At 44.9% G+C, this 71,719-nt stretch overlaps 2 protein-coding genes across 4 annotated transcripts; both read right to left on the minus strand.

Annotated features, from left to right (window-relative positions):
• Positions 1-8,327: 8,327 nt before the first annotated feature.
• On the minus strand, positions 8,328-13,170 carry LOC129334018 (lymphocyte antigen 6E-like). Its single transcript, XM_054985942.1, has 3 exons — positions 13,107-13,170; positions 12,373-12,492; positions 8,328-8,527 (listed from the first exon to the last, which is right to left on the minus strand). Exons 1-3 carry the CDS (start codon positions 13,168-13,170, stop codon positions 8,328-8,330), a joined length of 384 nt encoding a protein of 127 aa, XP_054841917.1.
• Positions 13,171-26,426: 13,256 nt separating this feature from the next.
• Positions 26,427-54,814, minus strand: TOP1MT (DNA topoisomerase I mitochondrial). 3 transcript variants are annotated; one of them, XM_054984873.1, is made up of 14 exons: positions 54,718-54,814; positions 48,434-48,549; positions 46,940-47,061; positions 43,847-43,969; positions 42,333-42,520; positions 41,349-41,493; positions 40,249-40,392; positions 38,107-38,292; positions 36,682-36,750; positions 33,564-33,678; positions 32,854-32,981; positions 30,648-30,742; positions 28,565-28,714; positions 26,427-28,438 (listed from the first exon to the last, which is right to left on the minus strand). In XM_054984873.1, exons 3-14 carry the CDS (start codon positions 47,051-47,053, stop codon positions 28,336-28,338), a joined length of 1,560 nt encoding a protein of 519 aa, XP_054840848.1. In that variant the 5' UTR covers positions 47,054-47,061; positions 48,434-48,549; positions 54,718-54,814; the 3' UTR covers positions 26,427-28,335. The 3 variants fall into 3 exon arrangements, with proteins under 3 accessions (XP_054840848.1, XP_054840846.1, XP_054840847.1); XM_054984871.1 differs by lacking the exon at positions 54,718-54,814 and adding an exon at positions 50,532-50,898; XM_054984872.1 differs by lacking the exon at positions 54,718-54,814 and adding an exon at positions 50,358-50,470.
• Positions 54,815-71,719: the final 16,905 nt, after the last annotated feature.

Raw genomic sequence — 71,719 nt, forward strand, 5'->3', positions numbered from 1 at the left:
GTTCCAGGCCGCTCTTTTACCTCACAGTGATTCTGGTCATAGAAACTGTGCAAAGAAAGCAAGATTTGACAGGCCCTTCACAGGGGGCTTGTTTATTTCACTAAAAATACGTTTCCTTCCCTAACCTGACCCCAAATCCTATCTAAAAGCCTGAGGGATCTCAGCGGGATGTGATGCCACTGAGTCTGCCCTCCAAAGCATCCATTTTCTCCAAGGGGAACTGATCTCTATAGTCTGGAGATCAGTTGAAATTCTAGGCAATATTTTGGCCTCTCTTGGAGGTTGGCAACCCCATGGGTCAATGTTGCAATCATTAAAAATGATGGGAGAATCCCTTCAGTGAATTCTAGCATTCAATTCCCTACCAATCCCCTACCAAATGCTTCTGCCCTTTAGGGAGGTAGGGTCTTTTTTCCTTTTTGGCCAGACAAGAATCTTGGGTGTCAATCTGATCCGAATCTGCTCTTATGAAAACAGGAATTGCTGCTTGCTATCATGTCTCTACCCCTACATCCATGCCATTGTTCTCTGTGTTGTACCATTGCTAATGCTGTACTTTGATTTCATTTTGCAAATGCTCTAACCATAGCTTTCATTTCTCTTAACAGTCTGAGAACACAGCTGTGTTACCTCCTTTCTTTGAAGCTCACAGAAGTGACCTTGGACTGTCTGAAACGTTACAGTTTACTCTCATGCATTCCCAGACCCTTTTCCCGCTCAAATCTGTGGTCTAGGTGGGAGGGGGGGAATGAGTGGGTATTTAGAGTTGTACTTTCCTCAAGTCTCTATTCCTATCAAGGAAGAGTGTACTGCTTAGATGCTTTCTTGCCTCTGAGTAATTCTATGGACATATATATGGAAATGATTGGATTTCTGAATAAAACCATTTAACCAAGAGCTTGGATTTCTTGTGGCAATGGTCCAGAGACCTGTCTACCATATCCTGTCACCCATAGCCTGACGTGGTTGCTGTTTCATTTGTTCATTTTAGCATTCATTGTTGTCATTTAATGTTCCTTTATTGGTTCTATTCGGGCCCGGCACCTGCTTGCTTCTCCTGCCATCCCCAAGTTTAAAAAAGGAACCAGAAGTCTCCAGGTTGAAATGTAGAAAAGAAAAATTGCTTTTGCTTACTTCAGACCCCAGAAAGCTCAGAGCCAAGCTACAAGTGACGCCTGACACAGGCTGGACACTTGTCAGCTTCTCTCAAGTTTTGATGGGAAATGTAGGCATCCTGGTCTTGCAGCTGTAATGGAGAGCCAAGCTGTAAAACCAGGACGCCTACACTTCCCATCCAAACTTGAGGGAAGCTGACAAGTGTCCAACCTGTGTCAGGCATCACTTTTAGCTTGGCCCTCAATCTAACGGGGTTCCTAAACTCTTCATGGCTTCTCTTAAAGAAAGCTGGATCTCATCTCATCTGTGAAGCAAGACTTCCTTCACCCTCCCCACCTCAAAGCAGAAACCTTACCAGCCAGCATCACCCTCCATCTTGTCAAAAGTCCGTTTTTGTCCATTCTCTTTCAGCCACTTGACCATCATTGCCGGGCATCAGCTGAGGGTGGCATCCAGTGACTGACGTAACGATAACGTTGTCCTGCTAACATCTAGTAGTTGACCGCCTAGATCGCTGTTATCCTTGGGTCGCGCAATATGTGTGCCACTGTCTTTCAGAAATTGTATTCTTGGTTTACTGATGTTTTTATCTGGTGTTAAATTAATATGTTTATGTTATATTATATTATATGTGTTGTGCTCTGCTCTGAGCCCGTTTGCGGGGAGAGTTGATTAGAAATGCAGTGAACGAACAAACGAATGAACGAATGGTTGTTGTGGATTTTCCGGGCTGTATAGTCGTATAGCTGTATAGCTCTCTGAGAGATCTCTGTCTTTTGGTGCTACACCTCTGAAGATGCCAGCCACAGCTGCTGGCGAAACGTCAGGAACTACAATGCCAAGACCACGGCTATACAGCCCGGAAAATCCACAACAACCATTGTTCTCTGGCCGTGAAAGCCTTCGACAATACATCGAATGAATGAATGGTGTCATTCTTAGACTGAACTCTAGAGAAAAGTAGCGCTGCCTGCATGCGTTCTGCGCAAGTGAGTAGAAAATGATCTTGGCCCAGACAGCATCCAAAGAGAAAATACAACTGCAGGGTGGAACAAGGAGGCCTAATCCAAGCTGACTCAGGCACTAGGACTTTTATGAATGGAGCTCCCAACAATTTTAAAAACTCAGTCCCTGTTGTGTTTTTGCATTGTGTACCTGAGAGTTTACTTTTTAAACCACTAGCAGCTCCAGGCATGAAAATCCCAGCACACATCTGGTTTGGCTCTTGAGGCAGGGAAAGTGGAGGAAGGATAAAAATTAATGCAAGCTGTAGTGATCCAACATTCTTGCCATTTGTTCCAGCGGCATCTGTGTGTTCTGGCGCTGAACAAGAATCTTATTGACTCGCAGTATGAAAGGTAGACTGTAAATAAAGTAAGCAAATGAAAATCAATCCCAAGGAACATGCAGCAATTATGCAGTGCCAGTGTGGTGTAATGGCTAGAGTAACGGACTAGGATCTGGGTGACGCAAGTTCAATTCCCCAATATGCCATTGGAAGCTTGCTGGGTGACCTTGGGTCAGTCGCATGGGCTTAGCCTAACCTACCTCACAGGGTCATTGTGAAAGGGAAAGGAGAATGGTGTAAACTGCTTTGAGTCCCCACTGGAGAGAAAGGCAGTATATAAATGAAGAAAAACAATAGATAGATAGATAGATAGATAGACAGACAGACAGACAGACAGACAGACAGACAGACAGACAGACAGACAGACAGACAGACAGACAGACAGACAGACAGATAGATAGATAGATAGATAGATAGATAACACATTCTGTCTCTTGCAACTTTACAGCTCATTCCCTTTCAACTTCTGGAAAAATAACTCAGGATAAATGCCTAAATAAGCGTTAATAAAACAATATTTAGCATTTCAGAAATGAATATGTCCCAAAAGACAAGGACAGGTACAAGAAAATCAGAGTAATGAGACACACAAAAACTGTGTGTGTTCAAACCACTTTACATTATTATTTTGTAATCCTTACAACCACCCTGTAAGGTAGGCCAGAATGATTATCCCACCTCCCCGCTCTACAAATGGAAGCAGCTCAAAGCAGAAGTGAGATCTGAATGGGCAGTCTTCCAGATCATAGCTCATTCTTACTACAGCACACCAAAGTAAACATATCAGTTTGGTGTAGTAGTTAAGAACTTAAGAGTGGCAGGACCCTAAACTGGAGAACTGGGTTCACTTCTCCACTCCTCCACTTGAAGCCAGCTGGGTGACCTTGGGTCAGTCACAGCTCTCTCGGCCCCAACCATCCCACAGGGCAATTGTCGTGAGGATAATAACAACACACTTTGTAAACCACTCTGAGGGCCAAGCTACACATGACGAATGACACTTGAACAGCAAGTGTATTTCTCCCTGTTCACTTGCCCTCCACTCAGTCCACTTGCTGTTCAAGTGTCATTCGTCATGTGTAGCTTGGCCCTGAGTGGGCGTTAAAGTTGTCCTGAAGGGCAATATATAAATCAATGTTATATTATTATTATTATTATTACTATAAAAACATACCTTTATGATGTCGAGAAAGCTAGGATTCTGCACCATATGGCAGAGAGGTGAATCCAGCAAATCTGTATAATGTATAAGTTTGTTCTTTGGTAGAATAAAACAGGGCCCTGACCTGGATAGCCCAGGTGAGCCTGATCTCGTCAGATCTCAGAAACTAAGAAGGGTTGGCCTTGGTTAATAATTGGATGAGAGACCTCCAGGGAAGACCAGGGTTGCGGAGGCAGGCAATGGACAATCACCTCTGCGAGTCTCTTGCCATGAAAACCCCACCAGGGGTCATCATAAGTCTGCTATGACTTGAGGGCACTCTCCTCCTCCACCAGAACAGAACAGAATTGGAAGAACAGAGCTTCATACAAGTAGAATTAAATCACTGAACTGCTTCTAAATTTGGATCACAGCCCTGAACCCTATTAAGCGGCAGAATACTCGAGCTGCCATTTACATCCAGTTAGGAACTTACTGGGTGGGTGGGGAAGTAATAGTTGTGCAACCCTAACCCTAAGGAAGCCCGCCTTGCTTCAACCAGGGCCAGGGCCTTTTCAGTCCTGGCCCCAGCCTGGTGGAACGCTCTGTCAATGGAAACCCGGACCCAGCAGGACATATTATCGTTCCGCCGGGCCTGTAAGACAGAGCTGTTCCGCCAGGCATTCGGTGATTGAAGGGGGCGGTGCCATGTCGGCCTCCCACCTTTGGGGTGGGGGAGGGTTCTCCCCACCACTGCACTTTGTTAATTTGTTTTATTGTTTGTATATTGATTTTAGTTCTTGTTTTTATTGATTTTAACTGTTCACCACCCAGAGCCCCTGGGGATGGGCGGTATATAAATTGAAATATAAAATAAAAAAAAATAAAATATATAAAGTAAGAAGCTAGTTTCTCGCCAAGACAATTGAAAAAGTAGAATCACTGGAACGGAATAATATAAAGGGTAGCTTAAATAATACCTTGAAAGCTAGGACAAGCTGCCCCTAAGCAGCTGCTGAGATCCTGAGAATGGAAAAATGCAAGAATTTTGAAAAATTAGCAGAGAATGCACACAAAATTAAAGAGTCTCTTTGATCAAAACTGCTTCGGCTAGATATTTCAAGGTTTCAAGGCATAGAGAGAAGGGGTCCTTTGTGGTTCTGTGGGCTCTCATGCAAAAACAGTTTAACGGGAATTCTATACCGCAGGGCATGCTGCAAACTGGGGAGCCAGTTTGGTGTAGTGATTAAGAGCAGCAGGACTCTCATCTGGAGAGCCAGGTTTGATTCCCCACTCCTCCTCTTGAAGCCAGCTGGGTGACCTTGGGTCAGTCACAGCTCTCTCAGAGCTCTCTCAGTCCCACCCACCTCACAGGGTTATTGTTGTGGGGATAATAACAACATACTTTGTAAACCGCTCTAAGTGGGTGTTCAGTCATCCTGAAGGGCGGTATATAAATCAAATGTTGTTATTATTATTGCATCTGCACACAACCCCGTCTCCCCATCCACCCTGGTTGAATGGAAGAAGGCTGTAGTGTGTTGTGGATGGGTAGGTATCTGAAGTTACCTGAGGATAAGAGATCAATCAGTCCCTTTCCTCTTTTATTTGTTTTGTGAATAACACACGTGCCCTTCCATACCTCTTTGGTTTTCAAGCACGTTTCACAACAAGAACTGCCATTTCAAACAGAAACTGTATAGATTCAAAGAGCGCAGCAATAAGCAAGTAGGGGAAAAGGAACAAGATCACAGCTGCTTGACTAGAGGGGCAGAGGCTGGAAAAGGCCAAACAACAGCAAGAAGTTCTCGAGGAGCCCGGGCCCATGCTGTTATTCTTGGATCAGAAGCCATAAAAACAAGACGATGTCATGAGTCCATCTAGACTTAGCACCTGGTTTCACAATTTCAAAGTGGCCAGTCTGATGTTTATGGAAGACTTATAAAAGCAGCCCCCAGAGGCCTCTCCCTGTAATTGTCACCCCCAAGCAACCACTCTACAGAAGTAGACTACCTCTGAACATGGAGGTTCCACTGAGTCATTGCGGTAAATAGCCACAGATAGAATCATAGAGTTGGAAGGGACCTCCAGGGCCATCTAGTCCAACCCCCTGCACAATGCAGGAAATTCTCAACTACCTCCCCCCACCGCACCCCAGTAACTCCTGCTCCATGCCCCAAAGATGGCAAAGGATCCCCAGCCAAACTGGCCTGGGGAAAACTGCTACCTGACCCCAAAGTGGCAATCGGCCTTACCCTGGGCATGTAAGAAGGGGCCACGAGAACTAAGCACTGATGTAACCCTTCCTGCCCTCCCCCTCTTCATCTGCCCAGGTTCACAGAATCAGCATTGCTGTCAGATGGCCATCGAGCCTCTGCTTAAAAACCTCCAAAGAAGGAGAGCCCAGCACCTCCCAAGGAAGCCTCAGGAGATGGACCTCTCTTCCATGAAATCTGTCTAATCCCCTTTTAAAACCAACTAAAGGAACGGCAACTATTGTTGCATCCAGTGGCAGTGAACTAATTATTATTTCAGTTAAGACCTGTTGCTTTTCTGTGGGAGTCAAGGCAGGGGGGATACAGAAAGCTGCTTTCAACTGAGTCAGTCCCTTGGTGTGTCAAAGTCCGAACTGTCGGCAGCGGCTGTCTGGGGCTGCACACCTAGGTCTTTCACATAACCTGATCCTTTTCGAAACCTGGAGGTGCTGGGGATTGAACCTGGGACCTTCTGCCTGCAAAGGAGATACTCTGCCACTGAGCCACGGCCCCTCCCAGAAGTGATCGGAAAGGGTGAGAAGGCGTAGCCAGGCAGGAAGTGCAGGGAATGCAGAGAATGGGAGGAGGGGGGTTTTGTGAGGTCATCCTTGACTTCAATAAATCCTTCCTTCTGCCTAGAGGAATAAACAGCATCACAACAGGCCAACACTGGTTATTTGTTTGCAAATCAAACTAAGAATTATACTTAAAATGGAGATTATGGGTGGATGAAAGAGAGGTGGCTGCCAATTCCATCTTTAGTCTTTAAAGTGTAAATTCTGCGGCAATGACTAGAACAGGGTTAGGAGTTCCGAACAGATAAGGAAGAGGATGAAGCCAATTCAAGGAGAAGCAGCCTGAAGTTTAAGTGAAAATTAAATGATATTGATAACAAGGTTATTGTTAAGGAAAAATTTCTTTGAAGGTACCCTGCATTCAGATTACATTTCCCAACAGCCGTCACCCACAAGTAATCAAGGCACCAAAAATCTGTGATCCATAAAGAATTAATGAGTTTTATTTACAATAAAACCCAGATGCAGTGCCATGTTCCGACATATGCATAAAGATCAGCCATAGCAGAGAATCTTATATACTTTCCAAAGTTAATTGTTTACAGAAAAGAGATAAAATTGTTATACAACACTAGATACAAACAATTCTTCAAAATCAAATTCTTCAGGAGACATGGCACCAATACAGGCCTGATTGACAAGACAGTAAACTCTCTCTGTAATATAAACATGCTCCATGTCTGGTGCCACACAGGAATTTGGGGTGTCTTTCTGAGAGGGTGCTTATCCAAGGTAAATTCTTGAGTACAAAGTCAAAACAAGAGAGATACTGTCCTTGCAATAGGGCTTTCTAACCTTACTTAACCAGTCTCAGAAGGAATCTGCTTACAAGAAAAAAACTTTTGCCTTCTGTGCGAAAGGTCAACTCCAATAAATGCTCGTACATAGGTCTTTTAGAATAGGGGTCATAGAAATTCCCTAACAGTTATAATAATAATAATAACATTCAATTTATATACCACCCTTCAGAACAACTTAGTGCCCACTCAGAGTGGTTTACAAAGTGTGTTATTATTATCCTCAGGACAATCACCTTGTGAAGTGGGTGGGGCTGAGAGAGCTCCTAGAAGCTGTGACTGATCCAAGATCACCCAGCTAGCTTCAAGCGGAGGAGTGGGGACTCAAACGCAACTCTCCAGATTAGAGTCCTGCTGCTCTTTGTCAGAGCTGTGGCTAGATAATAGTTGTATCCAGACTACCTTCTGCAATCAGACAAGAGTCCGTTGTTTTCAAAAGATTTACTGAAAAATGCAACCATTATAGTCCACTGGCCCAGATGCAATATCTGGGTTGGTACACGTGTATTGTTACGAATGAGAGGCAAAGAACAGTACAAAGTATCAAGACTCAGTAGGCCCAGCCTCCCCCCACAGTTCTCAAAACAATCCCTTTGAAGCTGAGAAAGTGAAAGTTTCCCAGGACTGGAAAAGCTGTAGCCAAAACATTCCTCCTCTGAGAGATAGCTGCTACGGAACATCTTGGCACCTGTGAAGAAAGCACTCAGAACACTAAAATAATTAAAATGGAGTCTCTTTGGTTACAACATATAGAGAAGCATTCTGAACCTGACACTCTTAACCACTATTCCTAACTGGGTTGATAAAACATGTTAAGAGCTGCCAACTAAAATGTCTAAAGATAAGGTCCTGTAGAGTTATTAGAGATTATGATAAGTAAGGAAGCTCAAGTCTCTGTTTAAGCCAGGATGACACGGTAACTATTTGGACAATTGCACTTCCATAGAATGCATCTCTATCGAGACTGAAGGTGCTTTGGAGATCAGCAGACCCCACCCCCAACTGCACCCCTTCTATCCATTAAACATAACCAATTTTAAAAAAATGTTTGTTCCACAAGTCAGAATAAACGGAGCACCAATCTGGTGCTAAGCTTCACAGTCCAGTCCAGAGCAATGCGCTGACCGAGGTGGCCAAGATTCCCAGCAACATTCTTGAGTTGCAGAACCTGGCAGCGGCATCTCCATTCAAGTTGCAGAAATCCCTCTGGCAGCAAGAGGTGAATACTGGGTGCTGTATGATTTCTGAGCAGTTCGGCATGCACATCTTGGAGATCTGCTTCACGCTGGACGGGCCTTCATCGACAAAGAAATACAGACATATTCATGACCGTTGCTTTCTCGCTGGTTCTGTTCTTATCTTAGTCCATAATCAAACGGACAACCTCTTTGACCTCATTGGATACTGAAGGCATGACTGTAAATATTATTTACAGAGCAAACCAACCACACCCAGAAGATGTAATAGTATTATTCACAAAGAAATATAGTTATGTCTGACCTGGAGGCCTTTTCAACCTTCTGCTTGTCTCATTTGTATCAAGCTTATGATACAGCCACATTTATGCATTCATCGGTTGCCGTAAATGTTTGTACATTTGCATACACTCCCCATATAGTTCACAAGGGTGCTTTTTATTTTATGCACGGTTAGTCTTCTGATAAAGTCGAAAGGACGTATCTCATGCTGGCCCAGATTCTTGAATTTTGTCATATTGAAAACGGCTGTTAATCTCCTTTTATCGTTGTCTTTCGCCCACAGGTGAAGACTTTTTCTGTTTGTTTGACGTTCCCTTATTAGCTCTCCTCTCTCTTTGTATGTTTTTATGTGTTCATATTATGTTTTGTTTTAAATAATTATATATATATATAATTATTAATATATATATATAATTATTAATATATATATATATATATATATATATATATATATATATATATATATATATATATATATATATATATATATATATATATATATATATATATATATAAAATACTTTTTAAGGTTTGAAACGTTTTAATGTTTGCTACCTTGGAAACTCTGAATTGGGTAGAAGGGAGGCATCGAAGGTTTTTAATTGATTAATTAAATAGTTTTAAAAGTTCTCTTGCTGTAAAGAAGTCATGCAAAACACTCTGTTCTGAGAGTAACAGGGAACTAGGAGAGGGAATTTATGCATTTATTATATTTTTCTTCCCCCTTTCTGTGGACTCGTCACAAAGGGATGGAGAATTAATAACTGTGTTTAATGACGCTGTCAATCCCTCCCGCCTTTATTTTCTTGAATCAAGCTGTTGTTGTCTTGACTCCCCGGTTTAATCATGCTGGCATCCTTTATTTATATTATGATGGGTTTCTTTTTATTGTAGATGTCTTGTAAGCCAGCTGTAGAACGAGCTTGGCTGAGGGATATAGGTCAGGAAAAAAAGTAATAATAAATTCTTGTTAGTGTCTTCTAATCTGATATATGTTTGACTTGACAGCATATTTAAATAACCAGCAGGGAAACTTGATGATTGTAACACTGGCCAAAGGCAAGTACCCCCTACTTCACTTCTCTCCCCTTGGGAAATGACGGGTTAATCCATTTTTATTAAAGGTATCAGGAGGTTTACATGGCTTGAGCTTCTGTGTACTAGCCAGCTATTAATACCAGTTTAACCCTCTAATAATAGACTCAATCCTGCTTAAACAAATGTGTCTAGGACAGCAGGAGAGGTTGGCTGCTGTTCTCGATAAAGGTGTCAGAAGAACAGGTCGGTAAGTGGTAGATGCCAACTGGAGAGGTACAAAAATGGGCCATTCTGGGATGAGAAAGAGAAATCCCAAAGTCATTTAAAGTTGGTTTTGCCAGCCACCAATTCCCACAATTGCCTCTGTGCCGGTGCTGTGCCAATGGCCGAACGATGCTAAGGGTAAATGAAATTCATGACAAAAACACATTTCAAAGCAGCAACAAGAAAGCATGTTAAAAAAGGAATCTTCAGTGTAGGAAAACAACTTGAATGACTCAGTCCCAGCACTTTAGCTCTTACTGGGTGTATTCCATGTCCATACAAATCTCAATTTTTTGCGACAAGAATAAGCCAAAGTTAGGTTTACCAACATTGGGTTAGGAAATTTCTGGGCATGCTGGGATGGATCCTGGGGAGGTAAAAGACTGGGGAGGGGAAGGAGCTCAGCAATGAGTTTTTTTCTACACAAGATGCCTTGGCACGTGTTCGTCAATTGTAGGGCGACGGAATGTTACCCGAGAAGGGTGGTTTTAAAAGACAGTGCTGGCAGAGATCGCTCCTCAGGGGGGTTGTTAATTTCATCTTCGCCTCCCCGAAGGCTCTGTCAATTTCACCTTTCCAATCTAAAACTGTGTGGGATCGTAACCAGAGGGCAGTGAGGAATGGAAATGGGCTGGAGCTGCCTTCCAGAGCCAGGCTTGGACCTGGAGAGGTTATCATGGGCTGAAGTTTCCCTTCCGGCATTTTCACAGCCCCTTCACACAGCTCCAGCATATAGTACAGCCTTTGCCCTGCCGCCGGCTCTGTCTCTTTAAACTACCCTTCCCGGCTAACATTGCACCTCCCGACACGTGTTCTTCACATGTCAGATGTCTCGTGTGGAGAGACCCAATGTAGTGCCATGAAAGCCACCCTCTAAAGCTACCAGTTTCTCCAGAGGGACTGACTGTTGTAGTCTGGAAATCACTTGTAATTTTAGGAGAATTCGAAGCCCCACTTGAAGTGTGGCAAGCCCAGCTGGAGTCCATGTTTGCCCCTTTCCCCCTTGCAGAAAGTCTTCAATAAACAGCATCTAAATTAACAAATAGTGGCTTGCTTCTTCCTTATACATCAGGATTCTAAACCTCGTGGTTTAGAAGCTGCCCAGATGAAGAAATGGAAGAACAACTTATACGAGTTTGCGACAATGGCAAAATTAACGTCTGATATACATAACAGGCCAATTTCAGAATTCCAAGAAAAATGAAAGGTATTTTTGATTATACCTCTGAAAATTAAGAATAAATATGAACAATTATTATTAGATATGAAAACAGAAAGATATTTGAATAGAAGTGAAAAAATTATGAACATGTATAAGCAACTTTCATCCAGGTATATGATATACTTTACATGTTTTTATATATACTAACAACCAAGCCCATTGTATAAACAACAGGCTCTAGAAAACGGCTTCCAGAGGGCCATGCCGCCACACTGGGCCTTCCCACCGCTGCGCTGGGCCTTCCTGGGCCTCCAGAGGGCCACGTCGCTGTACCAGTCCTTCCCACCAGGCCTTCCCACCACTGCACCGGGTAGGGTTACCAGGTGCCCACCAGTGGCAAACTCCCGGAGCATGCCCGCCATGGGCATGCACCTCAGGAGTGCACCCTGTGCACACGCTCCCATCCCTCACACTGGCCATGGGAGCATCCCTGTGCTCCGATTTGTCCCTAAACTGGCCAAATCAGCGTGTGGGAGTGCTCCCGAGGCCAGCGCAACGATGACACTTCCAGAAGTGACATCATCATGCCGCCACATGATGCCAGGTCCCCGCTGAAAGGATAGAGGGACCTGGCAACCCTAGCGCCGGGCCTTCCCAGGCCTCTGGATGGCCATGCCACCACATTAGGCCTCCTCAGCAAGCTGTGTTGCCAACAATTCATTTTTTATCCCCGTGGAGGGGCCTGCAAGTGTGCCTGCATGGGGGATAAAAAGTGAGTCATCACCAATACGGCTTGCCTTTTATATAGCAACTGATTTGGATGATGTAATTAGATTTTGTGTAGGATTAAGACGATTATCGATGATTGTAGTTGTGGATCATGGTAGAGATACGATCTGAATGAATGTTTTGATTGCATTTTATGTTGTTTGTTTTTGAGTTATCCATTGAAATAAAAATTTAATTATAAAAAAAATAAACCCTGGTAGTTGAGCATTCTGCTTTGTAAGCAAGAAGCGATTTCTCGAAATGGACATCAGAACACATTCCTGCTTATTGCAAGCAAGGAAAGGTTTTGTGGCACTACCTGGATTTTTACTCCAGTGTAAGGTTTCCATTGTCTGTTTCTGAAACCACATATGTAGATCGCTGACTGACGCCCCCTCCCTCCAGAGGACAGCGCTGCCCAATGACTCACCTATCTCCAAAAGCTCAACAACAGTCATACAGTAGCGGTCCTCTTCGGAGCAGTTCATGGGGTCCATGCACTGATTATTGCAGGGCTGAGGAGTACATGAGTAGCATTTTAGTGCAAGAGCTGGAAAAGGAAGCATAGGGCATGCTCACTGAAGGGAAGGATTTCGGCACGGTTTCCCCAAAATGAGGTTGTTCGATGTGACTTCTATTTAACTGCACGACAGGGGTCTAAAATCTTTTGCTCTATCCCCATAACTTAATCATGATCTGCTCTGGTTCTGCCCTCAGCATCCCAGCCAAACCCAAAATAGTTAGTTCTCCCTTTATGGTTATTAAAGTATTTACATGAGGCCTTTTCTGAGATTCGTAAAATGAAAATGTCAGGCAAATATGAAGCCACCTGATGAGCAAGAGTGTGGATGAATAATCATCAGCATTCAAGAGCAACGTGAATCAAAACGGAGAACCTTGCCACATAAGCTCTCTTTAAAAAAAGATAATCAAATCTGTCCTCTGAATCTTAAATCAAGAGGGAGGGAGTTCCATAGGCCGAGCATCACCAATGAGAAGATGATTGTTTCTCACAGTCAGCCTAAACAATCAGGCAAGTTCATATAAAAGCTCCTAGCATTTCTCTTGAACAACTGTGCAATGGACAATCCCCAGCATAGCCCCTCCATGTCAGGAAAAGTTTCCAACTGCCTATCCAACGCCAACAACGATCGTCTCTCTCACCTCTGTCTGGCCACAGGACAGCAGCTGAGAAGACAACCAGCAGCGCAACCCTCATCTTCTCCATCGAGCTCTTGGTAGCAATGGGCAGCAGGAAGAATACGCGCCTCCTTCAGCTTTGGTGACTACAGGGCTGGAAGGCTCATTTCAGTTACATCACTCATAATTACCACTTTGGTTTTAAATAAGAGTTTACGTTTAAGGATGCTCCTAATCAGGGCCTCATTTCTAGATTAATGGTTGAACCAAAGTGGAAATTTGAACCCAGGACTCCCCTCAGTCCTAGCCTGGCACTCTAGCTACTACATCCCATGGGCTTTCTTAACCTGATCGCTTGCTCCTGGAATGTGGAGAGTCTGCTGGCTGGTTTTATAGACATATGGTGGCCAAAGGCAAGGGTGCATACAGATGCTTGCTTTCATGGTAGGAGCACCGTTTCCGATCTAGCTTTTGATCTGCCTCTTCAAAGATGCTTCTTCATTCCAATTTTCCCCCAGGAGCTCAGGAGCAGGGGAAGGGCATGTTAGAGCAGCAGCAGATTCATTAGAGGGAATATTATGTGAATTAAAGGGTATAAGTGCTGTTGGAGGTCAGAAGGGAGGGGAGGGGAAGGGTGGGTTGGGATGAAATATGAAATACGTACTTTGTAGAAGAAAGAGAGATTGAAGTGATTATGTTTTTTCAACCTATCCAATAAAAATGTTTTTTTTTTAAAAAAAAGAGCAGCAACAGATTCTTCCATTGTCGCTGCAGCTGGAGCTTCACCAACGCGGCGGCTTTCTTCAGAGCAGCTCCTCGGGAGCAGGACGCCCAGGGAGAAAGAAGCAGCTGCCACCCCCAAACGATCGTTGAGCGCCCTCTTGTCCAGCAGGATTGTGACTGGAGAAATGATTTGCAAAAGCTGCTGCTACCGCCGGCTTTCTCTGGCTCTTCAGGCAGTGATTCTAACAGACCTCGGACTTCATTTCCCAGGAAAACTTGCGAGAACAATCAAGTGTTCTCCACGTGAAAAAAGTCACTTGTAGCTTGGCTCATAGAGTGGAAATACACATTACAAATTACCTGGGGACGCTCAAGTGCAGGGTTTTATGTGAGGTCCTCAATTCACGTGCAGGCTGTCTCTTGCTTGGCGCACGTGAATGCTGCTTTCACGGGAGCTCCCTTTGTGTGACTGCATTTGCAAGTGAGTACAAACACTGCCACTGAGTTGGGAGGGCAGAGCTTCAATTCAGCCCTGTTTTTGCAGCAAGAACTCTTAGAGATGGACACTGTACAGCAAGCACCTTAGGCTCTTCTGACTTGCTTATTTGCATTTCTTTAAGGTGTGAGAAAGTGTCAAGCTCTGCATTTCAATGAATGGTTGTGGGAGGCGGGGAAAACTGGGAATTTGGCAGTTGTAAACAGCCTGGGATACTTTTGACAGTTGAGGAGAAATTGATATTGAACGCGCGAATGTACTCACGCGGTATGACTGAGTGAGGAGCAAGTGCAAGGAAAGATGAAGGGGGGACACGGGAAACGACATTCACTTGAGCGTCCCTAGGTACTTCGTAACATGTATTTCATGCCAAGACCACGGCAATACAGCCCGGAAAACCCACAACAACCATCGTTCTCCGGCCGTGAAAGCCTTCGACAATACATCGATGTATTTCGTATTTCGTAATGTGACTGTGGCTTGCTAGGAGATTTCATTCACATTACAAAGTACACTTGTTGGATCCAGTTTTTCAGGTGGGTAGCCGTGCTGGTCTGCTGCAGAAGAGCAAGATTTGGGTCCAGTAGCACCAGAGCTGCTGTAGCACAGTGGTTAAGTGGTCTGGCTGTGAATCAGAACTCTACTGGTTCAAATCCCACTCCTGTCATGAGCTCAGCAGGTGGCCTTGGGGAAGCCACTCCTCTCAGCCCCAGCTCCCCAGCTGTATTGTGGGGCTAATAACAACACTAACACTTGTTCACTGCTCTGGGCAAGGCACTAATCTGTCTAAAAGAGTGGTATGTAAGCACAGTTATTATTATTATTTGAATTTCACATAACTATCAATAATAAGGATCACGTTATGATTTATTGGCCTATTATTATTGTTGTTGTTACTCTCGGTAGCTCATACTCTGGAAATCTAGTTGGTCTTTAAGGTGCTACTAGACCTGAATCTGGTTGGATCCAGGGACCCCTTTGTGCATCCTGTATAACTGCCCCTTTTGAGTTCCTCGATTCAGGGTCTATCTTAAAATGGGTGCCGTTCTCATGTGGGCAATGCCTAGGGTGGATAGCTCTAGGTTGGGGAAATCCTAGATACTTGGGAGTGAAGAAGAAGCCTATCAACTTCCGGGTTTATGGAGGGGGGCCCTTTGGAGTCAGTTCCCCCTATATCTCCAGGAATCAGTCCCAACTCTAAAAGTCTCCCTCAAGCTTACATTATCAAGATGCAAAGAAAATGTATGAAGGCTCCTGCTTAACTCTGAATACCTCTAACAAGTAAGATTTTTAACGTTCCCTTGCTTTCAGGGCAGTTCAGAGTGGGAGAGTTATTTTTAACTTAAACTAGCAGCTTTCAGGACGAGGCTACCAGACAAATGCACCTTAACTATTGGCTTGATGGTGGCAGCAAAGAGTAACTATAGTTATGCTGAGGGGTGCTGGAATGGAGCCGAGTTCTAGCAGCTTGAGACCTGGGCCAGCTGAATAAATGCCACATCCCCGTGGTAGAAACAGATGCCTGCAAGGCCCATTTTACCACACCTACAACATAGTTGGGCCGTCCGTTGAGGCTCAACGATCCATAAAACCATTTCCTCTTGGCTTGCATGTGCTCTGGGGCTTCTCTATATCCAAGCTCACCAAAACTTTTCAGCCTTTGAAGGTGGATAAAGGACTTTTAGGGAAGCTAAACTGACATGCCGGGCAGCTGAGGATACTGAGCTTTTAACTTTTTTTTAATACAACAAACTGCACATAGTTCGACTTTGGTCATACCCTGCAATTTTGCAGATTCTACCATGCCCCAGAGAGAGGGTAATTTCTCCAGCTTGCATCACTGAAATCCATCGCCTAACATTGTTCATGGGAAAGGTGTGTGTGTGTGTGTGTGTGTGTGTGTGTGTGTGTGTTATGTGCCATCAAGTTGCCTCCGACCTATGGCAACCCTATGAATGAAAGACCTCCAAAACGTCCTATCATTAACAGACTTGCTCAGATCCTGCAAACTGGAGGACGTGGCTTCTTTTATTGAGTCCAGCCATCTCAGTTTAGGTCGTCCTCTTTTCCTACTACTTTTTCCTAGCATTATTGACTTTTCCAGAGAATCTTGTCTTCTCAAAATGTGACCAAAGTACGACAGCCTCAGTTTTGTCATTTTAGCTTCTAGGGAGAATTGATTTGATCTAGTACCCACTTATTTGTCTTTTTGGCTGTCCATCATATCGGCAGAACATTCCTCCAGCGCAAAATTTCAAATGAATCAATTTTCTGGAAAGATGGAACAAAAAAAAAAAAGGACCGAAAGAGAGACATCCTTCAGACGAAGCTTGGAGAAACAAAATGTATCAGCACATGGTGCAATTGCCCTGTCGTGTAGTCGTGGTCATAAATTTAAAAGACAAACATTGCCTTGCAGCCTACACAACACACAGTGACATCAGCTTCCCGCTGTATGTTCCCGAAGTTTGCCCCATATAGCAGGGGTCCCAAACCTTTTTGAGCCTGTGGACACATTTGGAATTCTGACAGAGTGTGGTGGGCACAGCTACAAAATGGCTGCTGCAGGAGACAGAGCCAGCCACAAAATGGCTGCTGCAGCTTACCTTCAGTCATACAGTATAACGTCTTGTGCTATGGAAGCAGCTTCTGCCAAAGCAATGTTTTTTGAAATCTGCACAGCCGATCAAATCTCCAATGGCCCGTCAGAAGCCTTGGTGGACAAAATAGTGCCCACGGGCACCATGTTGGGGACCCCTACAATACAGTATGGAATTGGGGGCGAACAACTGACTTGCAGGTACAGGAAGGGGTCCATTGCTCTTCTGAGCTGGGGTAATTCGTGACATGGAAGAGACCAATAGATCAGTTGTCCAGAATACAAGCACATGTCTAAAGCATACCAGATCGTCACGCCAACCCTTTTCAAGTTACCACCATGGGTGGAAATTCCACATCATCTCTGAGCAATGTGTTCATTATGGAACTGCTCTTAAGAGTTTCCAGAGATCTACTACTTTCTTGTTATTTATTTAATCCCTTCTAAACCCTCTCCCAGTTTGACACCTCACACGTGAGCTGCAGTGCCCAGAATTTAACAGAATATCCCACCGCAGATCTTACGGGGACAGAATCCCTGCTTCCCTCTGATTTCAAAATCTAGCTCCAGCCAGTTGGGATCATGCATCTGACGAAGAGAACTTGATTCTCGAAAGCTTATGCTACAATAAAATTGGTTAGTCTTAAAGGTGCTACTGGACTCTTTTTGATTTTGCTACTACAGACTAACACGGCTAACTCCTCTGGAACAAAAAAAGAGTATGCAGAAACACACAGGGAAAGCCATCCAGGTGGAGCACCTTCCCATGTGCTTATGTTGATTTCAGTCCAACTGAGAGCTGCGCTTTTCACCCTTGAAAGCATCTGGACAGACCAAGGCTGCCACAGCCTGCTTACTGAAGAAGAGCGGAATGAAAGTGAACCAACACAGAAGATGGGCAGGAAGGTAAGATGGAAGCCATCAAGAAAACCTCAAGATAAAAGTGTGTGCCAAGACAGTTTGCATTAAGAGCTGCTTAGCTTCGTGACAATTTTGGAATAGTCTTTTTTCCCTGAAGGCCCCCTCCATTGCATTGAACTTATCTGCCTTCCTTCCAAGGTTGCTTATCCACCTAAAATAATTGCCCACCTGGTCCCTCAGAATTAGAAAGACATTTCCCAACCCAGCTGCAAATAACCGAGGGGCTATTTCAAACGTGCTCTTGCTCAATGTACATATTTTCAAGGAGGAGTAATGGCTTCAATCAGCAGATGCCAGAATAGTGCTAATTAGCATGTCCTGAGGCAAAGAGCACAACAGCGACACCTAAGGGCAGAACAAATCATTACAGAATTGCCAAAAATGTATTTCCAAAGCTTAATCAAAACAACAGCAGCTCTCCAAAAGGTTGATGAGCACAAAGTCAGAATCAACGTAAATCACAAATGAGGTGCAATAAAAGACCTTGATTTTGGAGGAAGAGGTTTATTCCCTCCACCCCCAACCTGCAAGATCCTTCAGAAAGGTACCGCGGTAACCCATCACTAGAAGGCCAGAAAGGTGAATGCTGCAAAAAAATCTGCATGCCCCAATTCCAGAAGTGGAATTTAAACCAAAACTAAGAAGTTAACTTCTGGATAGAGTGAGCTTCTGCCACAATAAAGGAATGGAACAGAGGGAATATATTCATTCGGATCGGACTTTTAAAGTCTACCTATGTCATGAATTCCCTGCGCCTCCAAAATCAATACAGCAGGGGAAAGAGTAGAGCTAGAGCCTCTCCCCCTGATGCACTGGTTTCCTATGCACAGGGACATTTTTCAACCAGGGGAGCGTTCAAAACTTATACCCCCACCAGATGCCTGCAGTGGTAAAAATCCATTCAGGCCTCTGCTGCTGTTGCCCATATTTCCGAGATCCATGCTTCTTTTCTGCTTACTCTCCTTCAAAGGCAGTGTAAAATCATCTGCTCCCCCGTGTGGTGAAATGCAGGATTATTGGGAAGCGAAATAACCAAAATGAATCTCGCCTGCTAAAAATAAATCTGGAAAAGCAATTGAATAATCGTCCCCTACAACATTTGCTCGCATACCTTCAGGGCAAATTTATTTAAAACTAGCAACAAAGCCCCATTATGTGAAAAAAAAATACAACGGGCTCTAGAAAACTGTTGTTGGTCCTTTTTTATTTTTCATAAAACATAATCAGTCATCAACAGTGAAAGATTTCTTTGTATACAATGTTTTTTGTAAAGATTTTGTCGGAATTGGGAAGTAACTTGCTATGCTCTGGTCCATGGACATTAGAGTTTACTCCAAGGGAACTGCCTTAAGGATTTCAGCCTAAACACTCCACCCCATGCATCCCCTCAGCACCCTCCTGCTCTGGCCTACAGGCCGCCGTGAAGCTCCTGCTTGCCACCGGGAGGAGTGCTCAGGCTGTTGATTCGCCGATCCCCCTTCCAGCGGCAAGCGGGCAATTTGCAGCGGCCTCGAGGCCAGAGTCGTCAGCAATGCACCTGCGCGAGAATAAAAAGTGACTCATCGACAACACAGCTTGCCTTTTATGTATTAGAGATAATATTCAGGCACAGAACTTTTATCCCTGATGTAAATGGGAAAGGACACTCCTTGCCACCACTCTAATGCGTGTTTCCAGCAACAACACATGAGCAAGGAGCGCCTTAAAACTTTCGGCACAGTAAGAAGACGACTCGCTCCATCCCAGGTAGGCAGCCCTACCTTCTTGAACTTCAGGGTTAAGAATCAGCATCATTTCCATCCTTCCTGGAGTCATGTTTTAGTTTTCTCTCTCCTTAGCCACTTGCTTGTTGCATCCACGTGCTGGCTGAGGATAGAAACAGTTTCTGGGGGCTTGTTTGTTTGTAGAAATATCGAGCTGTTTGCCCTCAGCACACTGATGCCATACCAGGAGCTTCTCATTTAGGGGCTGAACATAGTCTCTCTGCACAAGACATCTTATACGGGGATGATGAAGTGTAGGGAGATGCAGTGTCAGCCAGGAACTGTAGTTTTAAAAGACATTGCTAGCAGAGATCGCTCCTCAGAGGGTTTGTTAATTTCATCTTTGCTTCCCCGAAGACTGTCAATTTTACCTCTCTACAGGAGAGTAGTTTAAAAAGACAGAGTCAGCAGAGATCACTCCTCAGAGGTTGGTTTGTTGGTTATTGTAGATTTTCCGGGCTGTATAGCCGTGGTCTTGGCATTGCAGTTCCTGACGTTTCGCCAGCAGCTGTGACTGGCATCTTCAGAGGTGTAGCACCAAAAGACAGAGATCTCTCAGTGTCACAGTGTGGAAAGATGTTGGCAGGTAATTTATATCTACTCAGGAAGGTGGGGTTGGGCTGAGTCATCCTGTAAGAGTTTCTCAGGGTGTGGAATGCTAATGGAGGGAGGCTTCACTGTATCCTGGGGAGGTTCTTTTGCATATCGATTGGTGCTTGATATGCTAATCTTCTCTGCAGGGCTATTGTAGGGTATAGAGTCTTTTGTTAGCCTGGTGTTTTTCAGGACTGGAAACCATGTTCTATTCATTCTTAAAGTCTCTTCTTTCCTGTTGAAATTGTGCTTATGCTTATGAATTTCAATGGCTTCCTTGTACAATCTGACGAAGTAGTTGGAAGTGTTGTCCAGTATTTTGGTGTCCTGGAATAGGATACCATGTCCTGTTTGAGTTAGGCTATGTTCAGCCACTGCTGATTCTTCCGGATGGCCAAGTCTGCAGTGTCTTTCATGTTCTTTTATTCTTGTCTGGATGCTACGCTGTGTGGTCCCGATGTAAACTTGTCCACAGCTGCAGGGTATGCGGTATACTCCTGCAGAGGTGAGGGGGTCTCTACTGTCTTTTGCTGATCGTAGCATCTGTTGTATTTTTCTGGTGGGTCTGAATACTGCTTGAAGGTTGTGCTTTTTCATAAGCTTTCCCATCTGATCAGTGATTCCTTTGATACATGGCAAAAACACTTTTCCCATGGGAGACTGTTTTTCCTTAGTTGTTTGATTTATCCTGGGTTTAATTGCTCTTCTGATTTCATTTCTAGAGTAGCCATTTGCTTGGAGTGCGTGGTTTAGATTAGTTTCCTCGTTGAGAAAGTGCGGTTCACATATCCATCTTGCACGGTCTACTAATGTTTTTATTATGCCTCTTTTCTGTCGAGGGTGGTGATTGGAGTTTTTGTGTAAGTACCGATCCGTGTGAGTTGGTTTCCTGTAGACCTTGTGACCTAACTGAAAGTTTGCTTTGCGGATGACCAAGGTATCTAGAAATGGAAGTTTCTCCGCAATTTCTTACTCCATGGTGAATTGTATGTTCAGGTGGATATTGTTGAGGTGGTTTAAAAACTTCATCAATTCTTCCTCATCATGGCTCCAAATGATAAAGGTATCATCTACAAACCGGAACCAGACGGTAGGTTTGTGGGGTGCTGATTCTAGAGCTGTTTTTTCAAAATGTTTCATGTAGAAGTTTGCTATAACTGGGCTGAGAGGGCTTCCCACGGCCACCCCATCCATCTGTTCATAGAATTCGTTGTCCCATTGGAAGTAACTGGTTGTCAGACAATGGTGGAATAAGGCTGTTACATCCTCTGGGAAAATCTGATTAATAAGTGTGATTGTGTCTTTTACTGGAACCTTAGTAAACAGGGATACAACATCAAAACTGACGAGTATGTCCTGTGGATTGAGTTTCAGAGAACTTATTTTGTTGATGAAATGTGCTGAATCTTTGATGTAAGACGTGGTTTTTCCAATGTGGTCCTGTAGAAGATCGGCCAGATGTTTAGATAATTCATGTCGGTGAACCAATGGAACTCACGATGGGTCGGAGTGGGACTGAATCCTTATGAATTGTAGGGAGTCCATACAGTCGTGGTGGCTGTGCTTTCGTCTTGCATAGTTTTCTGTGCATGTCAGGATGAAGTGAGGAATTTTTGATCAGCGCATTTGTTAGCCTGGTGATTTTGCGGGTTGGATCTCGTTTTAGTTTTTTGTAGGTAGAAGGGTCCAGGAGTTCCTTAATCTTCCTTTTGTATTCTTCTGTTTTCATGATCACTGTGGCATTGCCTTTGTCAGCTGGTAGAATAATGATGTCTGGATCCGCGTTGAGGGTTTTGATGGCGTTCCTCTCCTTGCGTGTTATATTGCTGGTGGGAAGCTTTGCCTTTCGTAGAATCCTGGCCGTCTCTTCTCTTATTTCCTCAGCTTCCTCTTCAGGTAGATGACGTATGGCAGCTTCTACATTTGCAATGATGTCTTCCACAGGAATTTCAGTGGGGGTGACTGCAAACCACTCCTCAGAGGGTTTGTTCATTTCATCTTTGCTTCCCCGAAGACTGTCAATTTTACCTCTCTACAGGAGAGTAGTTTAAAAAGACAGAGTCAGCAGAGATCACTCCTCAGAGGGTTTGTTAATTTCATCTTCGCTTCTGTGAAGGGGAGGTGAAATTGACAGAGCCTTCAGGGAGGCAAAGATGAAATTAACAAACCCTCTGAGGAGCGATCTCTGCCAGCTTTATCTTTTTAAACCACATTTCCCTGCTAACATTGCATCTCCATACACTTGAGCGACCCCGTGTAAGATGTCTTGTATAGAGAGACTCATACGACACTGAAAAGCACTGGAGAGAGTATAACCCAAGCAAGCACACTCTGGCCTCATTGACCTTGGGAATATGGACAAAGCCACTGAAGTTTCATTCCTTGTACACTCACCCTAGTCTCCAAGCATGACAAGAGTCTGGATTGCTTCAGGTGGGTAACCATGTTGGTCTGCAGAGCAAGATTCGAGTCCACAATGCACCTTAAAGACCAGTAAGATTCCTAGGGTATAAGCTTCTGAGAGTCAAGGCTCCCTTCTTCAGATACAAGTAGAAATGGAGATCCCTGCGACCTTATATCCCAGTTAGGTGGGAGTGGAGCTGCAAAGAAGGAAGTCCATATGCAAAGGTACAACGCTAAACATAATCAGCAGGGGAGAAATGCTTGGGATAGGCAATGCTGTCTGGTCTGTTGTGTCAAAAGCCATAGGCAAATTTAGGGCTAAGAGAGATACATCCCTCCCCCCTCCCTGTCCTTGTGAATAAGCGACCAAAGCCATTTCCATCCCATAACTGGGTCTAAAGCCAGACTGACACTTCTGCCCTTGAACCCTTCCAGACAGAAACTCCTATCCATTCATGCCTAAAAAAGGCAGGCTGGATACAGGTCCATAATTGGTAAGAGCCTCTTACCTGGCTAATCGCACCTTCCTTAAGAGGCTTTGCAAAAATTCTCTGCAAGGGGACAGGCAGGCATTCACAAGAGATCCCTTTATCTTATCATGGCATGCCTTCAGCAACAATCTAGAACGATCCAATTCGCAGGTAGCAGCCATTATACCAACTGGCAAGGATCCTGTTAGCATCACTCAGGGAGATCAAAAATATTCATGCCAATTTGATCAGATGAAGCTTCTGAAATAAACTGATTGGGATTGAAGTTGGACTGGATCAGACAGACTTGGTTAGCACAGAATCCTCCAAAATCAGTATAGGGACTCTGATTTGTGGTCAAGATTCAGGTCAATGGAAAAGGGGTGTAAAACAAAGAAAGTAAGTCCGACAGTGCAAAAAGAAGAGTTTTTAATAATTATAACTCCTACACGTTGCGCAACAGCTTCCACAGAGGGATCTTCCAAATTCTAGTATCATTCCCGTGTACGCACTTTAGCAGACTCTGTGTACACAGGAACGATACGAATTTGGAAGATCTCCCTGACAAAGCTGTTGCACAACGTGTAAGGCTTATATAATTATTAAAGATGCTTCCCTTTGCACCCTTTCCCCCTCAAGTTTCAGGTCACCTTGTGCCACGTGTGATTTGACTCATAGTCAAAAGTTCTCCTTTGCAGCCAGCATCACGTCGAAGGCCCTCAGATGAGATGACGCAATGTGACCTGTCAACAGATTTCTGCCTCTGGCACTCAAGTCGCCTCCAAATGCTCTGGGGCTCCCAATTCCCTGATATAAATAAAATCAAGGGGCTGGAGCTCTCAGAGAGCCAGGGAAACAGCTGCAGGCTGCCGCCATCTCTAGCCAAGCTTTCCAAGCCCTCGTCAAAGGCTTCCGAAATCTGCAAAGAGTTCCAAAATATGCCAGAGCACACTAGAATGTAATCCGATCCACACTGGAATGTAATCCATCAGGCGGTGATAAGGTTGTCAACTTCCAAGTGAGATCCAAAACAGCTAAATAAGAGGGCACTGAAGTGAAAAATAACAAGCCTGTTCAAAGTGCTGTTTTTTGCAATTCATTGTCATTACCCTTTATGATTATGTACTGTATTGTAGCATGGGTGCACTTTATTTATAATAATAATTTATAATAACATCAGGGCTTTCTGCAGCTGGAACACGGTGGAACAGAGTTCCGAAACCTCTTGAAAATGGACACATGGCCGGTGGCCCTGCCCCTTGATCTCCAGACAGAGGAGAGTTTAGATTGCGCGGAGGGCAATCTAGACTCCCCTCTGTCTGGAGATCAGAGGGCAGGGCCATCGGCCATGTGACCACTTTTGCAGAGGGCAATTTAAACTTTAAAAAACTCCCCCTTTCTTCCAGCTGACCCAAAGTGACATCATTGTGCAGTCCTGAGTTCCACCACCTCTTTTCCCAGAAAAAAAGCCCTGCTTCACTGAGGTCCCTCCCCATTCCCCTCTGGCTCCACCCCCAGATCTACAGGAATTTCCCAACCTGGAGTTGGCAACTCAAGTTGGTGATGCCAAACCATAGGCCCCTCTGCTTTTGCAAGAGAGCAATTGCACAGTCAGCTGTATCTTCTCTACAAAATGTGACTGGTGACGGAGAACCAATTTATCTAGTGCTATCTCTGAAATCTTATTACGGCTGCATTCTGACTAATTGTGGTTTAAAACTTTAAACTGATTTTTAGTCTGTTTTTGTATTTTGGTTTTGATATTATGAACCTGCCTTATACTGAATGAGACCATCAGCCCATCAAGGTCGGCAATGTCCACTCAGACCGGCTGAAACACTCCAGGATTTCAAGAAGAGGTCTTGCTCATCACCTGCTAATATCCACGTTGAGTACTTTTTAGTACAAAATAAAATTCAGAGTGAGAACAAATCTTCTGTTGGCCACACGGGGATCAGTTCACGTGGTTTCCCCAACTTAAAATCCTACAGCAGCAATGGGGCCTTGACATGGCAGATTTCCCTGTCCCAATCCCCAGCAGCCTCTTGTCCCACCAGGGGCTTTTTCATTTTTTAAAAAAAGAATCTGCAATTGAATATTTTTATAGCACTACATGCCCTGTCCTGGATAGCCCAGGTGAGTCTGATCTTGTCAGATCTCAGAAGCTAAGCAGGGTCGGACTTGGTTAGTAACTGGATGGGAGACCTCCAGCCAAGATGGCAAACCATCTCTGATAGTCTCTTGCCATGAAAATCCCATCAGGGGTTGCCCATAAGTCAGCTATGACTTGAGGTCACCACACACACACACACACACACACACACACAAAACACTATACAACTTAAGTTTCTAACCCCTTTTCATTGCAGAAACAAAAGGGAAAAGACATCTTACTCCAATGAAAGGAACTACTTACTTTTAAAATGAAAGCTAGGAATTTGGAGAACCTGATATAACAATATCCAATTGAGATAGATCAAGATGGGTAGACGCATTAGCCTGTCTGAAGCAGTGGAAAAGAGCAAGAGTCCAGGAGCACCTATAAGACTAACAAAATTAGTGATCAGCTATGAGCTTTTGTGAGCTCACAGGTATCTGAAGAAATGAGCTGTGGGCTCATGAAAGCTCATACCCTACCACAAATTTTTAGTCTTATAGGTGCTATTCCATATTCAACTGCCAATTTTTTAAAAAAAGGTATCGCCTGGTGATGGTGGGAAACAGAAATGGCTGCTGTGGAAGATTGAGGCAGAGTAAATAGAGCTGATATAGATGGGACCAGGAAGATCCAGACTTCCCCATCCAAAGCTGGGTGCCATCGCAGCTTTGCTGTGATCTTTCCCAAAATATTATAGCAAAGCAGGTTTGGGAAAGATCGCGTGAAAGACAGAGAAATCCCAGGAGGTGTATGGTGGGGGGGGGGGGGAGGACCAGCTTTCCAACAGCATTCAAGCTGAAGCAAACCACCTGTGTGTAAATAACCTAAATTTTATTTACTTACTATCCCATTTTCTGCCCAATGGGGATCCAAAGCAACATACATCCCTCCTCAATTTTATCCCACAACAACCCTGTGAGGTAGGTTAGGCTGAGAGTTTGTGACCGGCCCGAAGTCACCCAGAGCGTTTCCGTGGCAGAGTTGGGATTCGAACCTGTGTCTCCCAGATCCTAGTTCAACACTCTAATCACTATACCAAACTGGATCTAAATCTCAAGGCTACAGACTAGATTCTGGAGCCAGTGCCTTCCAACTTCATTAGCAGTACAAAAATCTGAAACCAGGGTAGAGAAAAATATTAATATTTTAATGAAGTGCTTTTCCAAGCATCTCAACATCAACACAAAAGGACGTCTCAGGAAACTAACCAAGTCCCTTGAAACCTGGACATGAATAGAGAAAACAACCAGACATTAAGAGCACTTCTAACCAACCGGTGGTACTTGCTTTTCAATGCTGACAGAGTTGCCTTACAAATTGTATTTAGCATATATGAAAGCCACCAATTTAGCTGTCATATGGGAAAAAACAACCATTTATCCCTTCTTAGGAATTACTAGCAAAATCAGAACTGATAACTGATTACCGTCAGACTATCCCAACAACATTTCTTTCCAGGATTGTGTCAAGTACTATATGCTTCCCACACCCACCACAATAAACTAGAATTACTGTACAACAAGTGAAGGTTCTTGGGCCACAAACAGGGCCGTTTCCGCATGGCTTACCTCAACCCGGAATGCTGCGCAACATGCCGAAAAAATTAGCGAGAAAACTCGTGTGAGAAAACGTGATCTTCTGCGTTTTTTTCGGCATGTTGAGCAGCGTTCCGGGTTGAGGTAAGCCGTGCGGAAACGGCCCAGGTCTTTCCATTTCAAAACTATTGCACAACCTTCTGCCGTCCCCCACCTTACGCCTAACGCTCAGCGACAAACAGGAATTCGCTTTAGTGGATTCTATCAAATGCATCTATCATAGTCCCTTTGAAAGCCAAGAAGGTGCTCAATTCACCAAGAGAGGAAGGTGATGTATACATGGTGGAAAGCCATTTATTCTGGCGTGACTTCAAGTGATATCCACCAAACGTCACTGTAGGAGTTCCGTTCTGGGACATTTCCCCCGTTTCACAGCAATGTGATCTTTCCTGCCTCCCTGTTGCCGTGAGAGGCAAGTCAAACTTCCTTCCCCAAAAGACAAGAAATAAAGTTCAGAGGGGTCATCTCTCCGCTTATCTTTTTTGCACCCCACTCCCCCGTAAGATTCTTTGATTCAATTGTCCGCTCTAACATGCACTCTGACAGGCTACTCTGGTTTGGTTGCACCAAGGAACTCTTTGCTACTGCCCCAAATTTCTTGTTGTGCAAATGTGTACAGGGTAAAATGGATCTCTGATACAGAGAACAGGGACTGGATTAGGAAAACCTAATCTCATTCTTGGTCAGGAATCATATCCCTCAGAGAGAAAAGCAACTGAACTTCTTCCGGTCAGCATTAGTATCCTTCAATTTACAAAATAAATGAATAGGGAGTTATGCATTCTTTAAAGGGCTAATCCAGTTTGGCCCCATCCCACCCTCACTGAGGTGCTTACAAACGCTACAATTCGTAGGAAACATTCGACAAAATGGCAGAATTATACCCTTAACTGGGGTTCCCTGCAAAGCTTCCGCTATCTCAGAATTGGGACATAAAGACAAGAGACATGAACAAATAGGAGGAATACAAACTGCTACATTTACAGGACGAAACAGAACTGGTTTTATCATTTTCATGGCTTCCACCTATATGACCCTGGGAATTGTGGTTTTCTGGTATACTCGGAGTTCTCTGGCACCGAGAGTCTGAGGGCCAAGCTACACATGACGAATGACACTTGAACGGCAAGTGGATTGAGTGGAGGGCAAGTGAACAGGGAGAAATACACTTGCCGTTCAAGTGTCATTCGTCATGTGTAGCTTGGCCCTCAATCCCCAGAACGGAACGGTATTGCCCAAGATCTTCAGGGATAAAAGTCACAATAGTTAAATCGGTGTAGGATAGAATGTGACCAAACAGTCGCTTAAATCACCCAAAATAATGAACCGAGAGAAGACCGCTCCCGCATTTTGGAACCCAGCATCCCCCCTGTACATTTCTTCTCGATGACACAAAACATGATAGAAACGACAGGCATCAAACTTCTTCTGTTAAAGATGTATTTTGCACCCAAAGAGGCATAAAAATGCTGACCAGCTGGCCAAAGCAAGTCTGAGGTAGTGTGGTAATCTCCAATCCAAAGTGCAGGCCTTAGAATTCAAAATCTTCGTCCGCCATCGCTATGGCCCAGGCAAACTTCTCCCGCTGGGTCTTGTTGTAGATTTTCTCAATAGGCACACCAAACTTTTTACACCTGCAGATGAAAAGAAAAAGCATACAGGAGAAGAGGTACTTGAGTATCCAAGCTCTTGGCACTGTACAAACATCCCCCCCCCACTGTCTGCCTCCCCCAGGACTCTTGTCCATGCCCTTCACTCACCAAGCCACACTGATACGGGGGTCCAGGTAATTCAGCTTGGAGGTGCCCAGAGCAATTTGCTTGTTTTCCTCCTTGTCGGTGGCGTGCATGTTCAGCTTGGCCAGCTGCTCTTCAATCTTCTCGACCATCTTCTTCTTTTTTTCCACAGCGCTAGTTTGAAACGGAAACCAGAACCGCCACACTTCAGAAAATGCAACAGTCACGAAAACAAAAAGCACACAGCTCCACCAGCTCTTGCCAGCAAGGAGGGCTTCTCATCTCCGTTCCCCGCTACGGAATACCTCGGAAGAGGTTGCTTTATTCTCTCCCTATATTTTAAATTTTTTTCTTGGCTACCTTGTTAACATGGTCTCAAGGCGGCTGACGCAAATACATTGGATATAAATATTTCCGTGAATAAAATGGGACATAAATGACATCCAGTAACAACTCGGTTTAAAATCTGTAATACTGCAACAGACCACTTAGAAATATGGGCCTTAATTTAATTAAACAATTAAATATTGTTTAATTACAGCTTTGGAATCTATCCAAAACCATTTCTTAAGGAAATTTTTAGCTTTAACAAAAAGTACCCCTGCAGCTCTTACGTGAGTAGAGCTTGGTCTGCCCTCGATCAGAGCTCAAGTACGTCTAACCCTGCTCACATTCCGGAGGAAGCAGCGTTAACGATAATACCAATCCATTACACTGGTTAGGCTATGAAATTATGCTGGAAAACGAGGTTGTACAACTAGCCAGCTATAACAACATTCTTCGATATTACTCCATCTGCGATGACTCCCAGCGTGTCCCGGTCGCTGGCTTTAACATTCGGGGTGGGGTGTTCCACTGGGATGCCGTAACAGATAGGCGGGCGATCTCCTATTCTAAATTCTCCCAATGGTTTAAACTATTCAAGAAGAATTATGTTAGAGCCCCTTATTTGGTTAATATCCTTCCTCACAACCCTAGAACAGTCTTTACCGCAATTCGGGTCCAAACTATGCCCACAGCGCTGTTAGCTGGTCGCTACGCCAAAACACCTCAAGCTCTTTGCTACTGTATTTGTGCAGCCCATTTTGTAGAGGAATGACTACACTACCTATTATCCTCTTCACTCTATGCAGAGCCAAGGACTAAATTCTAGCAGAGTTTTTAACTGATTCCTCCTTTTCAGACTCCGAGAAGCTGCTTTTTTTCCTGTCTGATACTACTGCATTTGTTTCTTATAGAGTCTCACTTTTTGCTTTAGCAGCCAAGAAAATTTGGGCTAGAGCTGTTTCCTGTGATAGTAATGCTTTTATTTGAATGGTATTTTCTGCCTAGATCATTTTAATCTCTCAATATCTGTACAAATGTTTGTAAGTTATAGATCCAGAGGAGTTCGCTATATTAGTCTGTAGTAGCAAAATAGTAAAGAGTCCAGTAGCACCTTTGAGAGTAACCAACTTATTTGTAGCATAAGCTTTCGAGAACCACAGCTCTCTTTGTCAGATGCATTGTCAGCTTTTGAGAACCACGGCTCTCTTCAACAGATCTGACTAAGACAGCTGTGGTTCTTAAAAGCTGATGATGCATCTGATGAAGAGAGTTGTGGTTCTCGAAAGCTGACAATGCATCTGACGAAGAGAGCAGTGGTTCTCGAAAGCTTATGCTACAAATAAGTTGGGTTACTCTCAAAGGTGCTACTGGACTCTTTACTATTTTGTTTATATGTTAGACTGTTTTTTGTTTGTGGATTTTAACGGCTTTTGGCCACAAACAATAAACCTACCTACCTACCAATATGAGCCTCCTTTTCAAATACCACACACTGAAAACAGGCCAAATAAATGTACCTTTAAGCTCTTCTGAACAGATCCACCTCACAGGCTTGGTTTCTGATTACGCCAACAATTAAAGGGGTGCTTTGAAGATAACAATGTTCGGCACCCGAAGTGATTACTTTCCAAGGGATTGGGTCAGCACCTTCAGTGAAGGCCGCTATCGAGAACTGGGTCAATTCAGACCTTCATGCCATTTCCAACAATGACCAACCAGATACCCCCGGGAAATACCAGATTAGTTTCCCACGTTCTAGGAAGAAACAGGGACCACTCACGTTTTAGATTTTACGTCCTTCTTGGCTTTGTGATCCGCCTTCACTCTCTTCAGCTCCGCTTTGGCCTCGGCCAACTGATCCTTTTTGGCATCAATCTGAGAAAAGGCAGAAATTAAGATAAGTGCGCAACACCCCCCTCTCCCTAGGCAAGGATGGATGGATCCAGTCCATTCCACCCTTCCTCTGTGGAGTTCAGAACTGCATCTCTATACCCTCCCACAGCCAGTTTGGTGTAATGGTTAAGAGAGGCAGGACTCTAATCTGGAGAGCCGGGTTTGATTCCCCACTCCTCCACTTGAAGCCAGCTGGGTGGCCTTGGGTCAGTCCCAGCTCTCTCAGAGCTCTCTCAGCCCCACCCACCTCACAGGGTGATTGTCGTGTGAGGATAATACTAATAACGCACTTTGTAAACCACTCTGAGTGTGGTATTAAGTTGACCTGAAGGGTGGTATATAAATCAAATGTTGTTGTTGTTGTTATTCCTGCCTCCATTTTGTCCTCCCAACAACCCTGCGAGTGGCTGGTACAAGGTCGCCCAGTCCACTCCATGGCAGATGGGTAGATCTGAACCCAGGTCTCCAAGTGCGACACTAACCACTGTACCACACTGGCTCTCTGTGCCAGGGGTAAGACTTCTTTTAGAAGTGGAGGACCTCTCCATTCATCCGCCTTCTCACAAAAAACAAGTTTATTCCCACCTTCTGCTTCCTACATTTTTATCCTGTGCTTCCTCGAAGGAATTCCGGCTAACACACACAATTCTCCCTTCCTCCACTTTATCTCATAAGAACCCAGCGAGGGATGTCCTGCTGCGAAAAGAGACTGGCTTAAGGTCACCCAGTGAATTTCTGTCCAAGTGGGGATTTGAACCGGCGTCTCTTGAGTCCTAGTCCATCACAGTCACCACTACGGCACACTGAATTTCCTTTGTCAGCTTCTCCTCATTGTTAAGGAAAAACTTCTTAAAGGTACTCTGCGTTCAGATTATGTTTCCCGATAGCCATCACCCACGTTTAATCAAGACACCAAAAACCTGTGATCCATAAAGAATTAATGAGCCAGACGCAGTGCCATGTTCCGACACATGCGTAGAGATCAGCCATAGCAGAGAATCTTATATACTCTCCAAAGTTAATTGTTTACAGAAAAGAGATAAACTTGTTATACAAAATTAGATACAAACAATTCTTCAAAACCAAATTCTTTATAGTTGATAACTATCTTAAGGGGGGAAAGAGGGGGGGAGGGGGAGGGAAGAATTTGGCCGGGTATGCTGTACCGATTCAGTGATAGTTACCTATTATAGCATTTTTTCTAGCAATTTTTCAAGCATAAGTTCGTGACTACAGTTAACCTTTTGTGTAAATTTCAGACTACCTATCTTATATTGTACATCACAAAAGTCTTATTAAGAATATTTCAAAGCTTTGTAACTATCTTGTATTGTAAGCATTATTAATATTAATAAAAAAAGTTATTAAAAAAATCAAATTCTTCACGAGACATGGCACCAATACAGGCCTGATTGACAAGATAGTAAACTCTCTATGTAATATAAACATGTTACATGTCTGGTGCCACAGGAATCTTGGGTGTCTTCCTGAGAGAGTCAAAAAGAGTCCAGTAGCACCTTTAAGACTAACCAATTCTTAAAGGTGCTACTGGACTCTTTTTGATTTTGCTACTACAGACTAACACGGCTAACTCCTCTGGATTCCTGAGAGAGTGTTTATCCAAGCTAAATCCTCGAGTACGGAGTCAAAACGAGAGAGATACTGCCCTTGCAATAGGGCTCTCTAACCCTCATTAACCAGAGTGGAAGGAGGATTCTGCCGACAAGAAAACACTTTTGCCTTCTGTGTGACAGGTCCACTCCCATAAATGCTCATACATAGGCCTTTTAGAATAGGGGTCATAGAAATTCCCTAACACTCGTATCTGCCTGCATCACGTTCACATCCCTCCTCATTCAGCTGCCCACCACCAACTCCACGTCAGGAGCTGAACCCAAGTGATGCATCTTGCCTCCTGCGGCACATCCCCAGCTAGCCGGATGCAAGACCACCCTCCCGCAACGTGGCATCAACTGCAGATTCACACAGAAAGCTGCTGAACAAGGAAGTGTCCTTCCCTCTGGCAAACAAGCTCTCAGACTGTAAATCTGCATAATCCCCTCCACCCCCCCCGTGCCCCCCCAATGGCTCACCTTGGCCTGGAGGTTTTGCATAGACTTCTCAAAGGTCTTGGGAGTCGCCCGCTGATGGTTGCACAAGATGGCAACAGCACGATTGGCTCGGTTGTAGGAGAGGAGCTTTGCGGGCACGCTGTCATCCTCTGCAGATGCAAAACATGGTCATTGAGGGCTGCTGGGAGATGGAAAGGTGGGGATGCAGAAAAGTTTCCAGATACTACTAGCTTGAGGTAAGCCCCAAGACCATACGAAGCTGCCTTAATATGGGACTAAACCATCAGGCCATCTCCAGGGTCTTGGACTCTTGGGTAGCAGGCAACTGGCCCTCTTACTCCCGGGGAAAGTACCTGCTCGGCAGTCAGGCACAAATCAAGCCAAGCTCCAGCAATGCCGGCAGCACCACGGAGACAGCTCAGCTCAGATTTGGTCAACGGAGACACAGTCCAAGCCAAGCCGCCTCTGCCAGCTTCGGTGGGGCTCAGTGCGTTCCTGGACAGCTTTAACTTCCCAACCCCTTGCGTGTCCTCAATTAGCTTTCTATCCGGCCTTATCTTTCTTGTGCTAATTCCAAAACCGCACACGCCGGTAAGCAAAGAGAGATGGATGTCTGACAGCATAGCAGGACCCAGGTAGGGCTGAGCTTTTGGTCTCGGGTGGAGCTGCTGAGAAGTTGCACGGCCTGAAAGGAACTGCATCTGTGCAGCTGTGTTTCGCAAGCCCCTTACCATTGGTGAGCGCTTCCAGCTGCTCCTGTAGGGTGATGGACGCGTTGTATGTCCTGAACACCTTTGCTGTCAACCCATCCATCAGGTCCTGGAGATGTTTGTTCAACGATGAGGTCTGGAAGACAAGATGGGAAAGTCTCCAGGAACTCAGGTAGAGGGCTTGCGCATTACATACTGTGTATGTGTGGTGTGCCATCAAGTTGCTTCCGACTTATGGCAACCCTATGAATTAATGGCCTCCAAAATGTGCTGTCATAAAGTATCTCTACACAAGACGCCGGGAGATGCAATGTTAGCTGGGAAGTGTAGTTTTAAATGACAGAGCTGGCAGAGATCACTCTGGAGGGGATGGATTCTCTCACAGCCCTCTGCCGCCTCTGGCATGCTGGAATGTTTCCCCTTCCAGAGCCTTTGTCTTGCAGCCCTCACTGCTTAAAAGTTCAAATTAACCGAGCCTCGGCAGGACAAAGGATCCAGAAGGGGAGACGCCAGAGATGGCGGAGGGCTGTGAGAGAATTCGTCCTCTCTGGAGCAATTGCCACTGGCTCTGTCATTTAAAACGATGCTTCCCGGCTAACACTGCCTCTCCCGACACGTGAAGAACATGTGTCAAAAGTCTTGTGTAAAGAGACTCATTAATAGCCTTGCAAACTGGAGGCTGTAGCCTCCTTTACTGAGTCAATCCATCTCGTTTAGGATCTTCCTCTTTTCCTACTGCCTTCCACCCTTCCAAGTATTATTGTCTTTTCCAGGGAGTCTTGGCTTCTCATGATGCGACCAAAGAACGATATCCTCCGTTCTGTCATTTTAACTCCAAGGGAGAATTCAGGCCTAAACCCCCATCGCCAGCCATTGTAACTGTCCGTTCTCTTCTGCTGATATTCCTGAAGGGGCATCTGGCGTCTTCGTCTGGTGTCTCAGCTTTGACCATACCACCTTAAGTGACTCTGCTAGGGGTTTAGACACTTGGCAGCGTCCAAAGTCCTGACGGTTTTGTTCTCAGCTTCACTGACACACTCAACCCACCCTCGCCACATTAAGGTGTGTCTCTAAGAGGATACCTCCTACCTGATCCTTTTACCTGCTTGGGATTGGATCTGGGACCTTCTGCAGGTGCTCTACCACTGAGCCACAGCCTCTCCCCAATCCCAAATTTCTGGCTCAGGCCCTAATTATGGCTTCCTCTTTTGCCTGCATGAATTCTTTGCAAGCATCCCATTCCCAAAGCCATCTTGGATCCCACGAAAAGCAAACCAAGTGCCTTCAAGGCAGGAGGTGCGAGACCCTTTGCTTTTAGCAGCTTGGCTGTCTCATAGGGACAGCTTACTGGATCGGGGGAACTCTGTTGACGTGATTTATCTGGATTTCAGTAAAGCTTTTGATAAGGTCCCCCATGACATTCTGATGGGCAAACTGGAAGACTGTGGAGTAGACTATAGGACAGTTCGGTGGATAGGGAACTGGTTGGAGGACCGCACTCAAAGAGTGGTGGTCAACGGCGTTTCATCAGATTGGAGGGAGGTGGCCAGTGGGGTGCTGCAGGGCTCGGTTTTGGGCCCAGTACTTTTCAATATTTTTATCAACGATCTGGATGAAGGAGTGGAAGGGCTGCTCATTAAATTTGCTGATGATACCAAATTGGGAGGAGTAGCAAACACCCAAGTAGAAAGAATTAAAATTCAACAAGACCTGAATACTCTGGAGAAGTGGGCAGCTGTGAATAGGATGCAATTCAACAAAGACAAGTGCACAGTATTACATCTGGGCCACAAAAATGAGAAGCACAAATACTGGATGGGGGATACACTTCTGGGCAGTAGTATATGTGAAAGGGATCTTGGGGTAAGAGTGGACTGTAAACTGAATACGAGCAGTCAGTGTGATGCAGTGGCAAAAAAGGCTAATTCAATCCTGGGTTGTATCAAAGGGGCCATAGCATCGAAATCGCAGGAGGTCATAGCCCCTCTCTATACTGCCTTGGTCAGGCCACACCTGGAGTATTGTGTGCAGTTCTGGAGGCCTCACTTCAAAAAGGATGTGGACAAAATCGAGAGGGTGCAGAGGAGAGCGACAAGAATGATCAGGGGTCTGGAGACTGAGCCCTATGAGGAAAGGCTGAGGGCCTTGGGAATGTTTAGTTTGGAGAAGAGGAAGCTGAGGGGGGACATGATTGCTCTCTTTAAATATTTGAAAGGCTGTCATTTGGAGGAGGGCAGGGGGCTGTTCCAGTTGGCAGCAGAGGGTAGGACGCGAAGCAATGGGCTTAAATTACATGCACAAAGGTACCGGCTGGATATTAGGAAAAACTTTTTCACGGTCAGAGTAGTTCAAAAGTGGAATCAGCTGCCTAGGGAGGTGGTGAGCTCCCCCTCACGGGCAGTTTTCAAGAAGAGGCTGGATGAATACTTGTCAGAGATGCTTTAGGCTGATCCTGCACTGGGCAGGGGGTTGGACTAGATGGTCTGTATGGCCCCTTCCAACTCTATGATTCTATGATTCTGTTCACTCAATGATCCTACTGCTTGTTGATAATTGATTGTACCTCTGGTTGGGTGGGCTGTTGCCCTGTTTTGTCTTAGGTTTGGTTTTCCTGGAGTGGCCTCTTTTTGTCTTTGCATTCTTGGGTGCTGATACCAGGTTTAAAGTCTTCAGGTAAGCAAGTTGCCATGTCACAAATAGGCCCGAGTGGGTTCTGAATGGTGTCAGCAGGAAATAGTGCTCCTAAACATGCCCAGATGCACTTAGTAAGATATAGCCTGCTCCGTGGTAGAGGAGGTTGCCTTCACATGAACTCACGAAGCTGCTTTATGCTGAGTCAGACCCTTGACCCATCAAGGTCGGTATTGTCTACTCAGGCTGGAAGCAGCTCTCCCAGTGGTGGACTAGATGGTCTGTATGGCCCCTTCCAACTCTATGATTCTATGATAGGGCTCTGGGCATCTCTTCATCCCGTCCACCACGATAGCAGGTTAAGCCCTTGAAGTGCATCATCCACACAAGCAACAACAACATTTCTCATTGCTCCAAGAAGCCACGGAGAACCAAAACTTCAGGCCAGACGGAAAGACACGCCTGCCCCCCCCCCCCCCGCAAAATCCCAGACGCTTCCCAAACTTACAGAAAGCCAATCGAACAAATCATCTCCAGGATTTTTCTTCTTCATGAATAACTGCAGGTTCTTGAACACCTACAATGATCAAGAAGAAAACTTTTGAAGCAAAGAATACTGATCCAGACAGCATGCAGGCAAAGACCTCTGGAGCAGTTCTGGAATAACCAGGAAAGACTCTGGGCCACTTTCACTGCTGGGAGCTTGGCCTGAATCAAAGGCCCACAGGCCAAGTAAAGGAGAGTCGGTACAATGGCTAAACTGTGAGAGCTGGTAGTAGCACGGTGGTTAGAGTATCAGACTAGCACCTAGGAAGCCTGAATTTAAATCCCTGTTGTGCCTTGAAGCTCACTGGGTAACACTGGGCCAGTCACTCTCTCTCAGCCTACCTCACAGGGTTGTTTGTTAGCACAGACTAGGCAAGACAAAACCACTTGGAGCACCAAGGAAGGGTGGGACAAAACATCATGCATATCCCCAGGGCTTTTTTCGGGGGGAACGCGGTGGAACGGAGTTCTGGAACCTCTTGAGAATGGTCACATGGCTGGTGGCCCCGCCCCCTGATCTCCAGACAGAGGGGAGTTCAGCAGCGTGGAGGACAATCTAAACTCCCCTCTGTCTGGAGATCAGGGGGTGGGGCCACCAGCCATGTGACCATTTTCTTCGAGGGCAACCCACTGAGCTCCACCACCTCCTTTCCCAGAAAAAGAGCCCTGCATATCCCAAAATTTTATGGACTGGGTATGGTGCTGAAGAGAGCCCTCAAGTCAGAGTTGACTTATGGCGACCCCTGGTGGCCTGCCTCTGCAACTTTGGTCTTCCCTGGACGTCTCCCTTCCAATCACTAACCAAGGCTGACCCTGCTTAGCTTCTGAGATCTGACGAGATCAGGCTCACCTGGGCTATCCAGGTCAGGACATGGACTGGGTATAAAATTTAAAAAATTGGGGGGGGGGGGGGGATTCTGTAATTGGAAAAGGGAACTTAATTCCTTCTATACCCAAGATCATCATTTCAGAGATCAGGAAGAGAGGAGATTGTCACAGTAGGGACTCATGAGTCATGACTTCAGGCCAAAAGGGAGGAAGAGGAACAAGGACAGCCGAGAGACGCAGCTCCAGGAGTTTTGACGGCACATTTGTGATAGCCCCTCCAGAAACTGCCAAATGGCCATTCCGTCATAACTTATTTATAAATATGAACCATGAAAAATAAACGTGTTCACTGTCATCTGACTGGGGGGGGGGGCAGAGAAAGTAGCAAAAAGCAGAGAACTTTATAAGTGAGTTTCACTTCAGAAACAAAACGAAATTGAGAACGACGACCTTAGAGAATTTTCCTATTTTGCCTCCCGTCCCCGGAATCCCACTTCCCCAAGGATGCTGCCTGTGCCGTTGATGGACTCGGATGGCTCCGCAGGGATGTCGCCCTCACCTGCTTCTCCACAGGCACCTTGTTATAATAGCGGATGGAATCCTTTCCCAGGAAATCAAACTCCACGACGTTCTCCTTCCCGTCCAGGTGAGGGTGCAGCGAGATGTGCTCGACCCGGAGAGAGCAGCAGCCCACCGTGTCCGCCGTCTCCCCTTCCTCCTTTTCATTCCCGGCTCTCAGGGCCAGCTGGAAAGGGAAACGGAAGGAGGAGTCAGCCGAAACCGCGCCACCCAAACCACTCCATGATAAACATGCACAGGCGAGAGTTGCCTCACTGCAACAGCCGGAACGTTTATCTGTAGGCCATGCAACAACTAGCATGGTGTTGCGATTACAGTGACAAACCAAGAGCTAGAAGACCCAAGTTCAAGTCCCCACTCAGCTATAAAGCTCACTGGGTGGCCTTAGTCTACTCACCCATTCTCAGCCCAGCCTACCTCACAAGGTTACTGCACAGATAACTTGGGAAAGAGAAACCTCTGAGCTCCTTGGAGTTCGGGTGGGATAAAAATGTACTAAACAGATAGATACGGCAGGAAGTCGTTATTCATATTAATTTTGTATTAGAATACTCTTTTATTTTTAAGAACGTTTATGTACTTTTAAATTATTTGCCTGTCTGATGGAATTTAACCGATGGTCAACAAAAATGCCCTTACAGGTGTGAAAAAATTTATATTACAGCACTGGAAAGACAAAAGCTCTTTTTCCAAAACTCATTGGATTGAGGACTTTATAAACTCTAATCTGAAGAGCCAAGTTCGAGTCCCCACTCCGCTTGAAGCCAGCTGGGTGACCTTGGATCGGTCACAGCTTCTCGGAGCTCTCTCAGCCTCACCCACCTCACAGGGTGATTGTTGTGAGGATAATAACAACACACTTTGTAAACTGCTCTTGAGTGGGCGTTAAGTTGTCCTGAAGGGTGATATATAAATCAAATGTTATTTTTATTATATAGATGACACTTGCGTACAGACTTATTTTTAGATATTTGGAGACCTTTTATAAAAGCTTATGTACAGATTCATTAGCATTATTTTGGGGGGGTGTTGTGGATTTTCCGGGCTGTATCGCCATGGTCTTGGCATTGTAGTTCCTGACGTTTTGCCAGCAGCTGGGACTGGCATCTTCAGAGGTATAGCACCGAAAGGCAGAGATCTCTCAGTGTCTGACAGTTTTTTGACACTGAGATCTCTCTGTCTTTTGGTGCTACACCTCTGAAGATGCCAGCCACAGCTGCTGGCGAAACGTCAGGAACTACAATGCCAAGACCACGGCAATACAGCCCAGAAAACCCACAACAACCATCGTTCTCCGGCCGTGAAAGCCTTCGACAATTATTTGGGGGGGGGGGTGTTGTTTCTTCTTTCCTCCTTTTTTAAACTAAGCACAAATAAATAAAAAAATTAGAAAAAATAGATATTGCTGCCACATGGCTGCGGGATCCACGCAGCCACTCAAGGGAGAGGGCATGGCTTCAATTTGCAGGCAGAGAGTCCCAGATTCAGTCCCCAGAATCGCCTCTTACAAAAAGGATCAGAGAGCAGTTGATATGAAAGATCTCTACCGGAAACGCTGGTCAGAGGCTGTCAGCCAGAGCAGACAATACTGACCTTGCTAGACCAAGACTATGAAACTTTATCCTGAGTAAGGCGCTCGGTCAGACTTGTCCACTCTGATAGATAGCAGCTCTCCAGGAACACAGGCTGAGATCTTCCAAATCACTTACTACCATATCCCGATGCTGGGAATTGAACTCGAGACTGTCTGCATCCAAGGGCGATGATCTAACACCGAGCCACAGCCGCTCCCCAGTGTGACAGCAAGCTCTCAAGCTAGCAGCACTAGGAACATCTCCGGTTCCATTTTGGGCTACCAGGAGAAGCAATCCAGAAAGCGCTTCTTTGCCTACGGGAGTCCTGCTTAGCTGCACAGTCACTATGGGGCAAAATTCAAGGCTTTCGAGAAGCAGGAAATCACAAGCGCCGAGTGTATATTTATGGATTATGCATTCTTGCCGGTTATGGTCTCTTCATGCTGTTTTGGGGGCACCACGCTTTCCATGACTTCTTACCATGAGCATTTAGAAACTGTTTAAGGAATAGCTGGTTCAACCTCAAAGCTTAGCAAAGTGGCCCTTACCTTATCAATGAAGTAAAGTGCCACGGACCGCTGCCGTATCTTCATGTCTTTGGACTTCCAGTCTGCACGGTACTGAGATCGGATCTTGCTAACCACCCCTTTCAAGCAGCGAGCCACTTCATATTTCTGCCAGTCCTTCTCCCCCTAGAAAGAAAGGCAGAACTGTGAATCTTCCCCATGAAGTCAGTCCACCCAGCATTTCCACGTCACACAGATCTCCTTGTGAAGGTTAGCAGCAGATATCAGCAGATTCCTGTTAACTCAGGCGCACCTTTCCAGGGACAGGTGCTGCTCCCAGACAGAGAATCAGGGCCCTTGAAAAAGGAAAATGACCAGCAGCCCGAAGAGAGAAAAACATACAGCACTTTCACAGAGATCAGCGATCCAGAGGAGTTAGCCGTGTTAGTCTGTAGTGGCAAAATCAAAAAGAGTCCAGTAGCACCTTTAAGACTAACCAATTTTATTGTAGCATAAGCTTTCGAGAATCACAGTTCTCTTCGTCAGATGAATGGAGGGCCAAAAGAAACTGGTCAGATATAGAGGAGGAGAGGGGAGGGCGGGTTAGATGCAAACAGCTCCTTTTGATATGTAGATGCAAACAGCTCCTTCTGATATGGAGATCAGTTTGCTTCTGTAAAGGTTCAGAGGAGTTAGAAGTGTTAGTCTGTAGTAGCAAAATCAAAAGGAGTCCAGTAGCACCTCCAAGACCAACCAATTCCACTGCAGCACAAGCCTTCGAGAATCACAGCTCTCCCTGCCAGATGCATCTGACAAAGAGAACTGCGATCCTCGAAAGCCCACGCCAGGTGCCACTGGCCACAATGCCGTTTATAAATCAGCTCAGTATTTTAGCCAATCTAGGCTAAATTTTACGGATTTCAATTTTACTGATTTCAGCGTGCTGTTTTTTTCTGAAGCTGGTCACCATACCAAATAAAGCTGGACATGTGTCACCAAATCAAAAAAAGCACAAGAACCACAATTTTAGTAGAATAAATACATAACAGTGAGAGGCTCGTTTTCAAGTTAAGCAGCCCCCTGAGTTCTATGCAGAGGGAGTTTTCAGACGGACCTTCTCCATGGGCAAGTTCTGTCCCCACCTTCAACTTGGAACTGGGGTTCAGCATCACATATTTGAGGGCCCCCTGGATGTTCTCTGTCCACGATGCCAGCCAGGTGACAGTATTGTCACACCGAACTTCTTTCCACTTGTGCCCGGGAGGCGGCTGCGGGATCGCCGAGTCTCTGGCAAGAAAAACAAAGGAAGGGGAATAAAATGAACCTTATGAAAGGCAGGAGTACAAGAGGGATCCTTGCTCTATGCCCATGTCACTATTTGAATTATGTGTGTGTGTTGTGCCGTTAAGTTGCCCCCAACCTATGGCGACCCTATGAATAAAAGACTTCCAAAACATCCTATCTTTAACAGACTTGCTCAGATCCTGCAAACTGGAGGACGTGGCTTCTTTTATTGAGTCAAGCCATCTCGTTTCAGGTCTTCCTCTGTTTCTACTGCCTTCCACTTTTCCTAACATTATGAACTTTTCCAGTGAGCCTTGTCTTCTCATGATATGACCAAAGTACGATAGCCTCAGTTTGATTATTTTAGCTTCTAGGGAGAATTCAGGCTTGGTTTGATCTAGTACCCACTTATTTGTCTTTTTGGCCATCCGTGGTATCCGCAAAACTCTCCTCCAGCACCACATTTCAAAGGAATCCATTTTCTTCCTGTCAGCTTTCTTTACCGTCCAACTTTCACATCCATACATAGCAATGGGGAGTACCATAGTTTGGATTATCTTGATCTTGGTCCCCAGAGAGACATCTTTATCTTTGAGGATCTTTTCTAGCCCCTTCACAGCAGTTCTTCCAAATCTCAGTCTTCTGATTTCTTCATTGCTGTCTCCCTTTTCGTTGAGGATTGAGCCAAGGAACAGAGTGGGCCGTCCCTTTAAGGACGTGTGGAAATGGCCTCCGTCCCCCCCCCATCCTATTTAGCTCTGACCTTCCAGATTAGAATCCCCCTCCCCCAAAAAAACCTGACACAGAGACCAAGCACACCCTTCACAGTTAAAGGTACCCACTTGCTACAGTTTATGATGACGTCTTCCGGCATTACCCTCTTCTTGAGCATCCCCATTTTCGGGTGGTTCCCACGACCTCGGAAGAGACCCGGGGGTTCTGTCTTGAAGTTGCCAATCTTCTCCCGGTGCCCATCGATTATGCAGTAGCCATATTTCTCTTGGATTTTCTCTGCCTCCTCTTTTAATTTCTGTTGTTTTAAAAAATGCAGGTGTTATTTTTATAATATGTATGGTATTTATTTATTTTTTTCAAAAGAAAGACCAAGCGGTAATAAATATGGTGAACTTTATTTCTGCTAGTTTTAAATAAGACTTCGACTGAAGGTCTCTCAACATGAGACCTCTGACATGAGAACGCTCAAGTGCAGGGAGACGCAATGCTAGCCGGGAAGCGTAGTTTAATTTCACTTCTCTACTCCCCAAAGGCTCAAGCAAAGAAGAAATTAATAAACCCTTTGAGGAGCAATCTTTGCCGCCTCTGTAAAGAGGTAAAATCGACAAGGCCTTCGACTCTGTCTTTTTAAACTATGCTTCCTAGCTAACATTGTGTCTCTCTACACTTGAGCATTCTCACGTTACATGTCTCATGCACAGAGACTCTGAGTTCATGGCTTGATTAAATTAGTCAGGTTAATATGATTGCCTGGATGGAGCCAACTCAGCTACCTATAACAACAACAACAACATTCGATTTATATACCGCCCTTCAGGACAACTTAACGGCCACTCAGAGCGGTTTACTAAGTATGTCATTATTATCCCCACAACAAAACACCCTGTGAGGTGAAGGGGGGCTGAGAGAGCTCTGGAAGAGCTGTGACTGACCCAAGGTCACCCAGCTGGCTTCAAGTGGAGGAGTAGGGAAATCAAACTTGGCTCTCCAGATTAGAGTCCCGTGCTCTTAACCACTACACCAAACTGGCAATAGCTCTTAACCACTACACCAAACTAGCTATAGCTAGTTAGGGACTGCCAAACAAAGTTCTGAAGCCAGAATCTGAAGCTGGTTTTATTAACCGCAGTTTAACTATGGTTTCACGTCATGTATGAATGCAGAATCCTGACTTGATCTTTGGCAACCCCCTTCCAGACTAGAGAGGAAAGGCGATGGAAGCAGCATTTGTCCAGGCAAGCCAGGATTGGAGAGACTGTCTGTGAGCTGAATCCTGGATTCACAGACTAACCAAAGCTCAGATAAATCGTGGCTGTGTGTGATGTCCGGACCGAGCCCCCGACAAGGATAGAAGAGGAAGGCCATGCAGACATTGGAACCATGGCGTCCAGGGCCATAGGGTGACCCAACTCCACCAGGGAGTTGTCCCCCCCCCGCTCCCCCGTAGAACCTCCAGCTGTCCACCAAAAGTACCCAGCATGGGATCACAATTCAAGATCCAGCCTCTGAGACTAAGAAGGCAGCTCAAGAATCAATGACCGCATGAGAGAGAGTCTAGTTTCCCAACCCTCTGGCGGTCCAAGCGGCCTCAGATTCCGTCAACTGGCAGCGGTGCCCCAACCTGTTTCTCCTCCTTGGGCAGGGCTTTCTGGGCTTCATGCTTCTCTGCAAAATATGTATGGATCTCTTCAAAATTGCACTTCCCCAGCTCTCTGATTTTCTTCCTCTCTTCCGGTGTCATCTCCTGTAGGAAAACCAAGCGACAGCACCAGCAGCGGTGAAGCAGGCACCATGGCAAGAAAATAAGGCATTTTACACAGAAGAGCCTGCAGGAGGGAGACACAGTCTGGCAAAGAGTGGCCAGAGCATACCGGGACAGTCCGCTGCTACTAGCTCCACTGGAAAGGATCATCAGAATATATGAAGCTGAAATCACCAGAGGCAGCCCACTGAGTCCTTTATCCCGTGGCAACAGCTCTCCAAGATCTACGTGGGACGTCCATATTCAGAGGCAGTAGCCATCTGAGTACTGGTGCGGGGCGGGGGGGGGCCTTCATCCACCATGCCCAGCCTGGAGACTGGCAGTCCCTGGCAGTTGGGTCCCTCAAGCCCCCCACAGTTAACACGCAGGTGTTTCAGTTGAAGCTGTCCGGGGTCTGAGGCACCGCCCCCAGACTCGCCAAGAGTAGAGGACGGGAGGCGGCCAGGAGACAGCAACCCAGCTGCCCCAAGGGACACCCAGGTGCAGGACCTGCCAGCAACAGAGAGAGGGAAAGAGGCACCCAAGCTGCAGAGGGTCAGGTGGGGCCGGTGGAAGCCGGCTAGCCCCACCCTTCGGTGGGAGGCTAAGAGCCCAGGCAGGGAGAGTGGGGGCAGACAGGAGGGGATCAGACCAGGGGAAGAAAGCCCAGGAAGCAGGGGCAGCCAGCTAGCAGCAAGGCAGCCAGCAACCTTACCTGCAGTGGAGGAAGGGCAGCCCCAAGCCACGCCCCAGCCTGCAGACAGGCTAGAAGGAATCAGCCAGGACCAGGTGGGGCTGGAAGCAAAGCAGCCACAGGTGGGGCTGCCTGAGGCCCTTAGCAGAGAGAGCTTGGCAGCCAGCCCAGAGCACACAGCTGTCGCTGTTCGAAGCAGCCAGACGAGCTACCCCAGGTCCACTGCTTGAGACAGCCAAGGCCGTGGCTAAAGTGCAGGGGGGGGGGGTGGCCGACAGGTGGAGCAGGGAACTGGTAAAGGTATAAAAGGGAAGTCCACCCACAGGGCATGGTGGGTTGTATAGGAGTGATGGAGTGGAGTTGGCGTGGAGAGGAGTGAGAGAGTGTAAGGAGGCGAGGAGGAAAGTTGACGGAGGAGATGGAGAGATCAAGGGGGATGATGGGAGCAGGTTGAGCAGGCCAGCGAGTGGACTGAGAGGGAGTCTGGGTGAGGTATACCGCCCCTCCTTCCACAGAGCAGGGTCCTGCAGTATCCCTGGCACCCCTTTGAAGTCAGGGCCAGGGCCAGGCATGCCGCCCGCGGCAAGCCCTGACAGAAGCAGCTTTATTGAGATCCATTCAGTACAAGTGTTCACCCAAAGGTGCAGAAATTGGCAGAAGTGACCATTCAAACAAAGGCCTGGCTATTATAGGAAAACTTCCCGCCCTCTCTGGTCCGTTTGCATTCTGGCGCGAAACCCCAAAAAGATTGCATGGGAACAAGGTAGTTTGGACTACATGAAATACAAAGAAAATCTGTTTCTGGGAAAGTTACAATGTTTGCGGCTAGCAGCTCCTTCAAGGACACTTGCTGTGAAAAGTGAAAGCACAGATCTGCAACAGATAATGGGGGGGTCCACTGGCTCTACTGCACTTAATATCAGAAGTTAAGACACTCTCAGATGATCTACACAGAATACAGCATATAACTCCGGCAAACAGCATTGATCAGTACCAAATGCAGAATACAATCATGACAGGTAAGCTGACAAACATGACATACTGCCTCCCGGAAGATTGGCCCCTCTCACACCAGGCCAGGTTTGTCGGGGTAGCATTTATGAAATTTACTTATAAGTCTTGGAGCATTCATGTCAGAGCTTGCTATCCACTCCCAGTGACTGTCAGCAAAATATTTCCAAATAACTAAATAAAAAAGCTTTCCACGCTGTATTTTAGAGTCTAGAATGTCTTCTACTTCATGATGCGGGGTATCTGGGTGGTGGGGTATCCGGGTGGCTATTTGTGAAAGGAAGGCTGCTGGAACAGATGGCCCCATGGTCAAATTCAGTGGGGCTCTCGTGATCTTCGTAATCTGGCCAGCTCAGATAGCCCGGCTGCTCAGAACACAGCTGGAAAAGTCACAGGGATGTTGTACTATCACTGAATTACTGGCTGCCACTTGAAGGAACATTTTATCACCTTGGGTGGACTTGTCTTAAAGCCAAACAATTTTAGTCACAAATTCTTAAGATGATACAGAAAATTTTGATCAATATACAACTTAAACCAGAAGCCTTTTCGTTGGGACTGACGGACAAACAATTGGAAAACAAGCATGGCTTTTATCTGCTTAAGAATGGAAAAGTACAGTGCTGCCTTCAATGGATGAATGGATTGTGAAAATGATGGAGTTGGCAGAGATGGCTCTGATGAGAGATAAATGACTACTTTTACAGCAAACTGAAAACCTCTTATTGATTTTCTGAGTGAGACAAAAAGAAATGAACTGATGATCTGTGGATTTGATTTCTAAGATAAATCTGGGAAAATTAAATAGAAGGTGCGCATTATTGAAAAGGTAAGTTTTGGAGGTATCAAAACTACAAGTAAAGAAATGATAGGTGTAGAGAAAAATGATTTCTTATATATGTATTTTTTTGTTCTCTTTTTTTCTCCTTTTGTTTCTTTTTCTTTTCTTTCTCTTTTCTCGTCCCTTTTGATTGAGATTTTAAACTCATCAATGAAATAAAAAGTATTAAAAAGAATTGTTGCCTGCCATTTGCAATGGAATTTTCCTGCACGGACAAGACAAACCAGTTGCGAGACGACAGCACAATGTCCAAGGATGCATGGATGCAGCCAGAGACAGCTGACCAGCTCCTGCTGCAGGGTCCACACCTAGTCCCATAAAACAGAGCACTTCTGCGCGACTTTGTGGAGCCTTTAAACTTCTCCAGTATTCCTTGTGCAGGCACTAGAAGGGGCAGGTCTCTCACACACTCACACACAGCAAATACCTTTATCCAGTCATTGAAGAAGTTGTTCTGGAAGATGTCCTTTGTCGTGTACTCATGATCCAACATCTTGGCGTAGAATGTGGCTATCTCCTCTGTGGCCAAGCTGAGTTTCATAGGCTTTCCTGGAAGATTCACCCAGCGACCAGTGACTTCACAACACATTGCAGTCTCCCCCATCAGAACGCCGGATGACCTCAGCATGAAGAACCCTTCTCCCACTCCCCACCGCAGCACGCTGCACCTCAAAGCTCTGAGGGTCCATCTGTGGCACCTCCACTTACAGTTGTGGTTCTCAGACTTTTTGAAGGAGGGGCACTTCTAAACTAATTCTACTGAGTGTGTCCTGAAAAGCAAAGTAACTTGACACTACTTTCCTTCTCCAACACAAAAGGAAAGAATCTCACAGCTAACAATAAGCATGTGTTAGCTTTCAGTAGAAATATTTATTTTATTTAGAATCAGAATCGTAGGGTTGGAAGGGACCTCTAGGGTCATCTAGTCCAACCCCCTGCACAATGCAGGAAATTCATAACGACCTCCCCCTCTCCCGCACCTCCAGTGACCCCGGGTCCATGTTCAGAAGATGGCAAAACCCCATCAGGATCCCTAGCCAAACTGGCCTGGGAAACATTGCTTCCTGTCCTCAAAGTGGCGATCGGCATTACCCTGAGCATGTAAGAAGGGGCCACGAGAACTAAGCACTGATGTAACCCTTCCTGCCCGCCCTCTCATGATCTGCCCAGGTTCACAGATTCAGAATTACTTTATTTATACCTCATCTCTCTTTTCATTGGGTACCTGAAGCAGCTTACACTATTCTCCTCTCCTCCGCAGTTTATCTTCACAACAACCGTGTGAGGTAGGTGAGACTGAGAGTGTGTGAATGACTCAAGGCCACTAACCAGGCCACCATCACAGACTTGGAGAATCACCAAGGTTGCAAAGCTGAGTAAAGCCTCTGTCCCCAACCTGGAGAGCCTCTTCTAGTCTAGAAGACACCCTCTTTATCTGTTGCCATTGCAGAACATTTTTTTAATGTTACAGAAATTATTTAAAAAGAATATGAGAATTTTATTTAAAAAGATACGACAATAGAAAGTGCATAATAAAGCCTATACAAACAGTACACTGAAGTTACTTATACCAACTTATAAAAACAGTACATTTAAAATTAGTTTACAGCTTAAACGAGCACTACATTTGGCATTGAATTAAACTGATAAAAATACAATAAAAATTTAATAACAGAACTTAATTGTGTAATAAATCTCTTTCCCTCTCCTTGGTTACTTATACTTATATAAACTTTAATATCAACGATTTTGTTAATCATTCACTGCGTTTTATCCTTTTATCTTTATACTAAGTTTTATCTTTATACTGAGTTAATTTAACTTAGTTCTGTCCTAAGTAATCAAAGAAATCCCTCCGTTTCCCCCAAAATTCAACTATTGGTCTATTATGTACAATTTTTTTTTTTAAAAAAACACCCACCATTGTAATAGAAGTGGACATGATCCGGCAGCCGCTCGTAGGGCGGTGCAAAGTAGGGTCCATGGTGCTCCAGTTGCTGCCACTTCACTCCATCATCTCGTTTCTCTTCTTCCCACCTTGGGAATATTACAAAAGATACAAAGGTTCACTTTATTGTTAGGATTCCCAAACTCCCAACGGATGGGCTCAGGACATACGTATCCCCCACCCCTCCCTTTTAGCCATACAGATCATTAAATCTATTCTCGGCTCATTAGGCCACATGTAAAATCTCACTCCAAAGACTACAGCTAGTTCCTGGGAAGGGGGAAATAGCTTTTTTCTGCAACATCAACAGCACACTAAAGACTGTGCATTAAAGTGTGTGTTTAACGATGCATTAACAACTGTCTTGTGGCACATTAAAGACTGAAATCACAGATGTCCTGCAGAGCACAGGGAGGTTGAAACATGTCGTAAACGATCCTTCCGGCAACTGCTGGACTCATGAAAACTCCCTCCGTTTTTCACAGAAAATACACCAACCGCTAAAAACCCTTTTAAATGGCAAATGTCCAATCAGCCTAACAATTTTATGATAGCATAAACTATTACGGCCTGCAGCTCACATAGACGAGATGAATGAAGATGCACTCTCAGCTAGCAGATATATATACGAATAAAGAGGGGGAGAATAGAGATGGGCATGAACCAAAATACAAACCAAAATTTGTCACGAACCAGGCTGGTTCGTGGTTCACGAACCAGCGGTTTGTCAGAGCCCATTTCTGACGAACCGCCATGAACTTTAGGCTGGTTCATTTGGTTTGTTTTTTGGTTCGTCACTGCAGACAGCCTGGGGCTAATCAATCTGCAGACCTTCTGCTGATCCGGAAGTGACCTTCTGAGGACCTGGAAGTGACGTTTTGCTGACCAGAATGTGACATTTTCATGAACAAACTAACTGGTTCGCGAACCAGGGCGGGTTCATGAAAGTTCGTGGTTCATGAAATGCAGTTTGGGTTTTTTCCAGTTCATGCCCATCTCTAGGGGGGGAACCCCCATAGGACAGCAAAAATCTTGTGAACTGTAAAAACTATTGATCTGTGTCATTTTAACGCAGAGCTCAAGCATGCATAAAATAAGAGTGATGACCAAGCACACAACTGCAGAAATGTGAAGGTCGCACTATAACTTGGTGGTCTGATTTCTCATATTTTATCCCACCCTTCCAATAAGAGGATGTCATACACAGCTCTTCCTTTCTCCACTGTGCCATCACAACAACCCAGCGAGGTAGGTCAGGCTAAGAGAGAGAAAGTGACTGGCCAAAAATCATCCAGTGAACGTTATGGCAGAGGGAGGAATTTGAACTCGGATCTCTCTAGATTCAAAGTATTACACTTCTACCACTATATCACACAGGCACTCATGAGAATTTTTATACCTGTTGTCTATACCTGAGCCAGTATAAAGTAATTCTTATCTTTCAGTACCCATTATAATTTTTCAAAAACACTATTCTTTGTTTTGTATATAATTAATGTTGCTTATATGCATAAATACAACAGAAGTTCTGAAAGCACATTTAATCTCTGACCACATTTAAAATAAGATCTGAGTCACCAAAAGGTTAAGACCATTGTTTTGATATTTTTGTTTAATTTCTACCACCTAAAAACAATTTACAGTAACAAAAACTAAAAGAACAAAAAAGAGTAAAAAGCATTACTCTATTTTATTTCTTTAATTTTAAAATGTTTCTACCCAAGTACGATCTCCAGGCAGTGAATGTTAAAATATTTAAAACGTTATGATTTTTTTAAAGTATAAAACAATTCAATAAAAATACACACACACAAATATAGCACAAAGAACAAGGAAAGGGACAGTAAACATCACTGTAAAATCATTTTAACAGAATCAGATGTGTATTCAGTCTTACATTTTCCTGCTCCCTCTCTGTAGGCGACTATTTAGGATCAACTCTGATATCAGAATTGCCTTGACTTAAATTTAAAACTGAATCTGTCAAACCTACGGCAGGCGCCAGCTCTGTCTCCGCCAGCTCTGTCTCCACTGCTGCTTAAACGTTTGCTTCTTGCATCAGATTTCTCACCTGGCCCTGGGAGCCTTCACCTTTTTGTGCAATGCAGAAAAACGGCGGAAAGTAAACCTCAGAAAAGGGCAGAGAAAGGCCGGGCCAGGCTCGTAACTGACCGATTGCCCGCTCAGCCAGCACAACGCCAAACTCAAGCACCCCCACTTCCTCGACATGTCAGCTGGCAGCCACATCACCGAGCATCAAAGAGCATGCTGCATCTCCTTCAGCCAGCCACATGTCCACAACGGTGCCAAAGTGAAAGTCAAGTGACCTTCCACCTGCAAATGCTCTGATCTCACCCCCCAAACCACTTGACTAGCCATGACAAAAGCAGCTATAAGTGAAACATGGTAGCTTTAAATGCACTTTTAACACAAGCCTTTCTCCATTTCCTGGGTCTGAAAGGGTGCTTTGTGGTTCACCAGTTTCCCTACTACCCATAATGCCAAAGAAATGAGGAATGATGGGAAATGTAGTCCAGCAGCTAGCAAGCCTCCTTTCCGGTTAAACTCAATTAAAGGGACAGGACCTGCATGAGATTAGCTCCTGGTGTCCAGTTTGGGGTTGGGACAGCTACAAGCTGGGCAGTATTGGGAAAAAATTACTGTCATAACAACCTGTCAATTCAAGGGTGGGTTTCATGCATCTCTTCTGTTTTTTTTTTAAAATTTATTATTTCGATTTATAAACTGCCCATCCTCAGGGGCTCTGGGCGGTGAACAATAGTTAAAATCAATAATAATAAGAAAACAATGATCCTAAAATCAACATACAATAAGCAATAATGAAATAAATTAACCAGGTGTAATGGTGGGGAGAACCCCTACCCCAAAGGTGGGAGGCCGACATGGCACCGCCCCCTTCAACCACCGAACGCCTGGCAGAGCAGCTCTGTCTTACAGGCCTGGCAGAATGATAATATGCCCCACTGGGCCCGGGTCTCCACTGTGTTCCATCAGGCTGGGGCCAGGACTGAAAAGGCCCTGGCCCTGGTTGAAGCGAGGCGGGCTTCCTTAAGGCCAGGGACCACCAATAAACATTTATCCGCTGATCGAAGTGGTCTCCGGGGAACGTACAGGGAGAGGTGGTCCCGAAGATATGCCTGTCCCAACCCGCTCAGGGCTTTAAAGGTAAGAACCAACACTGTTAAAGTGAACTCTAATCCATGAAAGATTATATCGCAATAAAGCTGTTATTTAAGATGCTGTGAGATTCCTTTTGGAAGGGGACACTGCTGCAACAGATTAACACAACTGCCTCTCTGGCATTTTTCTCCAGCATATATACAATTTTCCTCCATCAAAACTAGAACCTGAAGATCTGCCCTGGTAGATTTATATTCTGTTGACGGATCCTGCAAGGTCATCTCAAGTCACCAATCCAGTTAGCCGTGTTAGTCTGTAGTCGCAAAATAGTCAAGAGTTCCAGTAGCACCTTTAAGACTAACCCACTTTACTGTAGCATAAGCTTTCGAGAACCACAGCTCTCTTCGTCAGATGCATCAAGTCACCAAGTGATTGCAGATAAGTGATTGGCAGGGCCTTCAGTATTAAACAAATAATGCCAAAGGCAGGGTACAAGCGGGTCAAGGAAAACAGCAAATTCAGCTTTCCGAGTCTTGGGGATCCAGGGGAATCCAGATGTGTTGCAAGCCCTTTGCACGCATCTCTATGCATGTCACTTCAAAAATAAAATATTTTATTTTATTTGTTTAAGTCATTTATAAGTCTGCCTTTCTCACCAAGACTCAAGGCGGATTACATATATTCTTTCACAGCTCATGAGATTACACTTCCAGGATAAGAACGTGTACATGGAGGCAAAGATGTTAGAGAACACTTTAACTAACCAAATACGTTTCAAGTGGTTAGCCGTGCTGGCCTGTAGTAAAATAGCAAGATTTGAGTCCAGTAGCACCTTAAAAACCAACAAGATATCCAGTGTATAAGCTTTTTTTGAGAGCTATCTGAAGAAGGGAGCTTTGACTCTCGAAAGCTTATATCCTGGAAATCTTGTTGGTCTTTAAGGCACATGTGGACTTGTATCTTGCAATTAAAACAAGGAATCTCAACAAAGATAACTTCTGCAAAGACATTTCATGTGCAACTCACAATCCACACAGTCAAATCCCCATGCATGTTTATTGAAAAGTAAGCCCCACTGGGTTCAGTGGGGCTTACTCGCAGGTAAGTGAAGTGCTTACCCCATCAGTGTGTATAATATAACTCCTCAACATGTGCTCCGCTTTGAGTCTTTTTGAGAAAGGCAGACTATAACTGCTATAAAATAAAAAATAAACAAATGCTCACATATCTAAAACTACAAATATCAGGATATTTGCAGCTTTAGATATATAAGCATTTATGTTTTTAATTAGGATATTTGTAGTTTTAGATATATATATATATAAGCAATTGTTTACTTTTTATTTTATCAGGATATTTGCAGCTTTATATATAAATATATATAAACAATTGTTTGTTTTTTATTTTATCAAAATAAAAAATATATATAAGCAATTTTTTTAAAATGTATCCGGACATTTGTAGTTTTAGATCTACAATAATTGTTTATTTTTTATTCTACAGCATTTATAGTCCACCAGTTTGGTGTAGTGGTTAAGAGCGCGGGACTGTATTCTGGAGAACTGGGTTTGATTCCCCACTCCTCTGCTTGAAGCCAGCTGGGTGACCTTGGGTCAGTCACAGCTCTCTCAGAGCTCTCTCAGCCCCACCCACCTTACAGGGTGTTTGTTGTTGTGGGGATAATAATAACATACTTTGTAAACTGCTCTGAATGGGTGCTAAGTCATCCTGAAGGGCGGTATATGAATCGAATGTTATTATTATTATGTAGATGAGTTATATTACACACACTGATGGGGTAAGCCCCACTTACTTGTGAGTAATCTCCACTGGACCCAATGCAACTTACTTTTGAATAAACATGCAGGGGGTTTCACCATGCAGATTGTCATGAAATGCACATGAAATGTCTTCGGAGAAGTAGAGATTCCTTGCTTTAATTGCAAGATTAAAATCCAAGGGCACCTTAAAGGCCAACAAGATTTCAGGATATGAGCTTTCCACTTTCCACCACCACCATAGGAGAATGTAGGAAGTCAAATCTTTCAAGAACATATGAGAAATAATGTTTGATAGTGACACCTAGTGGGTAGACATATCGCAGACATGACAGTACAGCACAACAAAGGAGATTGTTAAGAGTCCCTGGCACTGAAACAGAGCTACACAGCTGGCATCCAGAGACCTAACTCTGGTTTTGCTTTATAATAAGCAGCTAGTCCTCACTGATTGACAAGGTCAATCCTTCTTCAGAAGATGAAACTTAGTAAATAAACCAGAAATCAGAAAGAACGTACTCAGTACCAGAACCACCAAAATAGCATGAAGCACAGGTAGCACACAGGAGCACATACTTAAAACAATAGATAGTACGTAAGGCAACATAGTCTATGGTCCCTAATGCATTAGCAAAGCATCTGAGATCCCTTCCTACAATACAATACAACTCAACAGTGCTTTTGGGAATTTTTCTACCAACTAACGTATCAACCCAACATCTTTTGCTACTGTGGGAAAATACCAAATTTAGCATTCAAAGAAAGCGATTCTTCAAAAATGGAGGAAGACGATCTTCAAAAGAGGCTTCTGCTAACGAGGGCGGGGGGGGGGGGCATGGGCACCCTATAACCACTAAGCGACCTTACCCAGTCTGGCTTCTATTAGCATGACCTAAAATTAATTTCCTGCTTTGTTCATACAAGGGTGACAGTATTTTTTCCTGTTTTCTGCCAGTGTAGTAGTTAAGAGCAGCAGGATTTTAATCTGGAGAGCCAGGTTTGATTCCCCACTCCTGGGCTTGAAGCCAGCTGGGTGACCTTGGGGCAGTCACAGCTTCTAGAAGCTCTCTCAGCCCCTCCAAACTCACAGGGGGGTTATTGTGGGGAGAATAATAGCATACTTTGTAAACCATTTGGTCTCCCTCAGTTGCTTACCTTCTTGATCATGTAATCCAGGGAGCAAAAAATGCAAAAGAAAAAATATTTAGGATAATAAACACAGCAAAACTTGTAACATGTGGGGATTTGAACTCATGTCTCAGCGTCTAGTCAGCTGCCAGTCTCCAGGCACCTCTTTCTAGGTGTTAGTACTGTGTGCCTCTCCCCTCCCTAACTCACCACTTCCACTTTCCCTCATCAGCACTGCTCTTCCCCGGCTCGCTCTCCTCCTTCTTCAACCTTTTCTTCTTCTTCTTCCCACCTTCACCCTCATCTTTGGCCTTCCTCTTCTGGGAGCCCTTCTTGGCCTTCTTTCCATTTCCTCTGCTCCGGTTGCTCCCAGCCTCCTCTGCGGCCTTCGTTTTGCTCTTCTTCTTCCTTTTCCTGGGTTTTTCCTCCTCATTCTTCACTTGGCAGTCTACCTTGGAGGGCATCTCAAGTATACTCCCACCTCCCTCCTCTTCCTCACGAGCCTCCTCTTCGCTGTCGCTCTCTCCGCCCAGCAGCCCCTTCTCTTCCTCGCTACTGCAACCTGGCTCAGTCTTCACGGGAGATTTCCTCCCTTCCATTCCAGTTCTCTCTCCCTTCTTTGCCTGCTTCTCTTTCTTCTTCTCAGCCTTCGTTTCCTCTGTGGCGTGAAAGTTCTCGTGAACGGGACTGTGCGGCGCAGCAAGGTCCGGTTCTGAACACAGAGGGTCTTTCTCCACTTGCCGCCCCGTCACCTAACGAAAAGAAAAGGGAGGCCCATCATACTAAGAAACCAAGTTAAAATTATTTTAAAATTCTTGTGTCCCTCTCTCCCAGAACAGCTCAGATTAATCTGTGGTAGAAAGTGCCGTCAAGTCATAGTTGACTTACAGCGGCCCCTGCTGGGGTTTTCAAGGCGAGAGAATAACAGAAGTGATTTGCCATTGCTTGCCTCTGCAACCCTGGTCTTCTTTGGAGGTCTCACATCCAATTACTAGTTCAATCGAGCTTAGCTTCTGAGATCTGATGAGATCGGTCTTGCCTGGGCTATCCCTGACGGACCGTCTCTCCCCGTACATTCCCCAGAGGACCCTCCGATCAGGAGAAAAGAAATTGTTATCAGTCCCTGGCTCCAAGGAGGCCCGCCTGGCCTCGACTAGAGCCAGAGCTTTCTCAGTCCTGGCTCCTACCTGGCGGAACGCTCTGTGTACCGAGACCAGGGCCCGGCAGGATCTACTATCTTTCCACCGGGCCTGTAAGACAGAGTTGTTCCGCCAGGCTTATGGCTGAGGCTGGGCCTCCGCTGGCTGGAGGATATAACATCTACTCCCCTCCCTATGAGAGCTGCCCACCACTGTTCTTAAGCTGCTGCTATGTTCAACTGCACTGTTGCGCTTTCTGTAATCAACGGTATTGCCGCCATCAAGAAAAGAGTGCTGCTATTTTTTTATATTTTTGTACAATGCTTTTAAATGTTTTATATGAAATGTTTTAAATGTTTTAATGCTGTTATCCACCCTGAGCCTGCTTGCGGGGAGGGAGGAATATAAATACAATAAAATAAATAAATAAAAATAAATAAATCCACATCAGGGCCGCATTAACCTAGTTTCCCTTCACGGAGCTTGGCTTTTGCAAGCCTGGGGAATGTCCACTCCCTACTGGTTCCCCTAAGGATAAGTTTAAATAGCATAATACCTGACTTGGAAAGAGTAAGAGGCGAAACCCAGAGGAGGAGGATTTTACCCCCAGTAGAAAAGAGCAAGAGTCCAGTAGCACCTATAAGACTAACAAAATTTGGGGTAGGGTATGAGCTTTCATGAGTCATAGCTCATTTCTTCAGATATAGCTAGAATGTGAGCCCATCTGTCCTTATACCTTGGAGAGAAGAGTCATTTCAGATGGTGAATGATAACAGCAGGCATGACTGGATAGGGTGGAGTATGCAGAGGGGGTATGGAGAAATCAGCATTGGCAATGAGCCAGGAAGCCAATGTCTCAATTCAGTCCAAGAGGATGCATTGTCTTGTGCCTCGTTATCAGTTGTAATCAGGGCTTTTTTTCAGGGGGAACGCGGGGGAACGGAGTTCTGGAACCTCTTGAAAATGTTCACATGGGTGGTGGCCCCGCCCCCTGATCTCCAGACAGAGGGGAGTTGAGCTTGCCTGAGGGCAATCTCAACTCCCCTCTTCCATTTTCTCCCATTTTCTCTAAGGGCAACCCACTGAGTTCCACCACCTCTTTCCCCAGAAAAAAAGCCCTGGTTGTAATTCAGCATCCACTTGGACTGAATCAAGACATGGGCTTCCTATCTCATTACCAATGCTGATTTCTCGACACCCACCACCCCTCTGCATACCCCACCCTATCCAAACACACCTGCTATTGTCATTCACCAGCTACTGTCCACAGATACAGCTATCACTCCACTCTCCAAGATAGAAGGACAGATGGTCTCACATTCTAGCTGTATCTGAAGAAGTGAGCTGTGGCTCACAAAAGCTGATACCCTACCACAAATTTTGGTAGCCTTCTGGGTGCAACTGCACTCTTGCTCGTTTTTACTACTACAGACAGACTAACATGGCTGCCCATCTTCGTCGTAGAATTGACCCGCCTGAAGTGGTCAGAAAAGCTGACCACACTTCTGTCATTCTGCCAACTACGAGAAACAGAATTATTCAGGAGGGCACCCATATAAAGGGAAGAGAACTATACTATAATAATGGAGCCGGGCAGGAAGGCGCTTTTATAAAAGGACTCAGCACTGTGGTCTGTGCCGTTGTTCATGCAATGAATTATCTGTCTGTGCGATCCTGCTCTTGGAAGAGTGTCTTCTACTGCTGCAATTCCAGCTCAGTTTTGTTTGACGCACGTCCGATACTTTTTTGCACTGTTTTGAATTTTGTAATCCTAGACTTGGCGCACTGCTTATTAGATGTCCCACGCGATCGGACTGCATTGTTTAACACCGTGTAATCCCCCCTGCGTCTCAGTGAGAAAGGTGGGCTGGGTATAAAGTCAATAAAAAAGTAAATAAATAAATGGGATTTTAAAAAATTAAGACAATTCGTTCCAATACCGATTAAAACTTTTTTGCATTTATGAAGAGTCCTTCTGGATCAGCCTCGTGGTCCAGCTGGCATCCTCTCTCGCACAGGGGCAACTAGTTGTTCTGCAGAGGCAAATAAACTGGGCATGGAGGCCGAGGTCTTCCCCTAAAGTTGCCTCCCTGGCATTGAGTTTCAGAAGTTCACTGCCTTTGTCCATCTTGAATCTGCCCCCCCGCCCCTCCGTGTGCACTCCCGGCGCTGCGTGATGATGTCATTTCTGTGATGTCATCATGCAGGGTGGAGCGTGCCACCAGCACGGCAAGTAGGCTGCTCCAGGGCACAGTGAGCCGTGGAGCTGGTGGCGGCAGCACGGGCAGCTAGGAGGCCGCCCGTGCCATTCGCCTGCCCCGCTGAGGGGGTGGCCAGCTTGCCGCGTGCTCCCTGTCCTGCGGGTCAGGTGAATGGTGCGGGCGGCCTCCCCCCCCTCCACTCAGCTGCCTGTGCTGCCGCCAGTGCGCTCCCGGTGGCTGGCACCTGCACCTGGCGCCCCCCTCTTTGGCGGCGCCGGGGGCAGACTAGCCCCCCTGCCCCCCCGTTGATCCAGCCCTGGATGTCCCTCAACTTCTTTAGAAGCCCTTGAGTTCTAGTATTCTGGGAGAAAAAGTTCTCTCTGTCTACTCTCTCTACCCTGTGCATAATTTTATAAACTTCTATCACTTGCCTCTTTTCTAAACTGAAATAGCTGAAGATTCTTCAGCCTTTCTTTACAGGATACCAGATCAAAGAGGATTCCATCCAGTCCGGGATCTTGTTTCTGATTAGATTCCTGGAAGGTCCCAAGCAGAGGCACAGAGGTACCAGCAGCTAGTATTCAGAGGTGTACTGCCCCTAAACATGGAGGTTCTCTTTAGCCGGCATGGTTCATAGCCAGTAAGAGATCTCTCCTCCACGGGTTGCTCTAATCTCCTTTTAAAGCCATTTAATTAGCGGCCATGACAACATCCTGTAGCAGTGAGTTCCACAAATTCTTGTTAAAATATTTAAGGTGTTTTATTGGTTTTAAAGATATTGTATTTTATATTATTGTATTAATTGGAATCCGCCCTGACCCTGCTGGTGCGGGGAGGACAGAATACAAATCGAATAAAATTAATTAATTAATTAATGGCGCATTGCAGGACTTCCTACTATCTGTCCTCAATGCACCGCCCATTGGCTTCACTTAGTATTTTGAGGGAAGGAGGATAAAAATTTTTATCTGCTTCTTCCACCCATGAACATTCTGATAAATCTCTATCATGTCTTTTCCCCTTAAATGATTTATTTTCCTCAAATGAAAAGTCTCAAACTTGTTAGCCTTTCCTCATACAGAAGGAGGTCTAACCCCTTGGAAGTTTAATATTTTATTTTTAGATATTAATACCCCACTTGTCTCCTCATCGGGGGCCAAAGTAGCTTACATTTTCTCTCCTCCAGTTTATCTTCTCACAACACCCCTGTGAGGTTGGTTAGGCTAAGAGACAGAGACTGGCCCAAGGTCACCCAGCAAGCACCACAACTGAGTGAGGTCTCAGATTTCGGTCTTCCAGACCCTAGTCCAACCACTACACCCCACTGGATCTTAACATAAGCAAGGCTTTGTGGACACTCCACAATTACTTTAAAAACATGGAATCTGCCCCTATAATATAAATATAACAACAACAACAACAACGTTCGATTTATATACCGCCCTTCAGGACAACTTAATGCCCACTCAGAACAGTTTACAAAGTATGTTATTATTATCCCCAAAACAATCACCCTGTGAGAGGTGTTCCATCACAACTGTCATGCTTCTAAATAAGATATCTAATAACATATTTTCAGAGTTCATCACAAAGCAAAACCTTAAACACTTTGTTTTCAACATTTCATTCAACCTGATAAAATTTAATATCTTAGCTTGTTAGTTTAACGGTTTTATTTAACCATTAGCCTATTTTAGTATTAATTATACGTTCCAAATTTAATAAATTGTCTATTATATATTTTAAAAATTCGTCCAATCGTACGAAGAAAAAAAGACCCACAGAAATAAGAATAGTATTAAAGAAGAGAGAAAAATTTGTAACATAGTTATATAAGTCAACAATAATGGTAAGCAACAGAATGTATAAGCTTCAAAATAAATCTCCCCCTTAATCTCCATGTGTGTTCCCATTTCTATTTTTCTTTCTCAAATTAATTTTTTAAAAAACAACACCCACGCGCCCCCCCTCGGAATTTGGTTGGGGCATCAGTCTGACTTGCCCAGTTTAAACCAAACCCTCAAGTGCCTAGCCCTTACAGGCAGCAAAATATAGACTTGAATGCATATTGCACAAGACTGGACAAACAATGCAATTATAAGGAGAGTTACCCCAGTCTACACCTATTGATTTCAACGGGCCTAGACTGGAGTAACTTTGCTTCGGATTGCACTGGAAATCTCAGAAGCTCAGAAGAAAGTCAAGCAGGTTTCCAGAAAGCAAGGCTTCTCTCTACAACCAGCCAAAGGAAATAAATTCTGCTAAACGAGCATTTCCATGCAAACGTACATCATTTATACAACCCCAGAATCCCTGCTTTTCTTGGCTCAGAATTAGGACTGGACTTTGTGAGAACTTCAAGTTAAGTTTGCAGAGGCTTCAAAATCTGATGTTACTTACAGCTTTGCCATCCTCTTCAGTGAGGCATTCATCTTCTTCCATTTCCAGCTTAATTTTCTTTGCCCTGGGCTCTAGACTAAATGCAAACACAGCATAAGAGGACACTTAGCCATGCGTCAGACCCATTTCCACTGCATCTTTCTCTGCTGGACAAGAAGCCCTTGAGAGCATCTCAACTGCGGCCAGCCAGCGTAGCAAATAAATGCTCAATATGGCTAGAGAGCCCTGCGTTTAACCTTGGCTACACCATGAAGCACACACTGCCAGTAGCTCTCCAAGGACAGCAAGCAGTCACTTGGAAACTGCAGGTTCATCACAGGTGACTAACACAGGTTCATCACAGGTGAAACCCGGGCTAACATAAAATTCCCTCTTTTGCATTGTCCCCAGCTCTGCCCCACCCCATCCACAAGTAATATTCTGTACTGATAGTCTCAGATATGCCAAGCAGACCTTCTACTGCAAGAACTTAGACATCCAGCAAAATCAAGAGTTAAGCCCCGCAAAACTCGTACATTTTGTCCCCTCTGTGTTAGGGGAGGTTTTTTTTCTTCATGTGAGAACATTTAAATATGCACCACCACCCCCAGCTGAAGTGGTACAGTCCAAGAAAAGCTTTTCCGCTTGTTTCCACTGAATAGATAAAGCGAGCATTTAAGATGGGGTGGAATCAACATCCAGCCCTTCATTGATTCTGTATTTGGAGTTCCACTAATTTCTCACTTTGCAGACTCGAGGACTAACTACCATGCCGAGCATTTTGCTTCCTGCCTTCCTTACAAATTCCGTTCATTTCTAGAGAACAATCTATTTGTTTGCATTATTCTAACCTAGGGCTGCAACTTTCTCACAGGTGGGAGGAGAGGGCAGGATAGAGGAGGGAGGGAGGGAGAGGCGGGGAGCGGCAGCTCTGGGAAGCTCGGCAGGAAGTTGCATTTGCCGCTACAGAAGACGGACCATCACAGTGAAATACAAGTTATCATTCAGGAATGCAACATATTTATAAATATTGAAAAGCAAATAGAACAGAAACGTCTTCAGAGTTAATAGACGTGAGATGCCTGCTTTTTATGTTGGGGAAGGCAGTGTGCGGTTACTTTGCAAGCAGGTCCCGAAAAGTACAGGGAGTTGGCAAGTATGTCCCACTGCAAAATGTCCAATAACTGCCAATCTAAAGGGAGGTCTTGCATTTTTTTTCTGTGCCTGGCAGTCCTCTCTGTAACCTGAGAGTCCGCAAAAGGCATGTATCTCTAACCCTGCCTGAGCTTCCTTCATGACCCTATTAAAATTGAAACAAACCAGAGGCAGGACTTAAGCGGGAGCCTCCCCCGACCCAAAGCATTTCTTTTCTTTTGTAATTCTTCTATAATGCACCTTGGCAAGGAAGATTTCTATGCAACTTGAAATCACACACCTTCCTTTGCAGCTACCTCTACTATATGTAAGTTCTCCTTTTAGGGGGGGGGGAATCACCATTGTTTCTATGTGCTTATACAAACTTTTGGGCATTGCAACACAGGTTTGGAAAATAAATCACATAAGACCATTTCAGGGCATTTTGCCCCTGGATCTTTGTACCCTTCCATTACCTCTGACAAGGAACATCGCGGCCGTTACATTCAGAGAAGTCCGCGGCACCCTCGAGGCCTCTAGAAGAGAAAATGTGACGGTGCCCTTGTCAAACAAGAGAAAGGGTACATTCTAATAGCACAAGGAACACAAGTTTGAAGAAAAGAACTAAACTCCTGAAAGGTTACACCCTAAAAATCTGGTGGGTCTCTAAGATGCTACTGCACTCTAATCCTCCACGGTGCGGACGGCAATCTCAACTCCCCTCTGTCTGGAGAGCAGGGGGCGGGGCCACCAGCCATGTGACCATTTTCAAGAGGTGCCGGAACTCCGTTCCACCGCGTTCCTGCTGAAAAAAAGCCCTGATGGCAACTATCAGAAAGGAAGGCTCACTTACCATGGAGAATAATCAAATCATCTCGAAAGACAAAGAGCTTCTGCCTATTCACGGCCAGAAATATTTATATAGGACACACAATACAAGCCGCTGGGATTAAAGAATTGGTCCGTGTCTGAGATCGAAAGGCCCACCATGCATCTTCGCAAAGAAACACTGCTGGGTTCATAGTCACCTGCTCCCTTTCTGCTTATGATCATGAGATTCCAATGTGACTTTTAGAAAATATATTGGATTTTAAAAATGTCATTCTTTGAAAAAAAATAGGAACGGAAATGTCTCTTGAGAAATAGTCCAGTTTAACAACAACAGCATTTGATTTATATACCACCCTTCAGGACAACTTAACGCCCACTCAGAGCGGTTTACAAAGTATGTCATTATTATCTCCACAACAAACACCCTGTGAGGTGGGTGGGGCTGAGAGAGCTCTGAGAGAGCTGTGATGGGCCCAAAGTCACCCAGCTGGCTTCAAGCGGAGCAATGAGGAATCAAACTCGGTTCTCCAGATTAGAGTCCTGCTGCTCTTAACCACTACACCAAACTGGCTCCCAAATGAAAATATAAATGTGTTAAAGAGCACACTGTCTCTTGAAACTGAATCTTGACTATGCACAAGATACCAAGTTAAAAGGAGGGTACAGATATATAAATTTTTAAAAAACAACAGCGCTTTACCCTGTACTGCCAGCACTTCATTGCCCCTGATCCCGCTGTTGGTGACCAAGTTTTTAAAAAGCCGCATTTGAGAGCCCGGAACAAAGAGACTGAAGTGATATCTCACCTGGACTGGTTCTCCCTTTTGACTGAAGGTGAATGAGATGGGCTGGATTCAGCCATATCCTGGAAGAGAAATTGGCACACTGAGATCCAAGAAATTCATGGAAGGATCTAAAGATTGGGTGCCTTGTACATCAAAACCAATTTTACAGATTCTAAGACAGAATTGGGATTTCATAGGCATGCCTGCAAATCATATTCCACAACTTACGGAGTCAGCCTATTATATATTTAGTTATTTTACTTCTTTTATTGCCACCTTTCTCATGGAGACCCAAGGCAAAATTCCAAGTTATAAAACAATATAATCGAGACCAGTATAATCCATGCAAAAAACAATACGATGAAACTGGATTACACAATCAGAGAATGATGAAATAAAGACGGTACAGTACAGCCACGATGAACGACATATACCATTCAACAATCAATAGAGTTTCCAAAAAAACAGGATTTTATGAAAAATTGATGCCCTTTATTGAATATATCATCAAAAATGATACACGAACTCCAAATTCAGTATATCAAACAATTTTAAATTCATAAATTCAGTAATAAACTTTTATAAAGATCCCTAAACAAATAATGTCATCTTTTATATAACGAATAGTAAAATTCTTAAAACACTATAGATATTTGCTGTGAGCTAAAATATAAAGATTGTAATATGACAGTCAAGTTCTCTATAGCAAACTCATATTGTATAGATATAGTTGTATTAATATTACTATCAATATTGTATGAAAAAATTACTTGCATTAGAAATGTAATTGTTTATGAAGTATAATAAAATATTTAATTAAAAATGTATACCATTTACCTGCACACCCAACATGCAGATTGAGGGCCAAGCTACAAGTGATGAATGACACTTGAACGGCAAGTGGATCAAGTGGAGCGGAAGTGGAGGACAAGTGAACAGGGAGAAATACACTTGCCGTTCAAGTGTCATTCATCACTTGTAGCTTGGCTCTAATTTTCCCCAGCAAAAGCTGCTGTGAAAAATAAACAGAAATTTTGTGACACCTTAAAGACTAACAAATTGTCCTAATATCAGCTTGCCTGGGCTGGGACCCACCAAGATGCATTTGACAAAGTGGCCTCTAACACAGAGAATGGTTTTAGGTGGGTAGCTGTGTTGGTCTGCAGAAGAACAACAGGATATGAGTCCAGTGGCACCTTAGAGACCAATGGGATTTCCAGGGCATGAGCTTCCGAGAGTCTTTTGTATCTGAAGAAGGGAGCTCTAACTCTCAAAAGCTCAGACCCTAAAAATCTTCTTGGTCTCTAAGGTACCACTGGACTCAAATCCTGCTGTTCTAATCCACAGAAGTGTCTGCTAGAATAGGTACTTGTCTCCTCTCTAAGGTGCAGGGCCGGCGCCACCATTGAGGCGGTGAGGTGGGCGCCGTGGGCACTGAGGCACCGAAGGGGGCACCGGAGGGGGTGCTGGGGTCAGAGGCGCGCGCCACAGCATGCCTGGCCCACAACTGCAGCAGTCAGCCAGCCCCGCACCACTGCCGTCGCTACCAACACACACGCCCGGCCGGGAGCAGCAGCCGCAGGCCAGGCATCCAGGCGGTGTACGGAACCTCCTCAGCCACCCACCGCGCCCAACTGGGAGTGCAGGCAGCCTCCGCATGCCATCCCAGCCACCCGCCGGCCAATGGGGCCAGCTTGCTGCGTGATGATGTCATCACGTAGTGACATCATCACACAGTCCGGGGGTGCGTGCCCCGGACTGCATGTAGGGGCAGCCGCAGGCACCAGAAACCCTGGCGCCGCCCCTGCTAAGGTGGCACAAGACCTGCTTATTTTAGCTGCCGTAGATTAATGGCTGCTCCTCGGGAAATATTCCCATGGAAGACGTGAGACAAGCTAGGTTGTGTGGGACATCTGAGTTCGCCTGGGAGCTCAAACCTTGAGGAACTTCTTATCTCCAACCAAGTGCAAAAACAATGAAAGAGACGCCTCCAGATTTGACCAGACTCACCGAGGCCTGTCCAACTCCAGGTTGGCTGTTCTATCTAGGGGACCGCCTCTCGTCCTATGTTTCCCAGAACACACTTAGATCAATGGACCAACATCTCTTGGTGGTCCCCGGCCCCAAAGAGATCTGCCTTGCCTCAACCAGGACCAAGGCCTTCTCAGCCCTGGTTCTCGCCTGGTGGAACTCAATGTCTGTGGAGATCTAGGCTCAGCAGGAACTGTTCTCTTTCCACCAGGCCTGTAAGACAGAGATGTTCCACCAAGCATATGGTGGTTGAGGCGGGTGGGCCATGAAACTAGCCTCCTGCCATGGGGGGGGGGGGTGTTACCCCCTGTTCTGTTAACATCTAATAGTTGGCCATCCGGCCCCACGGATTGGTGTTTGGGTTGTGCAATATGTGTGCTGCCGAATTTTAGAAATCGTATTATGTATTTATCGATGTTTGTATCAGGTTTTTAATTAATTATGTTTATGTATTTTATATATGTTGTATTCTCCTCTGAGCCCATTCACAGGGAGAGCAGATTAGAAATAATAATAATAACAACAACAACGGAGCCTACTTAGCAACACTAGCTTGCTCTAAATTTAGCTGTTTGTACTTGGGGTAGGACAGAATGGAAGTGAATCCAAAGTAGGTCCAGCACAGCACAAATGAGTCAGGACAATATCATTATTGCTGTTGTTGTTGTTAATATGGCTGTTCCATGTCCCTCACTTCCCCAAGCAGCGTAAAGCCCAGAAGATATATAACATGGTTCACGAACCAAGATGGTGCATGTTTACTCAGAAGTGAATCTCATTGATTTCACTGGGATTAATTTGCAAGGAGGAGGTGGGCTCGGAATGGCAGCCTTATGCCTGAATAAATTTGTGACATTGAGAGGTCAGTTTAAACAGACACCGACCAAGCGACAGTTTAAACAGACATCCTGCAGAGGGGCAGGCGTGGCTCCTCTCCAACTTGAACAACTGGAGAGCCAGTCTGGTGTGGTGGTTATGAACGGCAGGACTCTAATCTGGAGAGCTGCGTTTGATTCCCCACTCCTCCCCTTGAAGCCAGCTGGCTTACTTTGGGTCAGTCACAGCTCTCTCAGAGCTCTCTCAGCCCCACCCTCTTCACAGGGTGATTATCGTGAGGATAACAACAACACACTTTGTACACTGCTCTGAGCGGGTGTTAAGTTGTCCTGAAGGGCGGTATATAAATCGAACGTTATTATTATTATATTATCATCACATTTAAATCAGGCAATCATTTCCTTTGAAGGAGAGCACGCATACTGGAAAGGTGTGTTCTTCATGGAGAAGTACCTGTTTACTTACAAATACACAAGTGGAGCTGATAGGAAGCAAGCAAACTTGGGGGGGGGGTCCTATTTGGGTGGAAAAGTGGCATAGAAATGTCTTAAATAAATAAAAACTGATATCATAGATCCAATTCCTGAAGAGCTAACTCCAGCTAAACTGTTGGCTGCCCTTTCTGGATTCCGGCTGCTTCTCACTGTCTCTCTGCCATTCCCCCAATCTCTGATGGGTACGAAAAAGATTCCAAGAGATTAAGGATCTTCGGGCTTCTTTTGTTAAGCCTCTAATCACCCATCAGTTGCTAGGCAGAGAAAAGCAGAGGAAGCGTCTCACTGACCATAACCAGCGCAGCCCAACTGGTAATATTATTCGTATTCAAATACTACCACAGTTACGATTCTTATCAACTTTTTTATTAGAATAAGTGGTATTTTACTGAGTATCATGGACAGCCCTAGAATCTATGGCCAAAGTAGGACAAAATCTTTCTTAGACAATTAACTGAATGTTTCGTTCCTTTGAAATACATAAATAAATAAATATGCCCCTGTTGTCCTAACTCTGCTGAAGTTCACAGCAGATGTGTTATCATGCCAAAACCGGCAGCTAGCATCCTCTCCTCATCTCCTTACTCTCCTGTAACAACTAGCACGACATAGTATTTTACTGGAAATATTTGGAAAAGCATGGAAACGGGATTCTACCTGGATGGCTGGAGAGTGCCCTCAAGTCATAGCTGATTTATGGCAACCCTGGTGGTTTTCATGGCAAGAGACTCACAGAGGTGGTTTGTCATTGCCTGCCTCGGCAACCCTGGTCTTTGCTGGAGGTCTCCCACCCAATTACTAACCAAGGCCAATCCTGCTTAGCTTCCGAGATCCGACGAGATCAGGCTCACTCGGGCTATCCAGGTCAGGGTACCTGGATGGTTAGCCAGAAGAAAATTCTGCATCCACCTGCTACCATTCTGATTCATGAGATTCAAGGCTCCGGGATAAACGTATCAGGCTAGGACCTGCATTTACAAGGACCACATACATTCAAAGAGGCCTTTTTCTCAGCTAGGAGGCTGGTATTGTAGGAAAGGGGTCCCAGATGTTTCGCCAATGAGTTAGGAACCATAGATTTCACCATCATGTTGCCTTACATATTATCTGTTGCTTTAACTATGTACTCCTATATACTACTTGTGTTTTATGTTGGCTGATTCCGCACACGTTGGATAATGCACTTCCAATCTTCTTTATAGATCATTTGGAATGGATTTTTTCATGTGTGGAACAAAAAATCCACCTCAAACGATTGATAAAGTGCATTGAAAGCGCATTATCCAACGTGTGCGGAATCAGCCGTTATTTAATGCAAGTCCTAGATTTGATTATATTCTGTTTCAGCAATTCCTCAACCTCATACTGGATCCTTGCTAATACTATATCTTTGTAAACTTATATTCATTTACCCCATGACATTGTTTATGGAAATGTTCTTGACACTGTATGGAAATGCCTGCCCTTGTCCTTGCCACTGATTGTACTAATTTCACACTATGTAATCTGTCTTGAGCCTCAGTGAGAAAGGTGGAATATAAATGAAATAAATAAACAAACAAACAAATAAATACATCCTTAAGGACATCAACACCACAAAACATCCAGCGGTCACCTTAACTGTGCATTTGTGTCATGTCCAATTCTAACCCGCAAGAGATACAAACACACCACACCAACATCCGGTATGTGGCCGCACTAGTTAACCAGTAGTTTCACCACATGAACCACTTGCTGACCTTCTTCCCTTTATGGCTGACTCCTGCTGCAGCTTGACTTGGGGGACGTACCTGAGGACTTTGGGGGTTTCCTTGCTGCGATGTGTCAGACGTGTCCTCTGCCTTCTGGCATGTGACTTTACTCCTCTTGGTCTCCTCTGCCTTCAGAGAGCTTCTTAGCAAAACAAGTAAAGAGAGATTGAATGGGAGCGTCAGCTTGATGCCGAGCACTGGCATGCATGAAAAAATGAAGCTGCTTTATACTGAATCAGAGCATAGGTCCATCGATATTGTCTGCTCGGACTGGCAGCCGTTCTCCAGGGCCTCATGCGAAGATTTCTCACATTATGCTTTTAACTGGAGACACCACGGATTGAACCTGGGACCTTCTGTATGCAAAACGGAGGCTCTTCCACTGAGCCACTGGCTCTCCCCCCTTCATCTCACTCTCCCCACCATCTTGTGCAACTAACATAGATTGCAGACCTATAAGAAGCTGCAAGAGACTAACTGAGGGTATGTCCACACTGCCCAAAACTTCCCATGCAGGAGAGACGCTGTAATGACTGTTCAGCTGCCTTATGGACAAATCGTGTCTGCCTTTGCCAGTCTTTACACTGAAGAAGTGCCAAAATCCAAGGCGTAAAACTTAATTAAAATATCTCGGGGCTAGGAAATATTGCAGACTCCTGTGCATTCTTGAGAAAGTGCAAAGCAAGGTGAGCGTGCCTTGACATTTTCTCCCATGGTGGGGAAATTGTTATGTGGCTCGAGATTACATCACACGCATTCAACGTTGCTTGTAGGGCCCTACATCAAAGGCAGTCTACACCTGGTTTTGTAGAAGAGCCAAATAAATGCAAAAGAATGTTCTCTGGTGAATCAGGCAAAGCCGAGGATTTAAGGTCAAAGTCTAGGTGATGTTCAACTGCCGTTCACTGTTCCAGTATAAAATACAAGCCTTTGCTATCAGTTGGCTGTACGGATCAGGGCGATGGATAGCATTCTCTTTCCGATTCAGTGGAAGTTTACTTTGGAAAAAGAGAACGCACAGCCAACCCAGAACGACGGCTTGGAAATCACGCCCAGACACTCGACAGTAGTCCTCGTTATTCTTCTTTAAATTTTGTTGGGATTCTAAACAATGAATGGTTATTCATGGAATCCACTCAACGGTCTGTTCAGGACAGACTTGTCCCCAACTAATCATTCTTGGTGGCATGGCGAGAGCAAGGTCAGCCTGAATGCTGAAAGGTTGTGGCAATATTGGGAACGTTATGGATCACAAAAGGATTACTTTATTAACAGATTACGAGTTAAGATTTAAGGAATTAAGATGTTAAGGAGAGTTCCTCCAGTGTAGGCGCTCAGCCAGAGCATTTACTTGGCAAAAGTCTCACGGGCTGCAAAGAGAACAGCGCAGCAGACTCGGAAGATTGTAAATCCTGCAGAAATCTGCATGCATTTTGTTCAAATCACTATAAACAAATGGATTGTTTCATAAAAGAAAGAAATAAGCTACGGAATTTGAATAAAACATGGCCAGTATTGATAGATTACGTTATCAACTAAACAGAAAGGAGAAAGCTCTTTTAATTCATTTGATTTCTACCCTTTTACCTACCTACCCCACATCTCTGAAATCTACTTGAGGTAACTATCTTTAATATGCTGTAATACAAATGTTATCATATGTCAGGATTATCAGGCCAGAGTTTGATGGAATTAAGTGCATATCATAAGCTGTAATATAAACGTTATGATATGTCTGGATAAAACTTCAGGCCAGAGTTATATGGAATGAAGTGTATATCATACAACAGTTAAAATATACTCTACACCAAAAGGCAGAGTGGTACAGTGGGTAGTGTCAGACTAGGATTTGGGAGACCCAGGTTCGAATCCTTACTCTGCCATGGAAGCTTGCTGGGTGACCTTGAGCGAATCACATATGCTCAATCTAACCAACCTCACAAGGTCACTGTTGCGAAGGTAAAATGGAGGAAAACAACGTAAATCACTTTAGATTCCTGTTAGGAAGAACTGTGGGGCATAAGTGAAAAAATAAATGCATTTGGCAACAGATAGCTAAGTCTGAAGAAGTGTACAAGAAAATTGGTGGATGCATGATTGCAGCAGACTCTCCAGAACAGAAAAGCAGCAGAAATGGATTATCAGGAGATTATGAGGAGCTTTGGTCCATCCAACCAAGTCGAGTGCACCCTGACCAGTAGTAGCTGGCTGTTCAGGGTCTCAGCTGAAGCCTTCCTCAGTCCTAAGACTAGAGATTCTTTTACAATTGGAGGTGCCAGGCTTAGAACCTGGAACCTTCGGGGGGGGGGGGTATTTGAAGGGGGGTATTTGAGAATTTCCTGCATTGTGCTGGGGGTTGGACTAGATGACCCTAGAGGTCCCTTCCAACCGTATGATTCTATGTGTAAAGGAGGTGCTCTACCTAGATGCAAGAGGAAGATAAAGTTGCCATGGTATATGAGAAGGAAGACTCCTCCTTCTCTGGGCTCTTCAGAAGAGAGTAGATAAAGAAGAAATTTGTGCCAAGGCTCAGCACCAAGGAGCTTCTGCTGTGCCCCCAGCAAGGCAGCTGTTACAGTCATACTAGCTCGTATCTTTATAAAGATACCTTATTTATTTAGAAAATGTACATGTCATCTCTCCAGACACCCAGTGAAAAAAACACAATAAAAATAATAAAAGCAACATAAAATTATCAACAATAAAACAAGACATCAAAACAAGCATAAAAAGTATAAAACAAAAACCAGCAGCCAGAAATGAGATCCGTCAAACAGCCACCAGCTGGAAGCAGATGGGAAAAACAGTTTTGAAAGGTGGAACCTCAGGTAAAATCCTGGGCAAAAAGAAATGTTTTGTATGGTAAGCACCAGGCAAGCCTCAGGAAGGACAGACTATGAGGATCAGCCCCAGCACCTGAGTGCGAGCAGTGCCCCAGGGAGCGACAAAGAAAACCACATTAAAGGAAACAAAGAAAAGTTACCTGGAAATGGTATTCTCCTGCAACGGCTTCTCCTTCGACGGGCGCTTCTCCTTTGGATCTTTCACCCTTGGCTTGTTTGGCTTTCCCGACATCCTCGATATAGTTTGGTCCTTCTTACTCCTTGAAAAAGTTCACAGTAGTAAGGTTAAGATGCCTCACAAACACGATTTGGAGTTGAGAAAAGAGAACACAACCGACCACACGCTGCAATGGCTGCCACCAGCAGTCTCAACTAATGTGCTTCTGTCTTGCTTTTCGGGCTACCTCCGAGCCCTTCTGGCCTCCCACCTGCCCTGTGAACAGCTCCCCGTTCGTCCTCTTTTGGGAAGCAAAACTACTCTATACCTCCCCCCTTATTGCTGCCAATTTATTATTTATTGCAAGGTTCTGGTACTAACCTCTAAAGCCCTATGCAGACTGGGACCGGCGTATCTACGGGACCGCCTCTCCCCGTATGAGCCCCAGAGGACACTTCGATCGAATGATAAACAGCTGTTCATGGTCCCGGGCCCCAGGGAGGCCCGTTTAGCATCAACCAGAGCCAGGGCCTTCTCGGTCCTGGCTCCAACCTGGTGGAACGCTCTGTCTAAAGAGATCAGAGCCCGGCCGGATTTGCTATTCTTCCATCGGGCCTGTAAGACAAAGCT

The sequence above is a fragment of the Eublepharis macularius genome, chromosome 7, assembly GCF_028583425.1.
Source record: "Eublepharis macularius isolate TG4126 chromosome 7, MPM_Emac_v1.0, whole genome shotgun sequence".
Lineage (NCBI taxonomy): Eukaryota > Metazoa > Chordata > Lepidosauria > Squamata > Eublepharidae > Eublepharis > Eublepharis macularius.

Bases quoted from the DNA above. Each gene is read 5' to 3' on its own strand.
- TOP1MT (XM_054984871.1), bottom strand. From the start codon at position 50,707: ATGTGGCTGCCAGCTGACATGTCGAGGAAGTGGGGGTGCTTGAGTTTG. The intron at 28,715-30,647 runs GTGAGTGGTCCC...GTTTCAAACTAG, and splicing joins AAGGACGTAAAATCTAAAAC to CGCTGTGGAAAAAAAGAAGA. The intron at 28,439-28,564 runs GTGAGTGAAGGG...TTTCATCTGCAG, and splicing joins CCCCGTATCAGTGTGGCTTG to GTGTAAAAAGTTTGGTGTGC.
- LOC129334018 (XM_054985942.1), bottom strand. From the start codon at position 13,170: ATGGAGAAGATGAGGGTTGCGCTGCTGGTTGTCTTCTCAGCTGCTGTC. The intron at 12,493-13,106 runs GTGAGAGAGACG...TTCCTTTTCCAG, and splicing joins TGTCCTGTGGCCAGACAGAG to CTCTTGCACTAAAATGCTAC. The intron at 8,528-12,372 runs GTGAGTCATTGG...TTGTCGATGAAG, and splicing joins TGTTGAGCTTTTGGAGATAG to GCCCGTCCAGCGTGAAGCAG.